Here is a 61,159-nt window from a genome sequence, read left to right on the forward strand (position 1 = left end):
CAAGGAAATAGCAGCGTTCATCTGAATAAGCCATTTAAATAATGCAAATTCAATTCACTTTCTATTTTTCAAAGCCAAGTCCAAAGTCTCCTGGACTTCTTAACCAAAATGTAACTACATCTCAGGGTGTTAGCATGCATTCAGTTGCCAACAAAATCTGCATTTAGGAAAAATAGGCTGAAACCCACATAGTCATATGTGACATGACTAACATGCTCACATCAGATTCCATAATCCATAAGCTGATTATAGAGTAGTTGGATGCTGCTGCCCCTCTTCTCATTTTCCGTGTATCCTCTTGCCTTTGACATTGGGGTCTGGAGCCCAGAGCTGTCTGTGCATAGCGAGCAGCAGCTTCCAATGAAGGACATGCTGAACAAACAGGGATGGTCACTAGCCCTCAACTTCACACCCTACTGCCAACTAGCTGTCAAATGCTACATGTTCTTTGTTCACAGAGTCTCTCATCTCCATCTTTTCTTGCCATTTCCTATCATACCAGTCTGAATCTTGCAATAATACTTAATGTTTATCAATCATTTACTATGAGTCAGGCACATGAGTGCTTTATATACATTATGTCTTTTAAACCTGGCAACAACCCTATGAGAAAGGCAGCACTATCCCCATTTTACAAATGAAGTAACTGAGGCACAGAAAGGTTAAGTAACTTGCCCAGGATCACACAGCCAGTGAGTGGTAATCAGTTTTGCAACCTAGGGTGTCTGAATCCACATCCTGTGCCAACTCCCAGGCTGCTAACAACACACCATCTTTGTTCTCTGTCCCAAGCCCCCAGCCTTCAATCTGATGCCCGATCCTCCCAAAAGACTGCTTTCAAATAGCTCCTCAAATAAAACCCATGCCCAGAAGCATACCTGTTAAATGAAATCATGTTTTCATTCAATCAACGAGTATTTACTGAGTGTAGCTACATCCCAGGCCCTGCTCTAGGCCAGGGGGGAATAACAATGAACGAGACTAACAAGCTCCTTGGGTTCTTGGAGCTCCTTCCCCACCAGGGTACACAGATGTTGAGGCAGTGATTACACATGTAATTAATGATAATAGAGCTAAGTCCACAAAGATGTGTAAAATAACACAAGCAGAGTCCCTAACACACAGCTCCACACCAGAAAGGCCCCCAACAGATGCTGCCTGTCTCTGCCTGGTCCAGCTCCAGCTCAAACCTACCTTTCTGGCCATTGCTCTCCTTGGGCCCTACTCCAAGCCCTCCATACCAGGCAGAGGGGTCTCCACCACCCAGACAGGCGTCCTGTGGTCACTCTCACCTCACGCCGCCATTCACATTGATCCACTGAATTCCACTTACCAAGCTGACCCATTCATGACCTTGTGGTTAGTTGCCGTCAAGTCAGCTCTGACTCATGGCAACCCCATGTATAACAAAACAAACCATGCCCAGTCCTGCACCATCTTCATGATAGTTAGTATGTCTGAGTCCATTTTTGCAGCCATTGTGCCAAACCACCTCATTGAGAGTTTTTCTCTCACTTCCTTTCGCTTTCAATTTTATCAAACGTGGTATCTTTCTCCAGCGATTGGTTCTTCATGATGACATGCCCAAAGTAAGCTAGTCGAAGTCTCAGGCAATAGTCTGTGATCCATACAGTTCTCATTGGCTAATTTTCAGAAATAGGTCACCACGCCTTTCTTTCTAGTCTGTCTTAGTCTGGAAACAGTGCTGAAAACTTTCCGTCATGGGTGACCCTGCTGGTATTTAAAATACCCAATGAATAGCTTCCAGCACCCACAGCAACACACAACCACAGTATGACAAACTGACGGATAGGTGGCAGCTCATAAACCAAGCTCAGGCTATTTCTTCCCCAGCAGTCAACAGGGATCTCTCCCCACGTGGGCCATAGGTGTGAGCTGAGGTAGAGGTGCTAGTGCAAGGGGGTAGAATTCATGGGAGCCTGGGCTGCTGCTGGTGAAGCTTACTTGTGCCCTGCAGCCCTAAAAAAAAAAAAAACCAAACCCACTCCCATTGAGTCCTACTCCTGCCTAATTCTGGATGTGCCACTTCCATCTCACAACAGATTTCTGCTGGACCCTTCCAACCTTATGACTCGGTGGAGCTGACAGAGCCCAGCTTATGATGAGCAGTTCTGGCCTCGTGGTCAGAGCGTGAAATTTGCAGTGTGAACTTTTTCTGAGCGCCATATGCATTTCCCCCTCCCTTTCTCACTTGTGTCTCTTTTGCAATGAAAAAAACAAATTTTTTTTTCTTAGGCTCGGTTTTCCAGATGAGGAGTTCAGAGCTGGAGGATTTCAGAAGGCAGATCACTCGCTATCCGTGGTTTCCATTTATTGATGTCTCAAAGAAGCAAGAAGTGGAATTCCCACCAGCTGACGCTGATGCTGATGCTAGTGGTTCCTCCAAGTCCATCACCTCTAGAGGAGCTGTCAAAATAACAAACGACTTATTTTTAGGCCACAGGATTACCCTGTAGCAGACTCTCTTGGTTTGATTAACAGTTACTTTCCCTCTTAGTGTCTTGCTTCATCTTCTTTTCATTTTCTTCCTCTGACCCGCTCATCAGTAAAGATCACTGCTTTAAGGAAACGGCTTCTCTGAGAAGAATTTAACAGTAGCCTATTATGATCACATTGTCTTGTTCAGAAACAGGTGCTATTACCTAGCAACAGGGTTTGGGGCATGGTAAACAGCTGCCACCCAACTCAGCTGAGCTACTCCCTGGCTCCTGGGCAGATAAAGTGGTAAAAGGAGAGAGACCTTTGGGGGCCTCAAAATCTCATTTTCATTGCCCTTGTGGAGAAGAGACTGACTTTATTGACAAAAAAAAAAAAGACGACTGAAAATTGCATGCGCGTTCCAATAACCAGTTTGCGCTGAAGCAAAGAGACAGTCTGGCGAAGGCAAGCACCCTGCTCCACTACATAGCTCCACCGAGCCTCGCTTGCCACGGCACGAGTCTGGGGCATGTGCAGCCCAGACTGAAAGGAGCCTCCTGTCACCCTCAAAAGCAGCCCCGCTCCGCCCCTACTCCTAGCCTGCTGGTGTGTTGTTGCCTGGATCCCAACCGTAATTCAGCTTGAATCCAGGGAATCTCTGCCAGAAACCAAAGTTTGACAGATTCAGGGGCTCAGGGTCAGGCCTGAGTTAGCTAGACAAGGCAAACGCCCACTTCCCACTGGACCGCTCTGTGGCTTGACTGCACATTCCAGGCGGGCCACTAGATGTCACCATCACTGATTCCTGTCCCTAAGCCCAGGTCCTGGGCGTAGCACCGAGCCCCAGAGGCCAGGCTCAGACAGAATTCCATCACCGCCTTGCTTGCAGGTCGGCCTAACTGGCTAGGGCAGTCTGAGCTCTTGAGTGTGCCTCTTCTAAACCAGTTAGCACCACAGACCTAAAACAGCTGAGCTGGAAGCTGAGCAAGGCCAGTGTTAGCCAGACCAAATGCCCGTTCTCACAAGCAGGCACGCCTGCTCTTTCTCCTCTTCTTCCTGGTCACAGTCGGTTGTGTATCCTTCTGGTCAAGGTGGGCCCTCACTAAGAAATAAATTAATATTGTGTGCCTCATAGCATCAGGGATTTTAGATGTCAATGTGCTGCTGAAATAACATAGGTCCGTGGCTTTTAGCATACAGTGAATGGCAGGCAGATAATTTATGATGATGCTTGAGCCCTGAACTATAATTATGAAGTATTTCTAAGTGTATATTCAGGATGCAAAGTGTAAGGAACTCAGGGGTAACGTTAACTTATTACTGACAGCTGTATATATAGTAATATATCGTGTCTTTTAATCTGGCATTCCTTCTTTACTTACATCAAGAAATCTTTTGTTCATTAATAAAATTAAGCCTTGCCATTATTCTTAATGACCAAATCCCATTTTAAACCTGGAGGACACCTATAATTAAACTCCATACATCCATATACCAGACATTTGAAGCTCAAAAAAGGATAAATTGAACTTCCTGTTTTACAAGCCAGGTGAAAACATCAGAAAGATGGGGTCCACCTGCCACAGCTCCTTGGAAGCTAAACAGCAAAGTCAGGTAAATTTTTGAGTTTATTATCTCATTGTACATCACCACACCCTTTTCCCTTGGTGTTCTCTTTTCTGCTCTTGCTGTTTCATGATCTTTCCTTTTTTTGAGAGGGTATATTCAAAATATATTTTTTAAAGGTCATGATAAAAATTAGAACTAAAAGAAATACTGGTTAATGTGTCACCTCTAGCTCTCTGTGCTTGCCAAAGACTTACATGGTTAATCCCTCCAAAAGAATTCTAATCTAATCTTATTACCCTAAAGACAAGATGTCCTTCATATGTATCACGGCTGGAAACAAGTTGGTCTTCTCCAATTCCAACTGGTTCTGTGTCTCATTCAGATTGCAAACAATCATCACCATTGCAGTTTACTAACTGTTCTTCTTGTTGTTAGGTACCATTGAGTGGGTTCCAACTCACAGTGACTATTACAACAGAAGCAAACACTGCCCAGTCCTGTGCCATCCTCACAATCGTTACGATGTCTGAGCCCATTGTTGCAGCCACTGTCAGTCCATCTCATTGAGGGTCTTCCTCTTTTATACTGGCCTTCTACTTTACCAAGCATGATGTCCTTCTCCAGGGACTGGTCCTTCCTGATAACATGTCCAAAGTATGTGAGATGAAGTCTCACCATCCTTGCTTCTGAGGAGCATTCTGGCTGTACTTCTTCCGAGACAGATTTGTCCGTTCTTCTGGCAGTCCATGGTATATTCAATAGTCTTCACCAACACCACAATTCAAATGCGTCAATTCTTCTTCTGTCTTCCATATTCATTGTCCAGCTTTCACGTGCATATGAGGCAGATGAAAATACTATGGCTTGGGTCCAATGCACCTTAGTCCTCAAAGTGACACCCTTGCTTTTTAACATTCTAAAGAGGTATTTTGCAGCACTGCCCTAGTGTTCCCAAAATTTAAACAGTACTTTGGTTTAAGTTGTAAAGCACAATGTATTATCAGACCCCCTAGTCACTTTAGAAGATCCAAATCCATGATACTCATAGAAGAAGTGAAACCTCTAACCTCATCAACTAATTAATTATCCCAAAGTAGAATAATGGGGTGTGTAGAGATAGGGATTCAGTTGTCTGGGTTCTCTCTCATCTGGAGACAAGAATCAGATTCCACTGAGTAGATGCTAGATAACTGAGTTAGCAAGTTTCCTATCTATAACTTGAAATCTTACTATGATTAGTTAATTAAATCATGATAAATAACGTTCTAAGGCAAGTGGACGGTGCTTACAAGAGTTTAGGTGAGATGTCCACAAGTTCGGTAGAACTGTATTTCTGAATATCTTTGCGTTCCTCTGACTTAAACATGTTTGCTGTAATTTTCTGGAGAGCTCTTTTATAGGAAAGAGAAATATAAGGTTTTGCTCCACTAGCTTGTCAAAACTGCCGATGTTGTTCTGTTGGATTCCTACATCTTATACCTCCTCTGTCTTCAGAAATGAAGATCTTAATTCTTTAATTAAGGAGCCTTGGTGGTGCAGTGGCTAAGAGCTCAGCTGCTCACCAAAAGATCATCAGTTTGAACCCACCAGCCACTCCTTGGAAACCCCACGGGGCAGTTCTACTCTATCCTATATGTTTACTATGAGTTGGAATCGACTCTACAGTTAACAGGTTTGGTTTTTTGTTTTTTGTTTTTGGTGAGGTGGTAGTTAAGCACTTGGCTGCTAACCAAAAGTTTGGTGATTCAAATTCACCCAGCCACTCCTTGAGAGACTTGACAGTTGCTCCAGTAAAGATTACAGCTTAGAAAACCCTATGGGACAGTTTTACTCTATGACACAGGTCACCATGAGTCAAAATCAACTGGACTACACCTAATAACAATTCTTTAATTAACATTCCTTTTTGTCTGCAACGGTTTATTCCTACTGGCTCTGCCTCTTCCAGTTATTCAATGTAGGGGGGAGTTTCAGTCAACAGTGGCTGTGTCGAAGCTGCAGTCAAAAAGAGGTCCAAAATCTCAATGACTCGCTTACCCTATATGCCCATTGTGGGTCAGGTGAGAGACCAGTTCATCATCGTCACTACAATGGGAAAAAGAATACTGTGGTAACTAAAAGCTCCAGTATGGAAATGACACCCCTCATTTCCACACACCGTTCATTGGCCAGCATTAGTCTGTCACAGGCCCTGCCCTCCAGCCACAAGGAGGCCAGGAAAAGCATATAACCATGGGCTAGAAGAAGGAGAACCACAAATAGTTGGTGAATACCACTAATGATTAATGCAGGAGATACATGCAAAGGTAGACGTGCCTTCCTTCACTTGTTTTAGAGTTCCTTTATTTTCCCTAGATTGTATTTTATCCACTTTGCTTTTGCATTCTGCCCTGATCAAATAATTCTCTGATTTCTTTTCTGTCCACTTGCAGATTCACGGACATTAAAATTAAGACATTACTAAAGAAAAGCCTCTCTTCAGATAGTCATGAACTAGGATTGTTTGTGTCAGTATTTCAAGTAAAAGAGATTTGCAGTTTCTTCTTTTCCTGCATTTCTGGTTTTTATGATTTTTACATCTACCCTTCCATGATAGATCCCTGCTCTATCTCTTACCTTATGCTGAAAAGAATTACTTAACCCTTTATTTTTTACTTCTTTTTAGCTATCTGGTCCCATTGACAAAGGATTTTGTAAAATAGCAGAAATCTAACTTTGCTGGTCTCCTAACCCTATGTTCAAGTGCCACCACTCATCTGTCAGTTTGTTGTACTGTGGTGGCTTGTGTGTTGCTGTGATGCTGGAAGCTATGCCACCAGTATTTCAAACATCATCAGGGTCACCCATGGTGGACAGGTTTCAGCAGAGCTTCCAGGCTAAGACAGACTAGGAAGAAGGACCTGGAGGTCTACTTCTGAAAAAGACTGGCTAGCAAAAACATTATGAAAAGCAGTAGAACACTGTCTGATATAGTGCCAAAAGATAAGCCCCTCAGGTTAGAAGGCACTCAAAATACAACTGGGGAAGAGCTGCCTCCTCAAAGTAGAGCCAACCTTAATGACGTAAATGGAGCAGAGCTTTCAAGACCTTCATTTGCTGATGTGGCATGACTCAGTATGAGAATAAACAGCTGCAAACATCCGTTAATAATTGGAAGGTGGAATGTATGAAGTATGAATCCAGGAAAATTGGAAGTCGTCAAAAATGAGATGGAATACATAAAGATCGATACCCTAGGCATTAGTGAGCTGAAATGGCCTGGTACTGGCCATTTTGAATTGGACAATCATAGTGGTCCATTTTGCTGAGAATGAAAAAGACTGAAGAGGAATGGTGTCACCTTTATCATCCAAGAGAACATTTCAAGATCTATCCTGAAATACTGTCAGTGATAGGATAATATCTGTATGCCTACCAGGAAGACCACTTAATACTAGTATTCAAATTTGCACACCAACAATAAAGAAACAGAAGATGTTTGTCAACTTCTGCAGTCCGAGTTTAATCAAACATGTAATGAAGATGCATTGATAATTACTGGTCATTGGAACATGAAAGTTGGAAACAAAGAAGAAGCATCGGTAGTTTGAAAATATGGCCTTGGTGATAGAAATGATGCCAGAGATTGCATGACAGAATTTTTCAAGAATGATGACTTATTCCTTGCAAATACCTTTGTCCAAAAACATAAATGGGGACTAAACATGTGGACATCACTGGCTGGAATACACAGGAATTACATCAACTACATCTGTGGAAAGAGATGATGGAAAAGCTCAATATCATCAGTCAGAACAAGGCCAGGGGCTGACTGCAGAACAGACCATCAATTGCTCCTTGCAAGTTCAAGCTGAAGCTGAAGAAAATTAAAACAAGTTCATGAGAGCCAAAGTATGATCTTGAGTATAACCCACCTGAATTTAGAGAACATCTCGAGAATATATTTGACGCGCTAAACACTAATAACCAACTACCAGACAAGTTGTGGGACAACAACAAGGACAGCATAAATGAAGAAAGCAAGAGGTCATTAAAAAGATTAAAAAAAAAAAAAAAACCAAACCCAGTGCCGTTGAGTCGATTCGTCAACTCATAGTGACCCTATAGGGCAGAGTAGAGTTGCCCCATAGAGCTTCCGAGTAGCGCCTGGTGGATTCGAACTGCCGACCCTTTGGTTAGCAGCCGTAGCACTTAACCACCACACCACCTGGGTTTCCCCTTAAACGAGGAAAGAAAAAAAAAAAAAAGACCAAAACGGATGTCAGAAGAAACTTGCTCTCGAACATCGGGTAGCTAAAGCAAATGGAGAAATGAGGAAGTAAAAGAGCTTAACAGAAGATTTCAAAGGGTGGCTTGAGAAGACAGAAAAGTATTATAATGAAATGTGCAAAGACCTGGAGTTAGAAAACCAAAAGGGAAGAACACACTCAGCATTTCTCAAGCCGAAAGAACTGAAGAAAAAATTCAAGCCTCAAATTGCAATATTGAAGGATTCTATTGGCAAAATATTGAAAGACGCAGGAAGCATCGAAGGAAGATAGATGGAATACATAGAATCGCTGTACCAAAAAGAGTTGGTCAACACTTAACCATTTCAAGAGGTAGCATATAATCAAGAACCGGTAATACTGAAGGAAGATGTCCAAGCTGCATTGAAGGCACTGCAGAAATACAAGGCTTCAGGAATTGACAGGATACCAACTGAGATGTTTCAACAAACAGAGCAGCACTGGAGGCACTTTCTCATCTATGCTAAGAAACTTGGAAGACAGCTACCTGGTCAAGCTACTGGAAGAGATCCACATTTGTGTCCATTCCAAAGATAGGTGATCTGAGAGGTGGAGCCAACATGGCACTATAGACAGAAGCACCACACCATCCCTCCACACTAAAGACTTGAAAAAAACTAAGTAAAACAAAGACAAATGTCAATCCTGGAGCCCTAAGCATCAAATGAAGAGATAAAGAAATCGACCAAGCACCGAATGAAATAAGAAACTGACAGAGAACAAAGAGCAAGGAGAGATATGGAGCGGAGGTCCCTTATCAGCTAACACAGCACAGATTGACCATCTTGGACTCCTGTCGGAGATCAGCAGACAGGGAGAACGGGAAAGCAGCTTCATGGAGCTCCCAGCAAGAGACAGAGAACCTGGTAACCATGCTTTAACACCCCCACCCTTCTTCCCCCTGATTGGCCTCTGCCACTTCCCAGTGGGCTGCAGTCACTCAGCCAGGAGGCAATGGCTCTGTGCCAGTTCAATTCACCCCACCTACACTGGCTGGATGTTTCAGTGCCATTTCTTTGTTTTTGGTGTTGATTTTTTTGGCTTCTTTTGGTTTCTTTCCTGTGCCTCACTTCCTCCCCCTCCTTTCTCTTGAACACCTGGCTCCATGTGCCATCTTTGCTTCTTGATAGGCTGTGAAGTGCCGCTCAGTTAGAGAACTGCTTCCCCAGTCCACGCCACCATGCTAATGGGATCTCTGAGGCTTTTTTTTTTTTTCTACTTTTTCTTCATTTCCCAGTTTCTCTCTCTACTTACCCTCTTTTCCTGTCTCCTGAATATCTGGCGCTGTATACCATCTCCACCCCTTCTAGCCAGGCTGTGCAGCACAGCTTGGGAGACACTTCCCCGGTCTGTGCAGCCACACTGGTAGGATCCCTGTGGGCATTTCTTCTTCTTTTTTTATTTTTTTTTCTTTTTGTTTTTTTCTTTCTTTATTTCTCAGTTTCTCATCTCTCTCTACTTTCTTTTTTTTCCTGGCTCCTAAATACCTGGCACTGTGTGCCATCTTCATCCCTTTGAGACTGGCTGTGTCCCAAGGTCTGAGAGCCACTTCCGCATTAACTGGTGGGATCCCTGGGGGCATTTCTTTCTTTTTTTAATATTTATTTTTTTCTCTTTTTCTTTCTCTTCATTTCACAGTTTCTCATATCTCCACTCCAACACAGGCTCCCTCAGCATTTTTTTCCTTTGGTTCCTTTTTCTTGCTCCTCTCTCTCTTCTTTTCCATACCAAACTTAGCTCCACACATCACAACCTCCCCTCTTCCTCCTGCCTATCTGCACCTTGGACTGAACATCACACCCCCATGCAGCACAAGCATGGCATAAAAGCACCTGCCCTGCATCGACCTGCCCCATCGGCCCCCAAAACGTGTCACAAACAACCCAACCCAGCCCCTCCCCTTCAGTTGGACCTGCCCTGCTGCACTATAGCTGAGTGACTGGCTCTGCCCATCAGCCAAGGAGGTGAAAAGTATCATGCCCACAGATGGGCAAACAACAAAGAACACACAGCCTGCCTGCTCAGACATTTCCAAATGAAACAAAAAAGCAGAACAAAACAAACTAATCTACAATCAATAAACAAAGAAAATAACTACTGAAAGTCCCAAAGACAGCAGACAATATCAAAACATATATTTCTTAAAAGGACAGGATGGTTTCAGTAGGCATCCAATATAAAACACCAGATGACTTTCCAGTAGAAAAAAAGACACTGAAACTACCTGATAGGGAATTTGAATCTCTAATCTTCAGAGCTGTTCAAAAGTTTAAGCAAAAAGCAGACAAAAATGAGGAAAAAATAGACAAATTTATCGAAAACGCGGACAAATTCATGGAAAATACAGACAAAAAATGGAACAATTCAGGAAAATAATACAGGAACAAAATGCCAAAATAAATTCACAATTAGAAATCATTCAAAAACAACAATTAGAAATCCAAAGGATAAACAACAAGATTTCAGAAAAGGACAGTGTCACAAAAGGGCTGAGGAGCAGGTTTGAAACGATGGAAGACAGAATCAGCAAAATTGAAGACAAACATGGATACAACTCTGAGGAAAAATCAGAAAAAGAATGAAAAAAATGAAGAAACCCTGAGAATTATGTGAGATACAATCAAAAGCAAAAATTTACAAGTGATTGGAGTTCCAGAACAGGGAGAGAAAATGGAAAACACAGAGAGGATCATTGAAGAATTGCTGACAGAAAACTTCCCTAATATCATGAATGATGAAAAGCTGACCATCCAAGAAGCTCAACAAACTCCATATCGGATAGGCTGCAAAAGAAAAACACCAAGGCATATTATAATCACACTCATTAAAACCAAAGACAAAGTCCTGCTAGCAGCTCGAGAAAAACAAAAAGTCGCATACAGAGGAGAAACGATAAGACTAAGCTCTGATTATTCAGCAGAAACCATGCAGGCAAGAAGGCAATGGGATGACATATATAAAACCTTGAAAGAAAAAAATTGCTGACCAAGAATCATATATCCTGCAGAACTTTTTTTCAAATATGATGGTGAAATTAGGACATTTCCAGATAAACAGAAATTAAGGGAATATGTACAAACCAAACCAAATGTACAAGAATTATTAAAGGGAGCCCTTCAGCCTGAGAACAAACTACATCAGACCACAGCCTGAATCTAGGATGCAAGATTGTACCAGCCAGATGCCAACCTAGGAAATGAACTGTCAAGGACTATCCAAAACCAAAACAATTGCAAAGGGAAGCAGAGAAATTAATCTGTAAATGATAACAATGTCAGAACAATAAAAGAGGGAATAAACGGTATGGGTATAGAACTTTCTAACGGAGAGGAAGGCAAGGTGATAAAAAAAAAAAAAAATACCAAGTAATAATAGACTAGTTCAAACCTACGAAGATAAGGGTAAACTTCAAGGTAACCACAAAGAAAGTTAACAAACCTACTCATCAAAATAAAGAAGAAAACCATAAAGTCTCAATAAAAACAAAATCTAGAAAAACAAAAGAAGTGAAAAAGAAATCCACAAACAAAAGGAACTCAGCACAGGAGAGTAAGAGGAACAAACAAAATGTTAGCACCACAAAAAAAAAAAGCACTACAAAATGATGGCAATAAACTCAGACTTATCAATAATTACACTGAATGTAAATGGCCTAAATATACCTATAAAGAGACTCAGAGTGACAGAATGGTTAAAAAACAGGACCCATCAATATGCTGTTTACAAGAGACACACCTTGGAAACAAAGGCATAAATTTATTAAAAGTCAAAGGATGGGAAAAAATATATCAAGCAAAGAACTACCAAAAAAGAGCAGGAGTGGCAATACTAATCTCAGATAAGACACACTTTAAAACAAAATCCAGCATAAAAGACAAAGAAGGGCACTATATAATGATTAAAGGGATGATTCACCATGAAGACTTAACCATAATAAACATCTACGCACCAAATGACAGGGCTCCAAAATACATAAAACAAAGTCTAACAGCACTGAAAAGAGAAATTGACGGTTCCACAATAACAGTAGCAGACCTCAACATAACACTCTCGGTAAACAACAGGACATCTAGAAAGAAACTCAATAAAGATACAGAAGAGCTAAAGGGCACAATCAGCCAACTTGACCCTTTAGACATACAGAACACTCCACCCAACAGTGGCAAAGTACACATTCTTTTCCAATGCACATGGAACATTCTCCAGAGTAGACCACATCTTAGGCCATAGAGCAACCCTCTACAAAATCCTAAGCATTGAGATAATACAAAGTATCTTCTCTGACCACAGCACCATCAAAGTAGAAACTAACAACAGGAAGGGCAAGGAAAAAAAATCAATTACATGGAAACTGAATAACACCTTGCTTAAAAACCACTCGGTAATACAAGAAATCAGGCATGGAAACAAAAAATTCCTAGAATCAAATGAGAATGAAAATACATCATACCAAAACCTTTGGAACACAGCAAAAGCAGTCCTCAAAGGTCAATTTATAGCAATAGGTGCACCCATCAAAAAAGAAGGAACAAAATCAAAACATTCACTATACAACTCAAACAAATAGAGAACAGCAAAAGAAGTCCACAGCCACCAGAAGAAAGGAAATAATAAAGATCAGGGCAGAAACGAAATAGAGAATAGGAAAACAATAGAAAGAGTCAACAAAACCAAAAGTTGCTTCTTTGAAAGTATCAACAAAAATAAGCAAACCACCGGCCAAATCAACAAAAGAAAAATAGGACAGGATAACAATATTCCAGATAAGAAATTAAATGGGAGACATTAGAACATACCCAACTGAAATAAAAAGGATCATAACAGAGTACTATGAAAAGCCGTGCTCCAACAAATTTGAAAACCTAGAGGAAATGGACAAGTTTCTAGAAACACACTACCTACCCAAACTAACACAAAACGGTGCTGAAAATCTGAACAGATCCGTAACAAGAGAAGAGATTGAAAAGGTAATTAAAAAAAAAAGAAAAACCTCCCAACAAAAAAAGCCCTCGCCCAGATGCCTTCACTGGAGAATTCTACCAAACGTTCAAAGAAGAGTTTGCTACTCAAACGATTTCAGAACATAGAAAAGGAAGGGATACTTCCGAGTTCATTCTATTAAACCTGCATAACCCTGATATCAAAACCAAGCAAAGACACCAAAAAAAAAGAGAAAATTACAGACGAATATCTCTCATGAGTATAGATGCTAAAATTCTCAACAAAATTCTAGCCAGTAGAATTCAGCATCATATCAAAAAATAATACACCACAACCAAGTAGGATTCATACCAGGTATACAAGGATGGTTCAACATTAGAAAATCAACCAAAGTAATCAATCACATAAATAAAAGAAAAGAATCACATGATCATCTCAATCGACACAGAAAAGGCATTCAACAAAGTCCAACACCAATTCATGATAAAAACTCTCAATAAAATAGGTACAGAAGAGAAATTCCTCAACATAATAAAGGGCATCTATACAAAACCAACAGCCAACATCATTCTTAATGGAGAGAGGCTGAAAACATTCCCCCTGAGAACAGGAAAAAGACAAGGATGCCCTTTATCATCACTACTATTTAACATTGTGCTGGAAGTCCTAGTTAGAGCAATAAGGCAAGAAAAAGAAATTTTTTTTTTCAAATGGGTAATGAAGAAGTAAAACTGTCCCTAGTTGCAGATGATATGATACTATACATACAAAGCCCAAAAGACTCCACGAGAAAACTACTAGAACTAATAGAAAGGTTCAGCAGAGTAGCAAGATACAAGATAAACATGCAAAAATCAGTTGGATTCCTCTACACCAACAAAGAGAATGATGAAAAGGAAATCAGGAAAACAATACCATTTATAATAGCCCCTAAAAAAAATAATAAAATACTTAGGAACAAATCTAACCAGGGATGTAAAAGACCTATACAAAAAAAAAATTACAAAACACTACTGCAAAAAACCAAAAGAGATCTACATAAACGGAAAAACATACCATGCTCATGGATAGGTAGACTCAAAATTGTGAAATGACAATTCTGCCCAAAGTAATCTACAAATAGAATGCAATCCCAATTCAAATACCAACAACATTATTTAAAGAGATGGAAAAACTAATCATTAACTTTATATGGAAAGGGAAGAGGCCCGGGTAAGTAAAGCACTATTGAAGAAGAAGAATAAAGTAGGAGCACTCCCACTATCTGACCTCAGAACCTACTATACAGTTATGATAGTCAAAACAGCCTGGTACTGGTACAATGACAGATACATTGACCAATGGAAGAGAATTGAGAACCCAAATATAAACTCGTCCACCTACAGTCACCTGATCTTTGACAAGGGCCCAAAGGCCAACAAATGGGGAAAAGAGTCTTTTTAACAAATGATGCTGGCAAAACTGGATGTCCATCTGTAAAACAATGAAACACAACCCATACCTCACATCATATACAAAAACTGATTCAAAATGGATCAAAGACCTAAATATAAAACAAAAACTATAAAGATCATAGAAGAAAAAATAGGCTCAACACCAGAGGCCCTAATACACGGCATTAACAGGATACAAACCATAAGTAACAATACACAAATTCCAGAAGATATGCTAGATAAATGGCATCTTCTAAAAATTAAACCCTTATACTCATCAAAAGACTTTACCAAAAGAGTAAAAGAGAACCTAGGGACCAGGAAAAAAATTTGGGCTATTACAAATTCAACGAAGGCCTAATCTCAAAATCTACAGGAAAATCCAACACCTCTACAACAAAAAGACAAATAATCCAATTAAAAAATGGACAAAGGAAATGAACAGACACTTCACCAAAGAAGACATCCAAGCAGCTAACAGACATTTGAGGCTTGTGATCACACGATCACTAGCCATTAGAGAAACGCAAATCAAAACCACAATGTGATACCATCTCAACCTGGCATTACTGGCATGTATCAAAAAAACAGAAAATGACAAATGTTTGCGAGGCCGTGGGGAGACTGAAACACTTATACACTGCCAGCGGGAATGCAAAATGGTACAACCATTTTGGAAAACAATATGGTGCTTCCTTAGAAAACTAGAAATACCGTATGATTCAGCAATCCCACTCCTAAGCATGTATCCTAGAAATATAAGAGCTGTCACATGAATAGACATATACACTCACATTCATTGCAGCATTTTTCACAATAGCAAAAAGTCAGAAAAAACTTGAATGCCTATCAACAGATGAGTGGATAAACAAACTATGGTACATACACACAATGGAGTACTATGCAACGATAAAAAATAATGTTGAATCTGCAAAGTATCTCACAACATGGATGAATCTGGAGGGCATTATGCTGAGTGAAATAAGTCAATCACAAAAGGGCAAATATTGCATGAGGCCACTACCATAAAAACTCATGAAAATGTTTACACACAAAAAGAAACAATCTTTGATGGTTACAAGGGAGGGGAGGGGTGGGGATGGAAAAACACTAAATAGACAGTAAATAAGTGGTAGCTTTGGTGAAAGGTAAGACAGTATACAACACTGGGGAATCCAGCACAACTTGTACAAGGTAAGGTAATGGAAGGTCCATAGACACACCCAAACTCCCTGAGGGACCAAATTATTCTTCTGCGTGCTGTGGGGACCATGGTCTCAGGGAACATCTAGGTCAATTGGCATAACATAGTTTATAGAGAAAAATGTTCTACATTCTACTTGGGAAATAGTGTCTGGGATCTTAAAAGCCTATGAGCAGCCATCTATGATACTTCACTGTTCTCACCCCTTCAGGAGCAAAAGAGAATGAAGAAAACTAAAGACACAAGGGAAAAATTAGTCCAAAGGACTGATTGGCCACAATTACCACAGCCTCCACCAGACTGAGTCCAGTACAGGGACAGGGATCGCAATAGAGGGTCCTGGACAGAGCTGGAGAAAAATGTAGAACAAAATTCTAACTTACCAAAAAAAGACCAGAATTACTGGTCTGACAGAGACTGGAGAAATCCCAAGAGTATGGCCCCAGGACACTCTTTTAGCTCAGTAACGAAGTCACTCCTGAGGTTCACACGTTAGCCAAAGATTAGACAGGTCCATAAAACAAAATGAGACTAAAGGGGCACACCAGCCCAGGGGCAAGGACTAGAAGGCAGAAGGGGTCAGGAAAGCTGGTAATAGAGAACCTAAGGTCGAGAAGAGAGAGTGTTAATATGTCATGGGGTTGTTAATCAATGTCATAAAACAATTTGTGCTAACTGTTTAATAAGAAGCTAGTTCTGAAACCTTCTCCTGAAGTACAATTTAAAAAAAACAAAAACAAAGGTAATACAACAGAATGTGAAAATTATCGAACAATACCCTTAATGTGATATGCAAGTAAAATTTTGTTGGAGATAATTCAAGAAGCCTTGCAGCAGTATGTCGTTGTTAGGTGCCACCGAGTCGATTCCGACTCATAGCGACCCTACGTACAACAGAATGAAACACTGCCCGGTCCTGGGCCATGCCCACAATCATTCTTACGCTTGAGCTCATTGTTGCAGCCATTGTGTCAATCCATCTTGTTGAGGGTCTTCCTCTTTTTCACTGACCTTGTACTCTACCAAGCATAATGTCCTTCTCCAGGGACTGATCTCCCCTGGCAACATGTCCAAAGTATGTAAGAGGCAGTCTTGCCATCCTTGCTTCTAAGGAGCATTCTGGTTGTACCTCTTCCAACACAAATTTGTTTGTTCTTTTGGCAGTCCATGGTATATTCAACACTCTTCGCCAACACCACAATTCAAAGGTATCAATTCCTCTGTTTTCCTTATTCATTGTCCAGCTTTCACATACATATGATGCAATTGAAAATACCATGGCTTGGGTCAGGTGCACCTTAGTCTTCAAGGTGATATCTTAAGAGGTCTTTTGTAGTAGGTTTGTCCAATGCAACGTGTCTTTTGATTTCTTGACTGCTGCTTCCGTGGCTGTTGATTGTGGGTCCAAGTAAAATGAAATCCTTGACAACTTCAATCTTTTCCCCATTTGTCATGATGTTGCTTATTGGTCCATTTGTGAGGATTTTTGTTTTCTTTATATCAAGGTGCAATCCACACTGAAGGATTCGGTCTTTGATCTATATCAGCAGGTGCTTCAAGTCCTCTTCACTTTCAGAAGCAAGGTTGTGTCATCTGCATATGAAGGTTGTTAATGAGTCTTCCGCCAATCCTGATGCCCCGTTCTTCTTCATATAGTCCAGCTTCTCGGTTTATTTGGTTAGCATACAGATTGAGTAGGTATGGTGAAAGGATACAGCCCTGATGCACACCTTTCCTGACTTTAACCCATGTAGTATCCCCTTGTTATGTCTGAACACCTGCCTCTTGATCTATGTACAGGCTCCTCATGAGGACAATTAAGTGTTCTGGAATACCCATTCATCACAATGTTATCCATAATTTGTTATCGTTCACACAGTCGAATGCCTTTGCATAGTCAATAAAACACAGGTAAACATCTTTCTGGTATTCTCTGCATTCAGCCAAGATCCATCTGGCATCAGCAATAATATCTCTGGTACCACATCCTCTTCTGAATCCGGCCTGAATTCCTGGCAATTCCCTCTCAATATATTGCTGCAGCCACTTTTGAATGATCTTCAGCAAAATTTTACTTGTGTGTGATATTCATGATATTGTTTGATAATTTTCACATTCAGTTGCATACATACATACATATATATATATATATATATATATATCTCTACACGGAACTGCCAGAAATTCAAGCCAGATTCAGAAGAGGACATGGAACGGGAGATATCACTGCTGATGTCAGATGTGTCCTGGGTGAAAGCAGAGGATACCAGAAAGATGTTTACCTGTGCTTTATTGACTATGCAAAGGCATTAGACTGTTTGGATCATAAAAAGTTATGGCTAAGATTTCAAAGAATGGGAATTTAAGAACACTTAATTGCACAATTAAAAAAATTTTTTTAATTGTGCTTATGAGGAGCCTGTATATAGACCAAGAGGCAGTTGTTTGAAGAAAACAGGGGGGTACTGTGTGATTTAAATTTAGGAAAGGTGTGTGTCAGGGTTGTATCCTTTCACCATACTTATTCAATCTGTATGCTGAGCAAATAATCCAAGAAGCTGGACTATATGGAGAAGAACAGAGCATCAGAATTGGAGGAAGGCATAGTAACAACCTGCAATATGGAGATGATAACAACCTTGCTTGCTGAAAGTGAAGAGGTCTTGAAGCGCTTACTGATGAAGATCAAAGACTACAACATTTAGTATGAATTATACCTCAACATAAACAAACAAAAAAAATCCTCACAACCAGACCAATAAGTGACATCGTAATAAATGGAGAAAGGATTGAAGTTGTCAAAGATTTCATTATAAATGGATCCACAATCAACACCCATGAAAGCAACAGTCAAGAAATCAAATGATGCATTGCATTGGGAAAATCTGTTGCAAAAGATGTCTTTAAGGTGTTTAAAAGCAAAGATACCACTGTAAGGACTAAGGTGCACCTGACCCAAACCATGATATTTTCAATCTCCTCATATGCATGTGAAAGCTGGACAATGAATAAGGAAGACTGAAGAAGAATTGATCCCCTTGAATTATTGTGTTTGCGACGAATATTGGGTATACCATGGACTGCCAGAAGAATGAACAAATTGGTTTTGGAAGGAGCACAACCAGAACGTTCATTAGAAAGGAAGACAGCAATACTTCATCTCACATACTTTGCACATGTTACCGCGATGGACCAGTCCCTGGAGAAGGACATTATGCTTGGTAGAGAGTCGGCAAAAAAGAGGAAGACCCTCAACGAGGTGGACTGACACAGTGGCTGTAACAATGGGCTCAAACATATTGAAGATCGAGGATGGTGCAAGGCTGGGCAGTGTTTCATTTCATTGTGCATGGGGTTGCTATGAGCTGGAAGTGATTGGATGGCACTTAACAGCAACAATAATAACACATTCAGGTGAATTTGTATCCTGAGATACAGTAAGGGGAGTAAAAGATGTGTCCAAACAATGACTCTTAATTTTGCTGGATCTTCCTCTCACTTCATAAGCGACAGCCCAGGCTCTAAATATATCTGGAAGTCTTCATGACATATGTCACAAGTCCAGTCCATTGTGAGCAGAATTTTCACTTTTATTCCCTTTCTCCTGTTCCTGGCCCACTTGCTGAGTCCAGATTCAAGCACGCTGCTTATAGTTCCTAATATGACAACATTGTCCTGCATTCTTGGTGAAGTTGGGTGCAGTGCCTCCCTCACTTTGTATTTCGTTGTTAGCAGGAAATCCAAACACGGCTGCTCATACCCTGGTGTGTATTTCATCAGACAGATGCAAACAACAAACACGATGTTGCCCTCAGAGAACTGAGGTTGTATTACTGGTTCAGGCTACTAACTCTGACCCTACAACCCTTAGAATCAGGGGTGGATTACCCAGTAAGACAGGTAAGCACGGGCTTACTTGCGTTTACTAATCTGTAGTCATTACAAATCAGTAAGTACCAGTAAACCCGTGCTTACCTTACTGGGTAATCCGTCCCTATCAGGGACTGCAAATTTGAAAATAGGCTTTGATTCTGTAAGAGGGTGCAGTGGGGCTGGGAGAAGCAGAATCTTTAATGTGGTGAAAAAATGCGAAATTGTTCACTACAAATTACGTGATAATCAAGGGAAGCACCGTGCTTACCTTGCGTATTCGATAATCCTCCCCTGCCTAGAATAATAGTTTTCCTGAAAATCCTGAGTCTCTCAAGCAAATAGATATTCCTGGGCCAGCTCCATACCTCATCAGGCATAACTGCAAAGTCATCCATAGCTAGCTGCTCTGCATTTTAGCCAATAACCACAAAGGGTACAGCCCAACTAAAAGAGGTAGCCTCCTGTGGTAACAAATTCAGAAGCTGTAAAGGATGTCAGTGCCCGTAACCGAAAGCCACTGGAGGTGTGAGGGTGTGAAATGTAGCCCGCATAGATGTGGGCGATGTGGATGCACACTGACTTCGAGACCTAGCTCACCACTGAGAGGACGACGCAAGGGTCCTCGGCGCCCGCCGGGAGGCTGGGAATCAAAGCGAGGGCCGGGGTCCCGCGTGGCGACCGCCCTACCCCAGCGGCCCGGGACACCACTGGGCGGGGCCTGGGATGGCCCCGCCCCCGCCGCCCGCCACTGGGGCCACCTGACCGGCCCGCGGCTCACGTGATCCGTCCCCACCGCCGCCATTTTGGAGCTCCGGATGAGGAGGGGGAAAGCGGGGGAAACGAGGGAAAAGAGCCGGGAGAGAGGTGGGCTGGGACGAGGGCAGGGGCACGGCCGGGCTCCTGGCCGGCCAAAGGAGGCTCGCGGAAGCACCAGCCGCCGCCCGACCGCAGGTACCACGCCCCGGGGCCGCCCCTCCGCCCGCTGGTAACGGCGCCGCGGGCCATGTGCGTTCTCCCCTCAGGCCTCTACCGCCGCCCGCTTTCTCCTCCGCCGGCCGACAGCGGCCGGTGCTCGGCACCGGCCCCGAGTTCCGCGCTCCTGTTCAGTGCTCTGTGCCGACCACAGCGAGGCCTCTGGAGCCCCTCGCCGAGACCCCGGGTCCGCCCTGCCGCTGGGGGTGGGGGGAACCTGGCGCTCCCGCGAACTGTCATCAGCCTGGTCCGTCGGCAGGCAGGCCGGCGGAGGTGGAGTTACCACAGTGTACTTGCAGCGTTTCGTGATGACTTTTCTCAGCCCCCATCGCCCCAGGCTTTTAGCCACTGCTCAGTGTAGAAGCAGCTAGTAGAGAAAAGTAGTCCTGGAGTTCTGCATCTCCTCCATCCTCTTCTGAGATCGTTGGGAAAAGCTCCCACCTTCTAAGACCTGGGGGTATCGGGAGTGAATGGTTGGTGTGGAAGGCCTGGGTGGTTAATTAGGTGGAGGCCACAATCCCAGCCTGTAGGCGATCTTTTCTCTTCCTGCAGTGGGCTGTAGTTGGCTGTCAGTCTGCATCGCTTCTTATCAGCCATTGATTGGATTTATCACCTCCTTGAGTTTGTACTTTCTTCACTTCTATGCTCTGACTCAGTGTATGGGTTGCATTATTGATTGAAAGAGAAAGTCAGAGCCCACCATTCTTTTACCTCAACTCTGTTAAAGACGCGGTTTTCTGCCCTGGCAGTGAACTATTTATGCTTACTTAACCGTAATCAGTGAGAAGTTGCATCCCAGGTGAGACAAGTAAGCATTCTTTGATCTTTTAGATTCGTTCTAACTAGTGTAAGAAATAGTAACAACGAAATGTAGGACCAGGGCCGGAAACTGCGTTGCAAAGTATATAGGTCAAACCACCCTGTCATATCTTTTCATACTGCCATTCTCCCCACTGTGTTAGTAAAATTATTTTAAGTTTGCGGAAAGATTAAAATAGCAATATGCAGTTTATTGTTTCTTATTTGTTAGAAAGGGATGTCAATAAAACTAGTAAGTAGTATTTTGAGTCAGATAAATTCAGAGCTAAAACATAAGATATACAGTTATTGGGGAAAGTTTCCAGAGCAGTTTTTTCTCATTTCTGCAAAATCTTCAGGTCTGCTTGTTAGATAAATTATGTGAATTTGTATACGTAATTGGGTTGCATGAACGTTCCTCTGAATTTCCTTTTGACATGGAATATTGGAGAAATGTTCATTACCCAAAAAACCATTACTTTGTTTCACCAAGAAAGAAGTGTTTGATACTGTATACTTTTATTCTTGGCCACAGCTGGATTTTGAAGATTGATCCAAGGGACTGTATTAATTGCAGGAATTGATTTGAAAGACACTGGCTCTGCCACTTAACAGCCATGTAAACTTGGGTAAGTCACTTCACTGCACTGAGTATTTCCTTATTTGTAAAACTGTGTGACACACCCTGTCCCAAAGAGTTGTGAGACCCAAACACATTAACATTTTTGACACATCCTAGCTGCAAGGGGCTTTTTTCAATATCGAGACTTCAAACATTTTGCTCTCACTGAGAAAAAAGAGGAAATCTGATATATTGTAGGAAGCATGGATTTAAAACCACATAGGCTGATTATACTTGCACCAACTACTACTTTACATCTCTGAGCCTCAGGTTCCCAATCTGCAAAAAGAAGTTAATGTTACCCAGAATTACATGAGTATCACACAAAATCTACACAAGCACTACTCCCTGGACCGTGAGCCCCTCGAGGGCGTGGACTCCCTCTTACTCTTTTCATAGACTCCAACACTGTGCTTGGCACATTATAGGTGCTTAATAAATGTAATAAATGTTAGTTAAATCTGAATATTGGTTAACTTTAGTTAGACCTTATGTCTTAATCACAGCTGCCAAATTAGAATACTCTCTCAGGCTAGGTGCCAGCTAAGACATTTTTGACTATGAAATTCATGTACTTATGATATTTTTACTGAATTCTTTGTGGCAACTAATAATTCCGTTGAGCTAGGAGGACTTTAATTACAATAAATTATAGCTGATGTTAAAAAGGTAAATCTATAAATAAGGTATAAGCAGTAATAGAATTTGTTTCTGAGTAATTTTTTATGGACAGGATATGGAAGTTCATGCAGTTCACCCCTCTCATTTTATATCCAGGAACCTAAAACCCAAAGATAGTGACTTGCCTAAGGTCGCACAGCTGAGGGCACTCAAAGGGAGGAACTCATGATTTTTTATCTCCTGCCCGTCTTTTGGCTGGGGAAACAACAAATATTTTTTATTTTAAAATTAGGATAATCTGGGAGGGTGGGGAATTGGTCAGACTTCTATAGCACAATTTTTTTCTAGCTGGAAGAGAACAAATTCTTAGTATGAAAGAGACAGTTCTTTATATCATATTGAATTTTCTTCCGTATATATACACAGAAAATTACAGGCTTTTCTCCAGTCCCACCCCAGCCCACATGAATTGTTCAGCTTGGTTTTACTGATGGTAACCACACTGCTATAACTGAAAGGAACTAATTATACCTGAAAGGAACTAATTAGATACACAGATAAACCAAAAGAACAAATTATAAGGAAGTAAAGGCAACTGAAATGATTTGGCTCTTAACTTTTCTTGGAAGAGGCGTTAATTATAGGCTTTTGCCTGTGGAATACTGTTGTTGAGGAAAGATTTGAGAGACCCAGTGGAAAAGGTTGTTGGACTCTTCTGGTTTGGGATACAACTTTTATTTGTTTTCTTGTTTACTTATTTGCTTTGAACAATTTGATTTGTTTGGGCTAAACATTGGTTTATGTCTTAAGAATTCCAAACAAAAAATTCCAGTATTGCTGATTCTTTTCTAGTCTTCTCTCTGCCTAATGAACCTTCGTATTCAGCCATATCGATATTTTCACTAACCCCGAGACAGCGTATTTATTCCCTTTTCTAAAAATCTAGTTCTGTTACGGCTGCCCTCTTTGTCCATCTTAACCCACTGTATCAACAGTATTCCAAGGAAGCAAATGGAGCACTCAAAGTAGGACTATTCGAGGAGGGTATATTTACAAAGATACTAATAACGAAGGTGCAAAAGTTGTGTAAGGGAACCACAGGGGCTAATGCAGTTGTCCAGAGCTAGCAATATCAGAAGAATGGAGAGGTACCAGAACAAAAACAAAACAACAAAAAAAACCAACCCCCTGCTGTCGAGTTGATTCCATCTCATAGTGACAAACCAAAAAGAGAGTCTTCTAGAGCAGCCTGCCTAGAGAAAAGTGGCCTCTGTCAAGAGACTCAGCCAGGCCAGGGTGACCCAGAGGGAAAGAACCAGGAGAATGAATATCATGATCTCACTCTGCTGCCTCTCTCCCATCTCCTGCCTTGGCTCCCCATTGGCAGACCTCAACCAGAAACCAGAGGCCATGGAGCCTGGTGATGTAATCCCTCCTGGGACAGAGAGCCGAGTGGAGGAGAGGACACAGTGAGCCTAGAGGAGCATGCCCATCCTCTGGAATCCAGCGCCCATCTTAACCCTTCAGGAAGTCAACTTACCTCCTAGCCCAAAAGGAGCTCTTCGTTCTGTATTAGGATTTGGCAATTGACCCTTGTCTTGTGACTATTTTACCTTGTGACCGATGGCATTGCTTAAAAGCTGTTATTTCATTCTTTTTAACTTCTAAATATGTTTGTCTTATCCACCCAACTTAGTTTTAAGCTGGGTACCCTGAATGTTATATTTTTTTCATTTTTTCTGGGACTTATCATGGTGCCTTGCATGTAACAGTTTTCTTGGTGACTTTTTATTATGAAACCTTGTAAACATTTACACAGGTAGAAAGAACAGTGCAGTGAACTCCTAGGTACTGGTTGCTCAACTTCAGTTAGGAAACTTGCCATTCTTATTTTATCTCCATGTCCTCTACCTCCCACGTGGTAACTTTTTTTAAGTTGTGTTTACATTCAACTTAAAGGCTCAGGATGGTAGAAGGACTATAATCCATGTTGTAGTCGTTATTGAGCCGCTGAGATCGTATTTTTACCCCTTTTATCTCTGTTATTATTCAAATAAATTTTACTTCACTTGACGTGCAGTCCCTTATTATATATTTGCATCGGTGGCCTAAGTGAGATTTTGAGGAAAATTTGAAGAATCAGCCTTATACCTTATTACGAGCTGGTTATCTAACCTTTTTTTTTAAAAGAGGCCTTTTTTATAAGATTTAACTTGTGCATTCATTTTGCACATGGTCCCAAACTGGTTTTTCAGGTGTCTCTTGATGTATTTTATACTGTCGTATCTGTTTTATAGCTGCCATTTCTGTACTTATCCCCAAATGTATGCATCCTCTAAAACGAGATCCTTACACAAAGGCTGGGGGAAAAGTGGAGCATCTGCTGTGGGTTTCCATTAGCTGTTAGTGCCTGAGCAGGCGCGGCTTTAACAATCTGAAGGTTGTGTCACAGTCTTTTGTGTGAGGCATCTTCTTGCGATAAGATGAACCCCTCCTCCTCTGCATTTCACTTTCTTTTTAAGGTTTCTGCTGGAATATCCACAGGGAGCAATTTCCATTGTTCCGTCACCCTCCTGTTATATTATTAATTAAGTAGAAGAGGGGTAACATGAGTCACCTCTACCCTGTGGGTGTGCAGTGTGTGTTGAGCAGACATTCCCCCGTCAGCCTCCAGATTGTCAGTCAGTCTATGTGGACATCACACTTCACGGGGAAAGAGACTTCAGGTCTACGGTAGAGGGTCATGTCACGTAAAGAAGTCAAATGTTCATGGATCTTTTTTCGTAAAAATTTATTTTTTAAACTAATTTGCATTTAACAGTTGAACTGGAAAAAAATGTGTATATATATAAGCCTTACATGAATGACCCCAAAGGGAAGAAATCAGTAGTCACTTGAAAGATGAAAAGTCACAGCCGCCCTTGCTCTAAAAATGTGGGCTTATGAAGTTACAAAAGGGCTTTTCTGAAGAAAACAGTTGTTCCCCCACTGCTCTTGTCTTTAGTGAGGTAAGACTGAGTGTAAAGATCCCAGACGACTTTTGTTCTTTCTTCTTGAGAAAGGTGTAAAGGAATGAGGCTTTTGAGAGGTAGCGCCTTCAGGTTATTTAGGGGAGAACTTGGCTGAAGGTCAGTGTGGCGGGAGGATCCTTTGGGAGCTAGGATAGCTGTCGTTGTAACAGCTGTGAGGCATATCCTAGAAAGAGGCTGTTAGAGGGAAAAAATTGATCCCTCTAATCCATAGGGCAAAGTTAGGAAGGAAGGGGGAAAAAAACCCAGCTGCTTACCAATTGATTCTGACTCATGGCGACGTCGTGCTGCAGAGTAGAACTGAGCTCCATAGGGTTTTCTTGGCTGTAATCTACAGAAAGGAGCCCTGCTGGCACAACAGTTAAGTGCTTGGCTGCTAACCGAAAGGCTCGTAGTTCGAACCCACCCAGTGGCTCTGTGGGAGGAAGACCTGGCAGTCTGTTCCTGTAAAGAGTACAACCTAGAAAACCCCAAGGGGCAATTCTTCCCTGTCACATGGGGTTGCTATGAGTAGAAATCGACTGGACAGCACCTAACAACAATCTTTACAGAAGCAGATTGCCAGGCCTTTCTTCCGTGGCACTGCTGGGTAGGTTCAAACCACCAACTTTTTGGTTAGTAGCTGACAGCAAACCATTTGTGCCAACCAGAGACCCAGGAAGGAGGGAAGAAGTAGTACTAAAGAAGCAGAAAGTAAAGTGTGTGCATTTTTGCCTGATAAGGACCTAGATACAGAAAGCTGGTATGTGAGAGGGAGTAGAAAATAAGAGGGGAAAGGCCAGAATTACTGCCAAGACTCGATATGGGCGAACAGGCACTGAAGCTGGTTAGAGCACCGGCAGGGTTTGGCAGGCCAGTTGAGACCTTGGCAGAGTCCAAAGGGCCCTTAGATGTTGGTTCAGCAGTCTGGGGAAGAGGAGCTGTGGTTCACTACCTAAACTAAGAATTTAGAGCCTGTGACTAAAGTTTAAGAAGAGAGTGGGTCTTTGGTCTACAGCTAGTGCCATTAAAATTTTGCTGGCATTTATTGAATGTTGTGGATATGATTCCAGAATGCACCTAAAATGTGGAAAAACAAAACTTGTTGCTGGAAAAAAGCCTGAACTTAAAAATGTCATCCAAGTCAACAAATTAATCTCACTTACGCCCAAGGAAATGTTTGAAGGGGAAGTGCTGCCAGGAAGTAAGAGAGTATTTGAGACTTCGGCTGCAAGATTTATGAGTATTTTATGTTTAGTGACTTCCTTGGCCATAGTGCATGATTAGAACCTACAGATAACCCCTTCTAAGGACTCTGCTCATATCCAGACCAGAAACACGGCTGGGATGTCATTTTTCCCTTCTCTGATCCCCTTTCCCTTTCAGAAAAAGTGAAGTACGGATATATGAATAGGAGTAATAGCTGGCCACTAATATGATCTCTAGAAAAAAACCACAGCATAGTTTGTGGTTTATCTTTGGGAAGATAAATCAAAGGAAGTCAAAGAAGGAACTAGATCATTGCCTTTATTGAGTTTCATTTGCATTGTACTTCTCAAAATTCACTGTGCTTTTTATAGTACATTCCAAAAAACAAAACCGTTACTCTCAAGTCAGTTCTAACTCACAGCAACCCCACAGAACAGAGGAGAACTGCCCTATAGGGTTTCCTAGGAGTGGCTGGTGGATGTGAACCACTGTGCCACCAGGGCTCCTGTGATTACAGTAGATTACCTGACTCTTGTTTCCACAATTTGAAGAAGGAAAAAAAAACAAATTTTTTGGTTTTAGTGATAAAACTATCAGTTACATTTGCTATTACAAGTAGTTTTCCAAGAATTGCATCAGCTGTGTATTGGCTTTGCAGAGTGATATTTTATAGTACTTTGAGGTTGTTCCACAGGCCTTTAGAATGGCTATGTTCCTTTAATCAGGAAATAAACAAAAAAAACCAAACTCGTTGCCTTTGAGTCAATTCCAACGCTCAGGGATCCTATAGGACAGAGTAGAACTGCCTCACAGGGTTTCCATGGAGTGCCTGGTGGATTAGAGCTGCCAGTGTTTTGGTTAGCAGCCATAGCTCTTAACCAGTGTGCCACCAGGGTTTTCCAGTCGGGGAATAGGAGTCATCTTTTTGGAATTATGCAAAAGGGCAGGAGTAGTGATTAGGTCTGGCTGAATGCTGAGGGGCAAGAAAGTAAGGAAAAAAAGAGTTGCAGATAGTTTTAGTCGTTTCCAGAGAAATAAGTGAAGGATGGAAAGATTTCCATCATCAGTCTTGATAGAAAATAACATTGCAAAGAGCTGTTGTGAACAATTTAGGTCTATGTTGGAGATAGATACATTGACATGAAGCTCCCAGCTTAGAAGATACTTAGATGAGCTTAGATGATAAAATTGGCTTAGATTTCCTGAATTACATACCTGTAATTATTCTGTGGGAGCCCTGGTAGTGCAGCAGTTAAGAGCATGGCTGCTAACCAAAAGATTGACAGTTCCAATCCACCAGCCACTCTTTGGAAACGCTATGGGGCATTGTATTCTGTCCTATAGGGTCTTTATGAGTCGGAATCTACTCGACGGCATTGGGTTTGGTTTTTTGTTTGTTTGTTTTAATATTCTGTGGAGTCCCTGGGTGGCACAAACAGTTAAGCACTCAACTGCTAGCCAAAAACGTTGGCAGTTTGAGCCCACCCGGACCTGCCTTGGAAGACAGGCCTGATGATCTGCTTCTGAAAGGTTACCACCTTGAAAACCCTGTGTAGCAGCTCTGTCTGCACATGCGGGGTCGCCATGAGTCAGCATCGACTCGACAGCAGCTCACAACAATTATTATTCTATAACCTGATATTTCTGTCTGTTGTTCGTTATCCCCTTTTAGATATGGAAGAAAGCAGCAGTGTTGCCGTGTTGGTGCCAGATATTGGGGAACAGGAAGCCATACTGACTGCGGAAACTGTCATCAGCCCGTCATTGGAAATTGATGAACAAAGAAGAGCTAAAACAGACCCATTAATCCATGTGATCCAGAAATTAAGCAAGATAGTGGAACATGAGAAGTCACAAAAATGTCTTTTAATTGGGAAAAAGCGCTCACGTTCAAGTGCTGCCCCACGCTCTCTTGAAGCCCAAGAACTTTGTGCGATTCCAGCTAAAGTAACCCAGTCACCTGCTACTGATATTAGAAGACTTGAAATCCCGCAAACAAATTTTATTCCTGACTCTTTTGCCCAGAATGATGGGAAGGTGATGTCTTATCAGTGTAGCCTTTGTAAGTTCCTATCATCTTCTTTCTCTGTGTTGAAAGATCATATCAAGCAGCATGGTCAGCAGAATGAAGTGATACTGATGTGCTCAGAGTGCCACATTACATCCAAAAGCCAAGAGGAACTTGAAGCTCATGTGGTCAACGACCACGAAAATGATGCCAATGGTCATGCCCAGTCCAAAGCCCAGCAGTGCATCAGCCCCTCCAAGTCTTTGTGTCAGAGAGTCATTGAAAGAAATAACGAAAGCGTTCCTGACGTCCCAGTGAACGTGGGCAATCCACCAACTGCGTCCGTGGCAGAAATGGGTAGGAGGAAATGGTATGCGTATGAGCAGTATGGCATGTATCGATGCTTGTTTTGTAGCTACACTTGTGGCCAGCAGAGAATGTTGAAAACACATGCTTGGAAGCACGCTGGGGAGGTTGATTGCTCGTATCCAATATTTGAAAATGAAAACGAGCCTCTAGGCTTGCTGGAGTCTTCAGTGGCTGCTGCACCGAGTGGGGTCGATGCAGTAGTCATCTCTATTGGCGACAATGAGCTGAGTATCCACAATGGGCCTTCGGTTCAGGTGCAGATTTGCAGCTCAGAGCCATTATCGGCTTTATCTCCTTTAGAAAAAAGCGCAGGAGGGGTAGTGCAGCTAAGTCAATCAGTTGCCCTTGATCCTAGTGAGGAAGAAATGCTGGAGGTGATTTCTGATGTGGAGGAGAATCTGAGTGCTGATAGCCTACTTTCATCAGCGCAGAAAATCATCAATAGCAGCCCTAATAAAAAAGGTCACGTTAACGTGATAGTGGAGCGGTTACCAAGTGCTGAAGAAGCTCTTTCACAGAAACGTTTCTTCATGAATGCTGACATTGAGGAGGGAAAAAACCTGAGCCCTACAGAAGCCCAGATAGCGTGTGGAGGAACAGACGATGTTTATCATGCCGATAAGTGTACTGTTGATATTGGGGAGTTGATCATAGGCTGGAGCACTCCAGAGAAGAAAGATGGCGAGTTAGTAAGTAAAGGCCTGGCAACTGATGAGAATGCTCCACCAGGCCGGAGAAGGACAAACTCTGAGTCTCTCCGACTGCACTCATTGGCTGCAGAAGCCCTGGTCACAATGCCTATAAGAGCTGCAGAGCTAACACGAGCCAACCGTGGCCACTATGGGGATATAAACCTTTTAGAACCAGACACTGGCCAAAGGCAGGTAGATAGTACCTTGGCAGTGTATTCTAAGATGAGGTCGCCACTTAAAAACTCCTCAGATGGATTAACCAGTTTTAACCAGAGCAACTCTACTTTGGTAGAGCTCCCAGAAGATAGGCAGGAATTGTCAGTTGGGCACGTTAAGACAGGCATCAGCATGTCCTTACTGACTGTCATTGAGAAATTGAGGGAAAGGACAGACCAGAATGCCTCCGATGATGACATTTTGAAAGAGCTGCAGGATAATGCCCAGTGCCAGCCCAACAGTGATCCGAGTTTGTCAGGAAGCAGCGTGGTGGAATACATCCCTAACTCCGAGCGCCCCTACCGGTGCCGCCTGTGTCACTACACAAGTGGTAACAAGGGCTACATCAAGCAGCACTTACGAGTCCATCGTCAGAGACAGCCATATCAGTGTCCTATCTGTGAGCACATAGCCGACAACAGCAAAGAGTTGGAGAGCCACATGATCAACCACTGTAAAGCAAGAATATACCAGTGCAAGCAGTGTGATGAGTCTTTTCATTATAAGGTAAGGATGGCTTCGTGAATTCTTTCAGGGAGCCTTAGAATTTTAGAGCAAAGAGGGAACTTTGCGGATCTAGTCCTGCCACCTGATTTTATAGATAAGGAAACAAAGGCCCAGAAAAGTTTGATCATTTGCCCAGGAGCTCCCAGCTGATTACTGTGAGATCTGGGATTCAGATCTAGGTCTTCAGAGCATCTGGTGCAGTGTTCTGTCCACCACCTGCTGCCTCCTTACCAGCTGTAATATCTGCTTTAGTGTTTTAGTGTGAACAGCTTTTTAAAAATGTGCAGATTTTAAATTACAAAGAATGTACAGTGGTGTGACATCATACATACATTTAACCTTGCAGCATCTGGGCAAAAAGTATATTGGTTTTTCATCTAACCTGCTCCCCAAATGCAGCTCTTTGACTTTAGCTGCTGTAAAACCAACAAACAGGAACTCGTATCATTGCAAGTGGACCGTATTGGATGTATTGAAAGACAGTGCAGTAGAAATAGGACCCAGGTGTGCCATGTTTTATGGGCGGTTTAAGAGACTGTCAAGGGTTATTTTGACAACAAGTGATTTTCATCGTATGTGCTGACCTTAGAACCAGCAGCCTGAAATGCTGTTCTTTTGTAAAGGAAACTTGGATTCATTCAATCATTGGTTTAGAACTTTTCTTCTTCAATGGGCCAGTTGACTGGGGGGAAGATGTACTCCAACGGGCTAATTGAGATGTAGACTTTTTCTTCCAGACTATCCAGAGTTAGGGCCTACCTGGTAGTAAGAAGGTAATTAGAAATGAAAAAGCCTTTGGGTCTGAGATTCACTGCCACTTGGGTTGTCCGCATGAAATTCTGACCCAGGCTCAGGCCCCTGGACAAGTACCTCATCCAAATGGGCTGTAAAGTCAGGTTCCAGAAGTTTCTTTGCCGCTTCACTCTTGATTCCTGGGGGGCAGAGGTGGAGGAGGGGTTCCAAATAGCTCTCTCTTACATATTTAGTTGGTGTTAAAGGGAAAAGTAAGCAGGAGTCCTTCGGTTACTGACTGGTTTTATTTCTGTGAATGAAAATGTTGAGGTATTCTGAACACTCTACTTCTGTCTTCTCTGGGTCAGCCATGAGGCTCAGTGAGCAGGCACATGCCATGCCGAAGCACCTGCCGAGACGGTGGCTTCTGCCCACAGACTGCAGAAAGAAGGCCCCGCCTTTTGATGAGTTGGTGATTGCCCTAGTGTACTCTTTTCTGTAAACTGTCAAATGCGTCACATAATCTTTTAGAAGATTTGATTTTCAAATGTTGGTAATGGTTTTAGATACTAGGCTGTGAATGCAGTTAGCTCATTCTTCTCTGTATAGTCTCCTAGTTACTGGGCATGTGTGTTTATGGAAAGTGACATTTAATTGCTCTCAATTTTTCAGAGTCAACTGAGGAATCATGAGAGAGAGCAGCACAGCCTTCCAGATACCTTGTCGATAGCAACTTCTAACGAGCCAAGACTCTCCAGTGATACAGCTGAAGGGAAATGTGTGCAGGAAGGTATCTGTGCCTTTTTTTTTTTCCCCAATAATAATATATACAGACTACACTGACTGGCATATGGAGCTTAAAAATCCCCGTAATTGTTATGTGGGTTATTTTCAGGATTACAGCTACATATATTCTCACTTGTTTTTATACTATGGATGTTAGTGGATCCTATCTGTGTTCCTGAGGAAATTCCAAGTACTAACTCAAGTCAATACTACTAGATCCTAGGTAAGAAGTGCTAGGTTAGTAAGCGCTCTGCTTCAAGTATGTAGGTAGATAGTACAGTTGAAATTTATGCAGTCCCCTAAAAGCCAAGCTGCAGCATAAACTCCTAGAAGTCGATGCACCAGCAAGCCAAAGCAGCTGCAGCCTAGGAAGGAAGCCTCCCCTCCCCTCTCAGTACCAGCTGACCCATTGAAAACGGAGCTTTTGCAGATGGTAGGCCCCCACCTCAAAGTTTAGTGGTGGCTTCCTGCTGTGCTGTTTTCCAAGTGTGACTGCCAGATTTCATCTGCATTATTTAAAACACACGCACGCACAAGATCTTTTTATGTACTAGTTAGGTACCAGTTGGCCGAGTTTCTGGTAATAGGAATATTAGAATGAAAAGATTTAATTAGAGTTCCATGAAAAGGCGGATGCCACATCCGGAGAATTAAGGATAAAGCATAATAGCTGTGCTTCCGTGCATCAGCTCCCTGAAATTGATGTACTTTAAATGTCTCAAGTGTGGTACACAGTGTTTATGGGAGATAAAACATACTGGGGTGACTTCCTGTCTAGATTTCCTAAGAATTAAAGTTAGAAATGACTGTAGAGTAAAATGCTTTAGCATAATGTTTCTTTAAATTATACCCCAGAAAGCATAACTGATTCTAGAATGTCTCTCAGAGAACTGGTTTTGACACCACTGTAGCACCAAAATTCCCTTGTCAAACAGATGTCATCCCTGTAAAACCATCCCAGACAAAAGGAGTTTCTGACACAGCATCTGTTTCTGCAATAGATGGCTGAGCTAAAACAGTTTTGTTTCCTTTTTACAGAATAGCCCTAAATGCCTCTCTTTATTTTAATTCATTATGTTTCCATATCCCCTTTAAAGGAGACAGACATTTGATATGACTGGACCATAAATCCCTAATGAAGAAATAAAGTCCGGACGTCTCAGTGGCACCACCTGCAGTTAGTACAGTGTGGGAATATGCCTTTTCTAGCACCATCTTAAAAAGCACTGTTTTTAAACTGCCCAGTTGGGCTACCAGCTTAAAACTCTTCATTGTAGCTCAGGTTTTCAATAAAAAGATAAGAATGCCAGCTCAAAATAAAAACCAGTTGAGACTTCACAGCATCTCTCCACCATGTTCCATTTTGTGGCATCTTTTCTTTGTGGATCATACCCTTTTTTCTTAGAGTTAAATGTATAGATTTTAAATTGCTTGCCTCATCTCACACAGCCCCCCACCCCACTGCATTTGCTTTTCTCTATCTTCATAGTATAACAACTTGGGTGACTGATACCTTTCTGCACACTTAAACCTAATAAAATTGTTGTCAGTTGTGGAGTCTATTCTAATTATGGTGACCTCACGTGTGCAGAGTGGACCTGCTCCATAGGGTTTTCAGGGCGTTGGCCTTTCAGAATGGGCCTGACCTCTGGGGCACCTCTGGGTGGGTTAAAACCGCCAACCTTTCGGCAGGTAGTCAAGCACATAACCATCTGCACCACCTAGGCCCCTCCTAATAAAGAACTGGTACTTTATTAATTCAGTAGTAGGTATTTCAAAATCTGGTTGTCAGGCCAGTTTTGGCTCACAAAGAAGGTAAAAATCATTCTTGGTTTGTTAAAACATCTTTAACCATTGAATAAATTGATTAAACAAGAGGGGAGAGGCCAGTCTTTGGTACCCAGTTTCTGCCCATTACCGTAGCACAGATAAGCAGGGCGTGTTTTAGTCTCACAGGTCCAGTGTAGTTAGACGACAGACATTGGCTCAACCAGAAGGCACAGAGTGCCTGTCTTGTGCTGGGCACTGTGCTAGGTGCTGGGAGTACATTGAAGGCATCACTGCCCTTGAGGAACCCAGCCTGGCGAAGAAGACAGAACTGTATGTCAGCCAGCACCACGAATGCTCTGTGAGAGAGCTGTGGGCAAAGCACTTTCATAAAGTGTTTCTTCATGAAATGTAATTAAATTGTTTTTTATTGGAAACCTATAATTTGCCAAGCCTTGGGGATTCACTGTAAGCAAAACAGGCAGATCTCTGCCCTCAGGGAATATACAGATTAGTGGTAGCACAGAGACTTTACACAAACACGCAGGTGATGTCCAGACTGCAGACTTCTGGAGAGGGTAAACTGTCGTGCGAGGTTCTAGCACTTCCTTTTATAGCTGAGGAAACAGACCGCAAGAGGTCAAATCATTTGCCTGGGATCCTACTGGTAATAAGTGGCAGAACAGGGACTAAACCCCAGTTTGTGAACTTCACATTCAGTATTCTCACCATTGGAGACAGTTGCTTACAGTAGCACAGGCCCTCGTTCTGTGCGCTATATTAAGGTTTCCATCTGTCGTTTTTATTAGTTGTCATTGATCTGTAATATTTCTCACACAAAACCATTATCCAGTATTTCACACTTGGTTTTTTTTTCCCCAGAGTTTTTTAAAAATTGTACTTGGAACAGTGCCACTTATAATCAAGTCCAAGTTTTTAACCTACCAATTAAGAGCAATACTTAGATTATAATTATGATTAGTGTATATATTAATGCTATAGATTTATACCAGGAAATTAGGACATTTTGTTCTGCCTGGCAGTAGTTACTAGCAGAAGAAAATTTCAATTTTAGAAAGCTTAAATTTAACTTAAGTATTTTTTTTGTTTTGCTGAAATTTCAGTGTGGGTTTTCTTTTGTACCACCGATTTTCCTTTTTACGCACGGAGTCTACTTCCTAAACTTTCTTCCCACCAAAGCCACATAAAGCTCTCCCTCCCTGTTCTGCCTTATCCTGGAGCTTCCTTTGTTGCTGAGTATAAAGCAGCCAGGGTGTGAATAGCCTGTGGACTTTATTCTGACAAAAGAGTAAATACAGCTTTGGATATCTTCAGGAGACAGTTTCCTGTAATCAGGTCATTCAACCTGTATGGTTACAACCTTACCCCAACTTGGATTTCCTAGCCTTGTTGTTGCAGGGAGCTCTGGTGGCGCAGTGGTTAAGAGCTCGGCTGCTAACCAAAAGGTCGGCAGTTTGAATCCGTCAGCCTCCTTGGAAACCCTGTGGGGCAGTGCTACTCTGTTGTACAGGGTCACTTGGCAACGGGTTGGGTTTGGTTTGATACTGCTGTAGAGTGAGTTTAGTAACATGGCCTGTTCCCATTGGATTCATGTTTCTTGGATTTCAGAGAGCTGCATATTCACATTCTCATGACTTTAATCCTTGTCACCTATCAGCTTATTAGGTATAATTGTACTACATTGTATAGCACTTAATTTACAGTTGATTTTCCTTCTATAGTTGGCATTGACAACTGACTCATAATTATAAACAAAAGAAACCCACAGGGTGAAAGAGCTTTAGGCTTTTTATATTGAGCTTGTTACATATATATATATATATATATACGCATATATACATATATATATATAAATTCTTTTTCGTTATATATGCCTCGTAGTCACGCTTTCTAATATTGGATTTATATAGTATTAAATTACAGCTTGTTGGCAGATCATTGTTTCCTAAAGACCAGGTTCAATTTTGATTGGACTAAGACCTTTCAAGTCAACACTGTATCTCGTTAAATTAGGTACTACATAGTCAGCAGGACAGCTAGAGCAGAGTTCATTATGGTTTTTCCAAATTTTGTACAAGGTTATACAGAAACCAGCCCAACCAGTCTGTATTTACAAACAAAACTAGACAGTGTTCAGTCTGTATCTGCTGATAGTCCAGATGCGGGAGAGCCTGTAACCCGCACTGAAACTTGTTAACTTAGAGCAGTGAGAAAGCCTTGATATAAGTGTTAAATACTGTGTGGTATAAATATTCATTTACAATGGAATATAAATGCTGTCGTTTGAATCTTACCAAAGCATGCCGCTAAAACTCTGAAATACCTTGTCTAGGGAATAAGTCTTCAGTCCAGAAACAGTATAGATGTGATGTCTGTGATTATACAAGTACAACATATGTTGGTGTCAGAAACCACAGACGAACCCATAACTCTGATAAGCCATACAGGTAAGTGTGATGATACTAGAGTTTCAATGCTTGTGTTAAAATATTTTATTTTATAGAAGAGCAAAAAAGTTGAAATAATTAAAAATTCATAACGCTTGTTTAAACACAGGTGAAGAGCTAAGAAACTTTGGCTTACTGATCTCGTGAATGTTGTATAATTTGTTAAGGAGTATGAACCTGAAGCTTGAGTCTTAGGACAATAAACATTTTAACTAGTTGGAAGACAGGAAAATGTCTATATCTGTGAGTTTTGTGTTTTCAGTTTCATTTCGGTGTAAATTTTCAAAACAATTTTCAGCTTTTAGAGAGCATTTCAGTGACCTGGCACCTAGGTACTCGGTATCCCAGCAGAAGATCCTTAAAATTTAAGAGCAACAAAATTTTCTATGAACAATTACACTTTTAAAGATTAAAATTTCGTGTGTGGAATAAGATCATTTAATTCTGGTCCTTGATTTTTCATAAAAGTCACTTCCAATATGTATTTTCAGAAAAACCAGGTATTCTCAGTCCATCAAGACAGGCCGATAAACAGAAATCATTATTTCATAAACTTTGTAAACAGTTTGTTGTTTATGTATAGTAAAGGTGCAGACATTTTCGCAAACAGTTTGTCCAGCCATCACAGAGCAGTTTGTTCCCCTTGCAGCCATGATGGAACATTTGCTAGGCCCGCACACAGAGCTAAGCCAGTCACCATGATGAACAGTGCTAGACAACGATCTGAGCTCTTCTAACCCCTTGTCAAAACTTGTTTCACATTTTAAGTCTCTCTCATAGGTGAGTGTGGGAAAGTAAATGTATTTATATCAAAAGGAATGCAAAATGATGCCATAGAATGTCATTATTTGACCCTATAATGTAGTGCTCGGTCTATATATGCAGTTTTAAATGTTTAAAATACGCTTAATTTGCTAACCAGCAGACTTATTTATAATCACTCTTCATGCAGTACATCTGTTTGCAAAGTCTTGCAACTCTGTGAAACTGTTTGACCTTGCCTCAGCGTCTGGTATTATATTTTCAAATTAGAATGCCTAGGAAATGCTATTTCCCCAGAGTATATCGAAGGCTATCCTGCAGCATTATTAGCAGTAACTCGGTGCCATAAACTCTAGAGGAGTGATAAGGTGGTATTGACCATGAATCATCTTGTATGATTCACACTAGGAAATGTTTAGAGGATCATGATGGCAATGGGACACCAGTTCACCTGATATGAGGAGGAAGCTTTGCTTTTATACTTCGGGTGTTTTTATTCTTGAATTTAATGACATACCATGCCAAATCCATGTGATCCAGGCATGAATAAAATAATATTTTCTGGATTCTAGAATTAGACTGTTCATTTGTTCGCTGAGAAGTATTTATTGAGCAAATAATATTTACCAGGAGCTGCACTGGGCTTTCTTGGTCTGTAGTCATAACAGAAAGGTATTGTCCCTGCCATCAAGGAGCTCGTAGACAATAAAGGAGTAAACTCACAAGTATATAATTGTGATAAATTTATGAAAGAGGTTAATGATGGAGTCTAGCTTTCTAGAGGAAATTGATTTCTCTTTGAGCCAGATTTTTAACAGTTATTTACCAAATAAAGGTTTATTTTCTTGGTGTCTTAGGGATTATGTTTTCTTACATTCTTAAAATATTCATGGATCATTACAACCTCAGAAAAATCTCAGTGTTATGTTCCAAGGTTATTTTCACTGTGAGTCACTTGGTCCAGCCTGAGTGTTTATGTCTTAGAAAAAAATGTTGTCATACCTCCCCCACCATCTATGGTAATTGTTTCTAACTTTTTCTCAAAGTTTTATTTTCACCTTTCTAATCTTATGACTCTCCCTTTAACCTTCTCTAAATACTACGCATCTTCCTTTGTCTCCATGGAATCTGCATTCTGCAGAGCATTGTGGATTAAATATTCAACTTAAGTATGTTTCTAGGACGTTCTCTGCATTGTCATACACTGCTTGCCTGAAGCTGAGCTATTAAGGATAGCCTTCTTGATGTTTGATTTAATCAAGGTATCATAGTCATTTTTCTGGCGTATTTCATATCTGCTGCTTTCAGTTTTGTTGTCTGGTACACTTACAGTTAGGGTTTGGGCTTGTTTTCTCAGAGTCCATACCCTGTGCATTTCTGATTCCCTACTTTTTGTTAAAAAAAAAAAAAAAAAACACGCTCACAAGTAGCAAAGGTGAATTTCTTACAGAGCAAGAGTGCCTTGTTGCACAACTTCTAAAGTCAAAAGGTTCACTGAGTATTTGAACATGCCTGTTGGTCGCCATGAGTCGGAATTTACTTCATGGCATGAGTTTAGTTTTTTTTTTTAATTAAGTACTGTGTCTTCTGTGGTAGCGATACTTGCCCCTTTCCCTTGCCTTTGCGTTTTTGACGTTGTTGCAGCCCTTCTCTTTTTTATGTGGTCTGAGCAGCACAGTTCTGTGGGTAAGAATCCTCTCCCTGGGGGCAGGCAGTCCTGGAATTGACTCTGAACTCTCTCACTTTGGGGATTTGTACCTTGGGCAAATGATTTTACCTCTGTGCTTGGTTTTTGTCCTTTATAAAATGAGGATAGTTAAAACTCTATAGGTTTTATCATATGTAGGTTTCTAGTACATAATATATAAAAAAAAAAAGATAGCTGCCTCATAGTTATTGGGCCCAGTTTGAACCCTCATCCTTTCTCAGTGATTCACTGTCTAATCTTTAAAAAAAAAAAAAAAAAGGAGGGGTGGCTATTGGCCTCTCTTCATTTGGGAAACAAAAGTAATTTGTTGCTGGGCAGCAGGCAGGCATAGCTTATTTTACAGGACAGATGCTGAGCCCGGGTATAAATACTGTTATTGCCGAGGTCTCTATGCCAGTGTCAGGCTCTGTGGTAGTGTTCTGGGGAGCACCTACGCTTTAGATTGCCGGCCTGAGCCACACACCTCTGACCAACTGGATGGCTGTGGGAAGATTATTCCTGGCTAAGTCTCCTGTTCCATGTGAAACTGGGGGGAACACTGCTTAGCTCAAAAGGCTTTGTGAGGACTGAATTAAGTTTATATTTATAAATCATCCAGCATGTGACCAGGTGCCTTGAAGGGCTAGTTCCCTTCCCTGCCCATGAAGTCTTGAGGTCATTTCAGAAACCCCGTTCTCGCTACAGAAGGAAGAGAGCTGTTTTCCATCTCTACGTGAGGACAGGGGAAGATGAAAATGGCATTGTCCCATCCCAGTCCCTAGCAGACTCAACAAACTTTGTTTTTTAATGCTGTATTAAGTAACACACTCTGTAAACCACATATCAGTGATAGTTACGACTGATATTTATGACATTGACCCCAAAGTTACTGAAAGGTTCCATCCAGAATCTATAAAGATTAGATTGTCATCAGTTGAGTTGAATATTGCAGAACTAGGATTGCCATGATTTACATCCCTAGCACCAGTTTTGTGAATATTTAGCTAGAGAGAAAGGTGGAAGAACAAAACGTTTTCCTCAGGCTACCCAGCTTCCTTCTAACCATATGGCATTGAACCCATTAGAAACAATTGTATTGGTACTCAGGTTTTTCAAACTGTGCCATGGTGAGGGGACACCATGATAAACCCATGACCCATTGCCATCAAGTCAATTCTGACTCAAAGTGATCCCATAGGACAGAGTAGAAATGCCCTATAGGGTTTCCAGGGGGCTGGTGGATTTGAATTGCTGACCTTTTTGTTAGCAGCCGAACTCTTAACCACTGTACCACCAGGGCAATGTGTCTGGCACACAGTAGGTGCTTAGTAACTAACTGTTAGGAGCTCTGGTGGTGCAGTGGTTAAGGGCTTGGCTACTAGCCAAAAAGTCAGCAGTGTGAATCTACCACCTGCTCGTTAGGAACCCCGTGGGGCAGTTCTACTCTGTCCTATAGTTGCTAGGTGTCAGAATCGACTCGACAACAACGGGTTTGGTTTTTTTTTTTTTTTTTTTTGGTTTAAATAACTGTTAACTGATAGTTATCTGTATACCTCAGTTTTCCTCTACTACAAAATGGCTCTGATTCTGAGTTTTATTGTATTTTGAAAATAAACGTGTAGTAGTATTACGCCTTTTCTTCCTTAAGTAGAAGAGCTTCTTGCCCAAATATGTATGTTGAATTTTTTAATACCCAACTGGGTTTTTTTTTAAATAATCTTTATTGTGCTTTAAGTGAAAGTTTACAGTCAAGTCAGTCTCTCACACAAAAACCCATATACACCTTGCTACACACTCCCAATTCCTCTCCCCCTAGTGAGACAGCCCGCTCTCTCCCTCCACTCTCTTTTTTCGTGTCCATTTCACCAGTTTCTAACCCCCTCCACCCTCTCATCTCCCCTTCAGGCAGGAGGTGCCAGCATAGTCTCAAGTGTTCACCTGATCCAAGAAGCTCACTCCTCACCAGCATCCCTCTCCAACGCATTGTCCAGTCCAGTCCATGTCTGAAGAGTTGTTTCAGGAATGGTTCCTGTCCTGGGCCAACAGAAGGTCTGGGGGCCATGACCACTGGGGTCCTTCCAGTCTCAGTCAGACCATTAAGTCTGGTCTTAAGAGAATTTGGGGTCTGCATCCCACTGCTCTCCTGCTCCCTCAGGGGTTCTCTGTTGTGTTCCCTGTCAGGGCTGTCATCGGTTGTAGCCGGGCACCATCTAGTTCTTCTGGTCTCAGTATGATGTAGTTGCTCGTTCGTGTGGCCCTTTCTGTCTCTTGGGCTCATAATCGCCTTGTGTCCTTGGTGTTCTTCATTCTCCTTTGATCCAGGTGGGTTGAGACCAAGTGATACATCTTAGATAGCTGCTTGCTAGCGTTTAAGACCCCAGACGCCACTCTTCAAAGTGGGATGCAGAATGTTTTCTTAATAGATTTTGTTATGCCAATTGACTTAGATGTCCCCTGAAACCATGGTCCCCAGACCCCTGCCCCTGCTACGCTGGCCTTTGAAGCATTCAGTTTATTCAGGAAACTTCTTTGCTTTTGGTTTAGTCCAATTGTGCTGACCTCCCCTGTATTGTGTGTTGTCTTTCCCTTCACCTAAAGTAGTTCTTATCTGCTATCTAATTAGTGAATACCCCTCTCCCACCCTCCCTCCCCCGTCTTGTAACCACAAAAGAATGTTTTCTTCTCAATTTAAACTATTTTTCAAGTTCTTACAATAGTGGTCTTACACAATATTTGTCGTTTTGCAACTGACTAATTTCACTCAGCATAATGCCTTCCAGGTTCCTCCATGTTATGAAATGTTTCACCGATTCCTCACTGTTCTTTATCAATGCATAGTATTCCATTCTGTGAACGTACCATAATTTATTTATCCATTCATCCGTTGATGGGCACCTTGGTTGCTTCCTTTTTGCTATTGTAAACAGTGCTGTAGTAAACATGGGTGTGCATCTATCTCTTCGTGTAAAGGCTCTTATTTCTCTAGGATATATTCCAAGGAGTGGGGTTGCCAGATTGTATGGTAGTTCTGTTTCTAGCTTTTTAAGGAAGCACCAAATCGATTTCCAAAGTGGTTATACCATTTGACATTCCCACCAGCAGTGTGTAAGTGTTCCAATCTCTCCACAGCCTCTCCAGCATTTATTATTTTGTGTTTTTTAGATTAATGCCAGCCTTGTTGGAGTGAGATGAAATCTCATTGTAGTTTTGATCTGCATTTCTCTAATGGCTAATGATCGTGAACATTTCCTCATATATCTTTTAGCTACCTGAATGTCTTCTTTAGTGGTGTCTATTCATATCTTTTGCCCATTTTTTAATTGAATACCCAGTTCAGTTTTAATAATCAGTCCCAAAATACCCAATTTTCTCCTAAATGTTTCAAAATGTACTTTTTAGAGTTTTTATTAATATTAGGAGCCAAACAAGGTCCAGGCATTGCATTTGATCTATAAGTCTCTATGTCTCTCTCTTTAAATTTTTAAAATAACAGTTCATGATCAAAGTTAGCATACATCCTGAAAATTGCACAGATCATAATTGTACAGCTTGATGAACGATCACAAATTAAACTCAGCCTTGTAACTTCTACTCAGATCAAGAAGAACACAATTAGCAGTTTATCAGCAGTATTCCTTTCCTGCTGCTTCCAGTCCCTATTTCCCTTCCTCTTTTTTTATAGGTGATCACTGTCTTAACTTCCAACATCATAAATCAGTTTTGTCTGTTTTTTAACTTAATACAAATGTAATCATACGTTATGTATTCTTCTATGTGTGGCTTTTTTTCACTCAACATCATTCTATATGTATGTTTTATGTGTATATATATATATTTTATATTTTTACATGTGTGTATATACATGTATATACGCACTTTAAAAAAATTGTCCAATGTGGCAATAATGCATTTCTTTCCATTGCTGTATCGTATCCCGTCGTTGAGACTATTAATCCTATTGATGGACATTTGGGCTATTGCCAGGTTTTTTTTTTCCTGTTATGAGTAATGTCGTTTTGAAGATTCCTTAAGTAGGTGCATATATGGATCCCTTTCTGCCGGGTTTACACCTAGGAGTGGAATTTCTGGGTAATTGGGCTTGCGTATGTTCAACTTGGGTAGATATTGTGCACAGTTTTCCAGAATGGATGTGCCAGTTTACAGTCATTGTACCGACTTATATTCTCACCAACACTTCGTATTGTCAGTCATTTTCATGTTGGTCGTCCTAGTAGAAGTGTAATGGTGTGTAATTGTGGTTTTAATTTGCATTTTCCTGATATTTATGGACTATTGCCTATTTTTTTATTGGATTGTCTTTTTCTTACTGATTTGCAGGAGTTCTTTATATATTTTGAATACAACTTCTTGTTGTATATATTGCAGATAACCGTCTTCTGCACTATGGATTGCCTCTCTATTCTCTTAGTGGTATCTTTTGAGGAGCAGAACTTTCTAGCTTTAATGTAGTCAAATGTAGTAATCTTTTTCTTTGTGGTGAGGGCTTTTATGTCTTTATACTCTGAAACTGGTCTTGATTTTTTTGTTACTTGTTTTTTATTGTGGTTAAATATAACATAAAATTACCATTTTAACCGTTTTTGAGCATACAGTTCAGTGGTGCTAAGTACATTCTCAATGTTGTGTAACTATCACCACTGTCTATTTCCTGATGTTTTTTTATCATCCCAAACAGAAACTGTACTCATTAAACAACTCCCCATTTCCCATTCCTCAGCCCCTGCTAACTTTTATTTTACTTTCTGTGTCTATGAATTTGGCTGTTGTAGATACCTCATATAAGTAGAATTATACAATATTTGGCCTTTTGCACCTGGCTTATTTCACTTAGCATAATGTCGTCAAGGTTCATCCATGTTGTAGCCTGTATCGGAACTTCGTTCTTTTTTATGACTGCACAGTATTTCATTGAACATATATCACGGGCAGTTCTCCTCTGTCCTATAGGGTCATTATGAGTCAGAATCGACTCAATGGCAGCGGGTTAGGGGTTTTTGTTTTTGTTTTTTTTGATAATGAGCATGGTTTTCTAAAAGAAAAATCTAAAATAATAATCATTCCAAAAAGGTTTTAAGCAATGATTGCTTCTTGGAAGTAATAGGGTTGTGAGTCATTGTATAAAGTCTGGTCTTTATTACAAATATATTAGAAATGATAATAATAGCTTATGTTTTTTTGTTTGTATGGGCTTAGCAATGTGATAAGCACTCAGTATGTTAAGCCCCTCGCAGCAGCCCAGTACTTAGGAATATCACTATCCTCATTTTACAGATACGTAAACACAGACTGGGATTGATTAAATAACTTTCCCCAGGCCACACAGGTGGCAGAGCCAGGGTGTGAACCCTTGCTCCCAGTGCCGTCCTGCCTGTCTCCACTATGCCAGGGAGAGCTCTTCACGTGAGGTGTACAGCTGCTGAGTGCCTTACTACTCCCAATTTAGTGATGGGAAACAGCTATCGTGCTTCAAAATTCTGTGGGTCAGGAATTAGGAATGGGCACAGTAGGGATGGCTTGTCTCTGTTCCACAGGTATGGGGTCTCAGCAGGGAAGGTTTGAAGGCTGGAGGTGACTCAGACAGCTGGGTACTGCAGTCATCTGAAAGCTCCATCACCACAGCCTGGTGGTTGATCTGGCATTATCTGGGACCCAGCTGGAACACGTTCACATGATTTCTCCATGTGGACTGTCCAGGTGGGCTGGTTGGTGCTTCCTCACAGCATGACTGCTGCATCCCACATGTGAGCTTCTTAGGAGAAGCAGGCAAAAGCTGTCTCGTCTTTCATGACCTATCCTGGGAAGTCACGTGCCATCCTGCCATAGTCACGGTCCTTTTAAGTCTCTTTTAATATGGAGGTCTGTTGAATCTTTAGGTAATTGTGTCGGCTTGGGAAAAATCCCAAGTGTTTTTTTAAAAAAGTCGAATTTTTTTTTTTTTAAGGAAAAGAGTGAGATATTTTAATTTGAGGGAAAAAATGTTTTGAAGGGATGCATTGAAGCAGTTTATTCTTTACAGCAGGATAAAGGTTTCCAGGTTCATCGCAAAATTTGAAGTAGCCACTTTCCTGGTCCTTAGTTATTTCTTATCATTTTCAGTAAAGTAAATTTAGAAGCATAGGAAAGGAGCTAAATGTAGTAAGTCACGCTGTATTGGACAATGTCTTTTGAAATTTTTGTGCAGGTGTTCAGATCGTACTCACATTGCCTCAAATCACGTAGGACATTCAGGTTCTGCTCTCTTGTACCTAACCTCTAAAGGCAGTTGTTCGTAAATGAATCAGACCTGAAGACTTAATCATATAAGATCCCAGGCCAGGGAAATACGGGAGCAGATCATCTTCACCTGTTCCTTCATGATGTTTATACCTCTTATCTCTTTCTCTTGTCTAATTGTACTGGCTTCAGAACACTGTAAATAATTGTAGGGATAGTGAACATCCTTGTTTTGTTCTTGAATTTAGTGGAAATGCTTCTAGTGCTGTCTTGTTAAGCTTTATACTCGTTTTGGGGTTAAGATACATATATTTTATTGTATTGAAGAGGAATTACCCACCTACCCTATTTTGTTGGGAATTTTTATTAAGAATGTATATTAGGTTTAGGTGTCAGCCTGAGTCAAGTGCCTTCTAAAATGTGATCATAGAAATTACACAGCTGTACTCTGAAGTATTTAGGCAAAACAGAAACAGGGAAGCAGAAAGAATCTGACTATGAATCTAATGCAGCCTCTAGACCAGTGGTTTTCAGCCAAGGGTGATTTTGCATCTAGGGGACATCTGGCAATGTCTTTGACATTATCGGTTGTCACAATTCAGAGAGAATGCTGCTGGTCCGGGAAGCTGCTAAGCATTCTAGATACATACGCCAAATGCAATATATAAACCTTGATCCTAATTTGAATAAGACATTTTTGTGAAAATTAAGGAAATTTGAGCATGGGCTCCATAGTCAGTGATAAAATTTAATTTGTTAGAGATACATACCAAAATATTTACAGGTAAAGTATGGTGTCTTAAATTTTCTTTTAAAAAAAAAAAAAAGGGATAGATGAAACAAGATTGGCAAATGCCAGTGATTCTTGAAGCTGGCTGATAGAGATTCATTATAGTTTTCTTTCTACTTCTGTGTGTTTAAAATTCCCATAATAAAAAGTTTTTAGAAAATGGATGCTGAATTTTTTAGATTTTCAGCAAAAACAAAAATTGACGTTTCTCTTAATAGATGTCCTAATACTGACTCGTCTGTATTCCTAGAATCAGACTCCCTTCATCATGGCGCGTTACTTTCATGTCCTGTGGGATGCAGATTGCCATTATTTTGTTTAGTGTATCTGCATTGATTCAAATGAGTTTGGTCCGTAGATTTCTTTTTTGTGTTACCCTTGCCAAATTTCAGTATTAGTGTTCTCCTAGCTTCATAAAAAGAATTTGAAAGCTTTTTTAAGTCTCTGGAATTTTCGAAGTAACAAGCTACTTTAAAATACAAAGAAACTAGCTGTTCTCTATTGACCTTAGACATTGGAGTAGTAGACTTTTAGGAAAGGGCACTGATGTCTGGCATCTTTTTCTTTCTCTTCTGAGTATTGTCTAAAAGAATGAGCGCGTGCTGGTGCACAAATGAGAGCTTTAGGGCTGTGTTCTTAGTGACTTTTTAAAAAGCCTTAAGTGCCTAAAGATGATTGTACAAAGATGATGGTCAGTTTTTAGAATAAAATTTTTGGCATGAAAAAAATAGGGAGGTAACAAATGGAACTCCACAAATTCTGTCTAGTGATGGAATACTAGGTAGCTGTTAAATATTTTACCATAGCGAATTTGAGTTATAATGGGCAATGTTAACAAAACAGTAGACTTGCACGATCCCAATTTTATTAAAAACCTGTATATGTACTTTAAAGGACTAGGAAAATATACATCCAAATGATAATAGTGGTTACATCTAGTAGTAAGTTATGAGCGATTGTCCTTTTTTTTTTCCTTCTAATTTTCTACAATTAACTTTTGAAATCAGGAAAAAACGTTATTTTAAAAAGTCAAACGGTTATGTGGAGCTCAGATCTTGGTTTCTAATATTATCATTCCCCAGTAAAAGGAACCCGAGAAACGGCTCAGAGAAACAGCTGGCCTAGTCTAGGCCTGGGGCAGGGAGTAGACAAGGTGAGCGCCTGGAGCATTTTGTAGTTCTGGAGAGTAAGGAAGTGTTCAGCCAACAAAACTGGGAGAGTATGTCAAAGGGACATAGGAGCCAACTGAGAGAGTCCCCAGTGGTCAAAGGTAGAATAGCTTAAGCAACAAAATAACAGTATTCCGTGTAACCCAAAGTATAACATAAATATCCATGGGTCCATACCCATATAAAGACATGGTTAGATACATAGATATGGTAAAAAATAGGTGAGAAGAGACAAATCTCCTGTGCAGGTGAGTTCCAAATAATTTAATTAGATACTCTGCCCTTAAGAACCAAACCAAACCCACTGCTGTCGAGTTGATTCCAACTCATAGTGACCCAACAGGACAGTAGAACTGCCCCATAGAGTTTCCGAGGAGTGCCTGGTGGGTTCATTCTGCCAAACTTTTGGTTAGCTGCCACAGCTCTTAACCACTGCGCCACCAGGGTTTGTCCTCAAGAAAGTAGATTATAATTCCCACTCCTTAAGCGTGGTCTGCACGTAGAGACTTCATCTAAAGTGTACGGTATGGAAAGGAGGGGAAGAAAGAGTAACTCTGCAGTGGAGAAACCTGACCTCAGCCAGGCGGTCAAGGACATCATCAGCAGTGATAAGTCATGCTGATAATATATGATGAGCATGGCACTTGACCTGTGTGATCTTCCTCCCAAGAACCCTTATTCCAGTCTTACCATGAGAAAAACATCAGACAAATCCCAACAGGGGAACATTCTACTAAATACATGTCCAGTATTCCAAATCTGCCAAGTTCATCAAAAACAAGGAAATTTGGGGAAACCGTCACAGCCTAGAGACTCCTAAAGAGACATGATGATTAACTCCAGTGTGGTATCCCGGGTGGGATCTTGGCACAGAAAAAGGACATTACCCGTCCCCATTGCCATCCAGTCGATTCCGCCTCATAGCAACCCTATAGGACAGAGTAGAACTGCCCCATAGAGTTTCCAAGGAGTGCCTGGTGGATTTGAACTGCTGGCCTTTAGGTTAGCAGCCGTAGCACTTAACCACTGCGCCACCAGGGTTTCCAGAAAAAAGGACATTAGTTAAAAACTAATGAAATCCAAATAAAGTATGGATTTTAATGCGTGAACATTCCTTCCTTATTTCTGACAGATGTACCATAGTAATGTGCAGTGTTAACAATAGGGGAAACTCAACTTTTCTAAAACTATTCAAGAATAAAAAGTTTATTTAAAAAAAAAAAAAAGGAAAGCAGTTACTTAATGCATAGTTCACCGCTTTTATTTTAAAAAGGTTTGAGTACCATTGGGGATGTTCTGTGGGGTAAATTTGCAGTTTGGGGCATTTTCTGACCTAGTTATCTTGAAGTATGAAGTTCTCATTGCATAAGACTGACTTTTCACTTGGGGGACTCTTTGCTGCATGCAGAGTCCCTGGGTGTTTTAAACGGTTAACCTACTCGGCTGCTGATCAAAAGGTTGGAAGTTTCAGTCCATCCAGAGGTACCTCTGAAGAGAAGGCTGGTGATCTTCCAAAAATCAGCCATCGAAAACGCTATGGAGCACAGTTCTACTCTGATACACGTGGGGTCACCATGAGTTGAAACTGACTTAACAGCAGCTAGTTGTGGTTTTTTTTTTAGTTGTGGTGGTTGTTACTGTGCGCAGCATTCTGTGGCTCATTCTGGATATAGAATTTCCTGGTGAGACTTCAGGGCAAGTCTGAATGCATGTGAGGAGATGAGTAACCCAGAGAACCAAGATTTCATGTATGTTGCCCTTTCCTGTTATCAGTTACCATACAGGTGCTCAACACGTATAAAGGCATTGTACTTGAAAGGTACTGGGTGGGAACAAGTGGGCATCACTTGGCCTTGAGCTGTTCACTCCCACTTGCCCAGTGCCAAGCTGGGTGTGTGCCACAGTGACACAGCACTGTCACTGCTTTCAAGGGATGGTCCAATGACACTTGAGCAGGGGACTGTAACCACAGTACACATTCCAGTGTGATGAGTGTAGCAATAGATGCAGACACCAGGCTTAGTGGCTTAGGGGTAGGAATGATTGCCAACTGCCGGCCCTTCCTAGGTGTCAGTAAAAATAGAGTTGTTGATGTTTGTCCAAAAATTGCTACATCTCAGATACAAATAAATGGCCAAATGGGTAAAATGAAATTAATTAAGGTTTGTGTTTGTGACCAGTAATAGGAGCCCTGGTGGCACAGTGGTTAAGAGCTCAGCCACTAACCGAAAGGTCGGCAGTTTGAATCTACTAGCCACTCCTTGGAAACCCTGTGGGGCAGTTCTGCTCTGTCCCATAAAAAAATAGGGTCACTATAAATCGTAATCAACTTGATTATGAGTTTGACGGTACCAGCAATAAAATGGTTTTGTTGTTTTATGCAAGCTATAAAATCTTAAAGAGAATAGGCTAATAATTTGTTAAAATATTTACATAATGAAACATTTTAAACGCTACGTTTTCGGGAACTACTATCGTAGATACAGATAGAAACCTCACTTCCTTACTTCCTCCCCCCTTCCTTCCTAGAGATGGCCACTGTCCTGATGTTGATGTACCATCTTCAGGTATTTTTTATAACTGTATTAAAGATAGAGTTATAAAAATATGTACTGTATAGTAAAGTTATATGTGAAGGTGTATATGTTTATATATTATATGTGTGGTAGTTTTAGTTGTTAGGTGCCATCTATTCGGCTGCTACTCATAGCAACCATATTGTTTAATAAACAGTACATACTGTTGTTTATGGTGTTTTAACAATTTAAGCGGTATTGAAATGGTTCATGATGATAAGTATAGATGTAGCTCTTTTGCTTTAACCACTATATCGTGGTCCATCATGTGAAACCAGTTTCTTTCCGTATCCCTTTAGAAGCACAGGTAGGCTACATTGAACGTTCTCACATACGTGTCCTTGTCAGCACATCACAAGCGTGGCTTTAGGGTAGACACCTACAACTCGAGTTGCGGGGTCACAAGTGTGCCTCTTCAGACTCAATAGTATTACAGTGAAGCCTATGAGAGCTAGAACTCCACGGAACTGCCTTGTTTTTCCAGGGCTCGCAAGTTTTCCACCTTTGACAGGGTGCAGTCTTAGCACTTTTCTGTCACTCTCTATTAAGGATCCTACCGCATTTAACACCCAGAAAGTATTTCTTTTCAATTTTATAGGACTGGAAAAGAAACTAAACCATTGTTGTGATTTGCATGTCTATTCAGATTATGTACAGATACATGCATATACTGTCCAAAGATATGGGTAAAGTTCACTTTTTAATAAAACTGTCTAACGACAGCTGTTTTGGTTTTTCAGTGAAAATATTGAAACAAATTTCTAAGTCCATAACCTTATCAAAAACTCTTGGTCTCCTTTAACTTTTCCAAATTTATTCAAAGCCTTTATAGAGCTGAAAACTTTTGTCTGCCTTAAAGGCTTAGGCTCCTCTGATGGTAGGTCTTCATCATCATCATCTTGATTGGCAGAGGTGAGTCAGTCTGATAATGCCACTGTCCCAGGATGTGGAGAGATGGAAATGCAGACGTCGCTAGTGGGCATGTGTAAGCAGCTTTGTGCAGGTTTATGTCGTCGGTTTTTGCGGCAGTTTCTTCGTTGATAACGATGTAAGATGCAGCACTGAGCCTACTTTCTGAAACACCACTGTCAGTTGTTGTTTATTGCACCTGAATCCACATGATGTTATCGGGCTCGATAACTTTCGTTTTTTATTCTGTTACCACTGCCCGGTAAAAACCTGTGGTTTTTAAAGCATTTTCTGATGGTTTCTTCCTTAATCATTTTGATTGACCACTTGAGAAACAAAATTGCATCAAGGACATCGATTTTCCCCCAAAATGTCCGATGCCACCTTGCACATACCAGTGTTGCCAATCACTTTTCGAAGCAGTAGCTTCTTGTAGTTTAATATTTTGGATAATGCCATTATTCAGAGGTTGCAGGATCGACTTCATGGATGGTGGGAAAAAATTAATATTGGAAGGAGCAGTGGCTGGTGGCAAGTAGCACTGTCAGTGAACAAAAGAATGGTTAGATTGTTTTTTTCATGTTACTGTTGAGTTTATTTACAAAAAAAAAAAAATTTTTTTTTTTTTTATTTACAAACGCTTCATAAATTGCTCCCATCATCCAAGCTTTTTTATTACATTCCATTCTGCTGAAAGCTGATTGATTTTGATATTCTTGAAGCTCTGTGGTTTCTTGCTCTTTCCAGTTACTGTGGTTTCTCAGATGTCCCATCCCCAAACGTGGCCAAGGGGATGGTAAACAGCTCTTTAAGAAACTAACCCTGCACGCATTTCCTGTTAGGCATTGCCCTGTATAATAGAGCAGTTTTATCAGCATTTGTAATGTCTTCAGGATCATATCCCCTTATGATCTCTTTTAATTTTGGGAACCAATTTTGAATGTTTTCGTCAACCTTATTTGATTCCCCACAAGCTACACTGCAGGTGATTCCACACACTGTGCTTTTGCTATTCACACACACTGATGTGTTAAGTGAGGAAATGCTTCTCTCAAAGCATTTCTGTCTTGGGGGCAAAACAAGACATTTTGAAGGAAAGAATTTCAAGGAAATGGAGTGGATTTTGAAAATTGTAATAACGCGTATCAAAATTACAAACAGCTGAAGCGAAAACTAAAAATTAAAGAAGAGTAAAACCTCTCAAGACAAGAAAAGTGTGTTTTGCTAGATTTTAATGAAAATAAAGGAATTTATTAGTATTTCTTACCTTCTTCCAAACTTACAGATGTTGTTCTTCACTGGAAAAAATTCACTGGCCCAAAAAAAAAAAAAAACCAAAAACGTAAGGGAGCGATATACTCTGAACAGTGGCGATGCACAGTACGCACCTACAACAACAGTGCAGAAGGAAGGGGAAGGCGGTGCCTTCACCTCTGACTCTTGTACTTCTTGGAACTGTTTTAGGCTTTTACATCTGTACTTCTGGTATTCGAGTTGCAATACCAACAATTTTCTGATTCTGTAGGTTCCGGCTTTCAGAGAGTATTAGGCTGAAGTAATTACTGTAGTGGAAAATATTTGAGTTTTCCTTCTCTGACAGGTTTCCACCATACACAGGTTCTGGCTTTAGCAGGTTTTACTGTAGTAAATTGCCCCTCGGAGTGCTTATTATACACATCAGTTTGTGCTTTTCCGTTTCTCTACATCCTTGGAACAATGGCATTATCAGACTTACTCATCTTTGCCAACCTGATGGGTGTGATACATTTCCCTGACTATTGAGATTGAACATCTTTTCATGTGTTTGAATTTATTTTAATTTCTCCTGAGATATGCTTATTCATTGCCTTTAAGTGGGGCTGATATTTCTTGAGGTCAGAGGCCCTTGGCCTTGGCCCTAATGTCTCAGAACATGCAATAGAAGATAATACTGCTGCATGGTATTGCGAAGTTAAATTGATGGGTTAGAATAAGCTTAGCCCTTGCTGTATTGTTTTATTTACACTTAGGCCATTCAGTTTTCTTTGTGCTTTGTTATTGCTGACAATGATGTCTGCTGTAGAGAAGAGTTCAGATGAGTTAACTTGATTTGTTAAGTGTGTAAGTATTTTTTAAAAATGCCTTTTAAAAAGTAGTCTTGCAGCTTTTAAAAAGATAAACAGTCTTACCATACAATCTAGCAATTGTGCTCCTAGGTACTTACCCAAATGAATGGAAAGGTTATGTCCATCATAAAAACCTGCAGTGTTTATAGCAGTTTTATTCACAATTGCCAAAACCTGGAGGCAACCAAGATGTCATTCAGTAGTTCAATGGATAAACTATGGTGCATCCAGTATTCTGTGATAAAAAGAAATAAGCCCTCAAGCTATGAAAAGACACGGAGGAACCTTAAATGTGTACCATATCACATTTTTACGTAACTAATGCACATGTTATAAGTTTATCAGCTGTGCCCTCCCCCCACCATGTATTTTCGTGAGCATACTAACGCTAGGTTTTTTTTTTACGTGTTCCTTTAAAAAAATTAGCATAGCGTGCTTTCAGAAATACTTGGGCGGGGGGGAGGACACTGTTGGCAAAAAACGTATAACACGTTATTTGCATAAGGATGTGGTATTTCTAAGTGAAAGAAGGCAGTCTGAAAAGACTACATATTGTATAATTCCAACTCTGTCGTATTCTAGAAAAGGCAAAACTATAGACGGTAAAAAGAACAGTGGTTACGAGGGGTTTGGAGAGGGATAGAGAGAGGGAATGAATAGTTGGAACATAGGGCATTTTTAGGGCAGTGAAAAGTGTTCTGTTTGATACAGTAACAGATATATGGCATCGTGCATTTGTCAAAAGTCAGAAGAAAAACAAAGAATGAGCCCTAATGTAAACTGTGAACTGTAGCTAATGATAATGTATCAGTAGTGGTTCTGCAGTTGTAACAAGGGTGCCACGTTAATGTATGATGTTAATATTAGGGGAACCTGTGGGGGTGGGGGGACTATATGGGAACACTAACATCCGCTCAATTTTTCTGTAAACCTAGAACTATTCTAAAACATAAGTGTATTAATTTTTCAGAAAGTTCATCATTGTTGAATTCAGATCTTACCAAGGGTACCCAATTATATGAAAGTTTTTATTTTTAATAAAAATATTTTAAGATTATTAATTATGAAATCTAAATTGTTGAAGCTTTTTAGGACTACTATTTCTATTTTCTGTGGGTCTAAATAAGAGCAAAATTCATATCAAAGATCTTTTAATGCCTTTTTGCTTTCTTGATGTTGTATGGGGTATTGGCTTTGTATGTTTTTGTGTGCGTAGTTAAATGATTTAGAGCAAAGATTTTGTATATTTTTTAATAGAAACCTTTCCAAATATGGTATTAGGTAAAGTAGTCTGGAATGTTTGTCTTGATTCTTATAAATTCTTTATAATGTGTTCTAGTTCATTGATTATAGGACACACCTCTTATAATCAGTGACATCTTAGATTCATTGACATACAGTATATCAAATAAGTCTCTGGGAGAAGGAATTTAAGAATTATTTGAGAATTACTATAATTTTTTAATTTTTTCAGAATGTTACAGGATCACTCTGATTTTCCTCACACCTGTCTTTCAGATGCTCTTTGTGTGGGTATGTATGCAGCCATCCTCCTTCTTTGAAGTCTCATATGTGGAAGCATGCAAGTGACCAAAATTATAACTACGAACAAGTCAACAAGGCTATTAATGATGCAATTTCACAAAGTGGCAGGTATTGTTCCTATTCCCTCCCTTTATTGTTATATATAAATTACAGCTAGGATTAAATGCATTAGTCCTGCATTATAGCCAACTCAAGGTTTGACGTGTTTTGTTTTGTTTTTAAGAGTTCTAGGGAAATCCCCTGGAAAGACTCTATCAAACAGCAATGAAGAGAGAACCGATCCTATCACCAGAAGTTCAGAAAATTTGGTGGCATCCTCAGAGCTGATTTCCCAGGCTCCCAGCGAAGCTGTAGGTCCCAACGAGAGTGAGAAACTGAGCCCAACAAGTAATACCTCATGTAGTTTAGAAAAGAACTCCAGTCTGGCCCCTCCTGGTATGGAGTATTGCGTTTTACTTTTCTGTTGTTGTATTTGTGGTTTTGAGTCAACCAGCAAAGAAAATCTCTTGGATCATATGAAAGAGCATGAGGGTGAAATTGTAAACATCATCCTAAACAAGGACCACAACACAACTCTAAACACAAATTAGATGAAATAATTACTTGAAGAGGGAAAAGTTAGAAGATTCCTTTAAACAACAGTTTTGCCTTTGCGTTAATGTCAAATAATGTACTAGACAAAGAAGAAATGGTGTGATTTTTGAGGAAATGACAGAGATGACTTTGGAAACAAATCTGTAATGTAATGAAAGGAATTCCAGATGGGTAGGTGGTATATATTTTGATTGAAGGGAAGTAGGTTGAGGAGGAAGCAAAAATGTAACCCTATATTAACCTTCTGTCACTCCTTCTTAATACTGAGTATATTTATTGTTAAAAGCTTATTATAGTGTAGACATGCAAGCAGGAGTTAAGAGTGGGCTTTCAGGATCTATTCTAGAACTTACTATTACAAAAGTGTCACAATTTTAAGCAGAGGTTAGTTTTCTTCATTCTCAGTTTTGACATGCCTCTAGAATGACAGGCCTCTTGTGAAAAATGGGAGGTAGCTCTCTAAGGGGTTTTTTTCCCCCACCCCCGGTATTACAGAGTCAACAAGAAAACACACTTCAGAGGGCTTTGAAATTATCTACCTAAATTTTGCCCTAAATTGATAGGAATTAATCATAAACTTAATCTAGGATATGTTCCTTTACTCCTTAAAAACGAAAGAAAAAAAAGCTCTGTAAATCCAAATCTGGATTGTAAATAGGCATTTAAGAATTAAATTAGTCTTAATTAAATTTACAATGAATTCCAGTGGGCAAAGGAGGAAGTCGGTGAATTCCTACCAGACTTAAGCCAAATCTCAAGTTTCATACACATGACACCTCACCGAGGGCAGCACACTTCTCAAAGGCTTCGTCGGCGTGTTTGTCAGAGCACTATGTATTTTCTCAGTAGTACGTAAAATGCATCCTCTCTTCTAAGCTAGACCAGGCTTGTTATCTGAAAAAAGTCTGTTAAAGCAAACAAAAAAGTAAAATTTGCACTTCATCATCAGACCTTGAAAATAGTTTGAATTCTAAAATAATTTGGGGTGACGAGGACTGGAATTCCATGTCTCCTTAAAATCAGTACTGCTATTGAGATTTTTCTTCCCAGAGTTGAGTAGCCTAGTTACATTTAACACAAGAGGAATAAACAAATACAGTAAGAATTCAGATTGTTTATGAAAATTTTAATAACAGCATTTGGCAAGACTACAGGATTTCTCCTATCTAGAAAATTCCATTTTGTTAAAGTACAAATAGGACATGGAAACTCAACTTCAAAATGCTTTAGCATTAAAACTTGCCATCAAATAGATATAATTTTTTCCTCGTTCATTAAACATTTTGTATTATAATGTATTTCAGAGTAGAGAGAACAGGGCTTTTGTTTTGGTAGTTGTGATCGTGTATTTATGCCATGACCTTGTCAGAGAAAGCTCTGCCTACAAGTCAGAAGGCTGGTGCGCCTGTCAGCGCATCTCCTCATGGTGCTGTTTCTGAACTTGATTTCTAACAGCTTCCACAGTGAGGCTGTGGCTCTGGTCAGTTTGGAACATGGAAGAGAGTTTTAGAATGGGATACTCTGTAGACACATTTTAGGAAAGAATTCTGTTCCCAAAGTCCAGATATGAATTGAATAAATGAACATTTTTAAGATAGTGTCAGGGAACTATTAAGTGGGTCAGGCATCTTGAAACATTGATTTGTTTTTTAATCTCATTTTGATGATATTTAAACAAAAAGGATTATAACTTACAGCTCATTAATCTAGGTAGCTTTAATTTATTTATGAAAGTTAATCTGTTTTTTTGTTTTTTAAAAGATAAAATGAATTTATATATGCTAAATTATATTGCCCAAATTCACTGTGTGTGGATTTATATTCATTTTCTCCTGTTTTCAGAACTGAAATGTATTTAATTCCAAATTCAAATAAAATATTTTAAATGGTTCTATTATCATTTGTATTGTTGCCACTTGTAGGTAAATTTTTCCGTTGCTGGTAATTGTGACTCAGTATTTCTATGTAAAAAGCCGTTATTTTAAAAATTAACAATCTTAGAAGAATTTTGTTTTATAAACTTGCCCTCAGCGTTAATTTTATGTGCAATGATTTGGAAATGACTAATAGCCAAAAAACTCCCAAAATCTTTAAAACAGTGTGAATTTTTAAATTGTCTTTCCTCGTTTCCTTAAACCACTTTTTGTTGAATATTACTTAAATTTCCATTTGGAATCATGGATGTCAAATTTCCCTAGCTGTGGGAAAAAATTTTAACCCAGAAGTTCAGAGCCTTTAAACTTTGATCTGCTTGAGACCTAGAATGTCCTCAGAAGCTTTTCCTCGCCTGTAGGAGGAACTATGCCAAGAATGTTCTACACCTTCCCCTTACTGTGTTTTGGCCAGCCTTAAGAGTCTACCGAGAACAATTGAGTATTTCTAAAACAGTGAAGACTAAATATGCAGCTGTAATTGGCAGAAGAGATAGGTATTAAAATAACCAGGAGGAATCCCCTTTACAGGAATAAATTTTTATTGGCCCGCAACCTTTTATCATACAAAGCTCATACTCATTGTTTTTTCTGCCCTGGACACTTACAGTTCTGAGATCTGATGTGAAAATGGTTTTTGAAAAAGGAAACCCACCAGATAAAGGTGGGGAAGAGGACTTATTCTGATCATTATGAATAATGTTATGCAGGGCCGTGTCATTTTTTACCCTTCTCTGAAAATCCAGGCTGTGATGAATGTCCCGAATGTATCTGTAAGACCTTGAAGTTCTGTGGCCAGCCAGCAAGTGCAGTGCAGTGACACTGACTGAAGCCTTTGTTGGAAACCTTTCACCCTATTTGAGGTGGCTGTTGGTGGCTTCGTAATTATTTTGTATTTTTCTCACAAACCAAGTGGTAGGCATCCATGTTTACATTGTATCTTCTGCAATGTACTTGGCTTGACAAAGACAAGCAGGCTTCTCTATTAAGACGTATTATATTTTTAGTTTTCATAGACACTTATTTAATCTTTTGTTTTTTACTGTACAGCAGGGTGCTCTAAGTAATGTTCTATGAAATATATTTAACAGAAATTTGAGTTTGGTATTCATGGACATGAGTACATGTATTTTTTTAAGACATAAGTATTGTGTAACACTATGACATTGCTTCTATAGCCAAAGTATAAAACTTCCGGAACACTGACATGTAAAGACTACAGTTAATCCTGACATTGTATCTTATTAAAATAGGATGATTTGCATTCTGTAAAATTATCCTGTACATCAAGCTGCATGCCTTAAAGCCTAAAACTCTCAGATTGTGTTCAAGGTAGAACAGTATACCTGTTCAGAACAGTCAAGCCAGGTGATAGCGCTTCTCTAACTACCTTTGCAAATACTGTACGATGTTAGAATAATTTATTTTGCTTTACAGGAGTTTGTCATGTATTGACTTTAATATTGTATTTTGGTAATAAATTTTTTTGTTAAAAACATTTGCCTCTAAGTTTTATTACAAAATTTTATGCCCATTCTTTTCTTGGGAATGTTGATTTAATCACTTAGAAAAACTCATTGCCGTGGAGTTGATTCCAACTCATAGCGACTTTATATGACAGAGTGACACTGCCCATTAGGGTTCCCAAGGAGCAACTGGTGGATCTGAAGTCCCAGCCTTCCGGTCAGCAGCCAAACGCTTAACTACTACACCACCAGGGCCCCAATCACTAAGTTGCATTTAAACCATTAAGTTTCCCAAGAGTTGGCAATTTGTTAAACTACTGCTGACTAGCATTAATCTGTGTTACACAAGATAACAAAAAAAAAAATTTAGATTTTTTAAAAAATCTTTTAAAATTCAGTCTAATTTTGAAGCTTTCATCCTTTTATCTTCCAAACCACATTGGTACATGCTTTCAATTCCAGTGTAATCAAAATGCTAAAAACTAGTTGATACTTGGCTAATGTCAATTAGCATTCTTTACTGAAGGCCAAAGATTCACCTTGATCATTTTGTGGTCTGCATCAAGGGCTTTCTGACATGAGATGTGTTGTATGCCCTAGAATCCTCGGCCACTTGGCTTAACTTGACGGAGACCAAACTTCTGTTCCCAACAACCGTAATCTCTTGCCCTATGCTCCCCTGGGGCAACATAGTCATGTCCCTTATCTTTTAAGAACCAGATCTCAATACTGTGTCACTAAACCTCAGATTAGTTTTAGAAATCCCAGCATGGGCAGTCTAGGATGTCACTGTCCAACATGGTAGCCACTGTCACATGTGCTATTGAGCACTTGACATACAGTTACTGTGCTGTAAAATACCAGTTTCGAAGACTTAGTACAAAAAATGAGAAGTATCTCAGTTTTTTTAATATTGATTACATGTTGAAGTGATATATTGGATTTAAATATTAGAATTAGTTTCACCCATTTTTACTTTTTTAATGTAACTACTAGTAAAATTTAAATTACATAGGTGGTTCACGTATTTCTATTTGACAGCACTAGTATACAACAAAGATGGGCAAGCTCAAATCCAGCCTGCAACCTGTTTCTGCAGAAAAGTTTCTACTGGAACACAGCAACGCCCATTATATACTGAATATAGCTATTTTCATACAACAGCAGTGTTGAGTAGTTGGAACAGACTGTATAGTCAACAAAGCCCAAATTATCTGTTCCTTTACAGAAAAAGTTTGCTGACCTCTGGACTAGAACAGTGGTATAATCTGAGCTTTAAAGCCACCAGAAATAATCTTTATAAAGAAAGCTTTTTATAGAAGTGTTTTGTTTCTCCCTCTGTGTAACTCTTATAAAGACTACTTGTTCTTCTATGAGCGTTATCTATAATTAGGATTTTAACCTAACTCACTGTTTGATCTTTTCTGATACTTGAGGCCAAACGTTAATTTGTTTAAAATAACAAATGCTGCTGCTGTAAAAAGTATCATCTTGTTTTCCTGCTGACAACCTTACCGTGCCAGGTTAGCCCTCACTGCTTTGCACTTTCACTGCTATATCTGATGATGTGGTCATAGCACTGCATAAGTGACCATGGTACAAGGTAACCACAGGTACCTAATCCACTCAGTGGACGGTCGACTAATCCAGGATGTAAAGAAGGATCTTAGATGCTCCTCTGTATAATGAATAGCATGTGAGTCTGCAACCAAATTCCTAAGGAGAAAGAGCTTGAGTGTAGAGCTGCTGACTGAACTGGCAGAGCAAAAAAGTCACAGTACTCTCCTACATACACTTCTGCCAAATCAATCAGCAAAGATACAAAACAAGAAGAGTTTGGGCCCTACAAAAAAGTAGAGGTTTGTTTTTGATTGGTGCCATGTGATACGCTTACTTAGGTAGTGTTTTTGTCTGTCAGAAGCTAAATGAGTAAAAGATGCTTGAACCGCTTCAGAATTTTGTATCTGTAGCACCATCCAGTTGCATACTGTGTTGGGAGACTACAGACCTCATTTCTCTGGTAGTACATTAATAAAGACACTGTATCTGGGTTTATCGTTTCAATCATGAAGTATCTGGAAGATTATGACAACAGCCTATTGATTTTTTTCCAGTAGTGGGTAATCAGTGTTTAAAGAGCTTGCCTCACAAAATTAGGGTAAGTTTTCCTTTAATTTTTTCAACGCTTTTGATCATGTAATTAATATATATTATAGGAAACCCTGGCGGCATAGTGGTTCAGTGCTATGGCTGCTAACCAAAAGGTCAGCACCTCTAATCCTTAGAACCTCTGTGGGACAGTTCTACTCTGTCCTTTAGGGTTGCTGAGTTGGAATTGATAGCAAAGGGTTTTGGTTTTTTCTATATTATACATAATATAGAAAAAAACTTATTTAAGTATAATTAACGTATAATACATAAATTTAGATAAATGAAAATTTGTTGCATAATAAAGTTGTCAAATGTTGATGTCATTTCGCTTCAAACCAAATTACACCAATGTGTGACATAATCCAGATAGCGAAGGTGCCATTCTCTAAGTTTGCAAAACTGAGTGTAAGGCAGGTACTTCTACGGTAATATTAAGGTGCGAGGAGACTTTGCTGAGCCCTGATGGCAGATGGGTTAAGACCTTGGCTACTAGCCAAAAGGTTGGAGTTCAAGTCCACCAGCCACTCCTTGGAAACCCTATGGGCAGTTCTACTTGGTCCTATAGGGTCGCTACGAGTTGGAATCCACTCGGATGCAGTGGGTTAGGTCTTCTTGTTTCGTTTTACATATTAGGCAGATGGAGTTTTATTTACACAAATTAGATAATAATGAATCTTTGGTCATAAGCTCAGGCCGACTGTTCTGACTTCTAAGCTT

At 40.3% G+C, this 61,159-nt stretch overlaps 1 protein-coding gene across 4 annotated transcripts; it reads left to right on the plus strand.

Moving 5' to 3' along the window:
• Positions 1-20,546: 20,546 nt before the first annotated feature.
• ZNF507 (zinc finger protein 507) lies at positions 20,547-58,299 on the plus strand. 4 transcript variants are annotated; one of them, XM_049865062.1, is made up of 7 exons: positions 20,611-20,699; positions 22,054-22,147; positions 28,651-30,770; positions 32,175-32,292; positions 36,409-36,523; positions 54,274-54,408; positions 54,524-58,299. In XM_049865062.1, exons 3-7 carry the CDS (start codon positions 28,653-28,655, stop codon positions 54,888-54,890), a joined length of 2,853 nt encoding a protein of 950 aa, XP_049721019.1. In that variant the 5' UTR covers positions 20,611-20,699; positions 22,054-22,147; positions 28,651-28,652; the 3' UTR covers positions 54,891-58,299. The 4 variants fall into 4 exon arrangements, with proteins under 4 accessions (XP_049721018.1, XP_049721020.1, XP_049721021.1 ...); XM_049865061.1 differs by lacking the exon at positions 22,054-22,147 and having other exon boundaries at positions 20,547-20,699; XM_049865063.1 differs by lacking the exons at positions 22,054-22,147; positions 54,274-54,408; positions 54,524-58,299 and adding an exon at positions 37,173-38,060 and having other exon boundaries at positions 20,547-20,699.
• The last annotated feature ends 2,860 nt before the right edge of the window (positions 58,300-61,159 follow it).

Source organism: Elephas maximus, chromosome 21, assembly GCF_024166365.1.
Source record: "Elephas maximus indicus isolate mEleMax1 chromosome 21, mEleMax1 primary haplotype, whole genome shotgun sequence".
NCBI classification, from domain to species: domain Eukaryota; kingdom Metazoa; phylum Chordata; class Mammalia; order Proboscidea; family Elephantidae; genus Elephas; species Elephas maximus.

Bases quoted from the DNA above. Each gene is read 5' to 3' on its own strand.
- ZNF507 (XM_049865061.1), top strand. From the start codon at position 20,564: ATGAGGAGGGGGAAAGCGGGGGAAACGAGGGAAAAGAGCCGGGAGAGA. The intron at 30,771-32,174 runs GTAAGGATGGCT...TCAATTTTTCAG, and splicing joins ATGAGTCTTTTCATTATAAG to AGTCAACTGAGGAATCATGA. The intron at 36,524-54,273 runs GTAAGTGTGATG...CCTGTCTTTCAG, and splicing joins AACTCTGATAAGCCATACAG to ATGCTCTTTGTGTGGGTATG.